Source organism: Lathyrus oleraceus, chromosome 6, assembly GCF_024323335.1.
Source record: "Lathyrus oleraceus cultivar Zhongwan6 chromosome 6, CAAS_Psat_ZW6_1.0, whole genome shotgun sequence".
NCBI lineage: Eukaryota > Viridiplantae > Streptophyta > Magnoliopsida > Fabales > Fabaceae > Lathyrus > Lathyrus oleraceus.
This window is the reverse complement of record NC_066584.1, coordinates 474,473,209-474,545,297: the sequence shown is the minus strand read 5'-3', so window position 1 is coordinate 474,545,297 and position 72,089 is coordinate 474,473,209. Positions and strand designations below refer to the sequence as shown.

The window sequence follows — 72,089 nt, the reverse complement described above, 5'->3', positions numbered from 1 at the left end:
GGAACTCTTTCCCCTATATATAGACTCGATAGATCTTGGGTTTGGATCTCAATGCTACAACCATGTAATGGGAGCAAGGAGAAGACTCACTGAATAGTGGGAGATAGGCTACTTATCTCTACCTTCCACCAATTGCCTCAAATGAGGACTTTTCCTGCTTGGGACAAATATAAACATACACAATCAATGCCTCTTAAGGAGGACTTCAGACAATTTGCCCGGTCAAATAACAGACCGGGTCTCCAGACTACATGAAGAAGAAGGTTTTATACCTCAATGCAAGTTGCTATTTTAGCGAAGCAAAGCAAGTTCTTAAGAGAACTGAGCGGCTAAAGGGTACCTGGAAACAATCCAATAATATCAGCATCCCATTCATAAACAGATAACAATGTAAGAATCAATTAATAATGTACAATTATACAACTATGATGTGCATAGCACAAGGCTCACATGAACCAAACATCCTACAAAACAAATACATTAGTCATATGTGTCAAGTAACACAATCCAAAATGTGGAGCAAATTCCTTAATCATTAACTCCTTAACCTGAAAAGGCACAATCACACTCAGATGTAAGTAACATGACCACTAGGACTAGCCTAGGGTCAAAAAGATGGAAAAATCTTAAAACAGCAGCCAATTCATGATCAAATTCAAGTTATATCAAATACAAAGGGATCCCAATTGGTCCCATATTCAAACTATATACACATTTCTATTTATGCTACATGGAAGGCAAAAGATGCAATGTGGAGTCTCATACAAACAACCAGCAAGATCACGTTCAAATAAATGCCAAAATGGCACCAAAAAATCCACAAAAATTATGTTCTAACCAGAAGGCATTCAACAAGCCACATATTAAATTTCAAGTCATTTGGACTAGTGGATCAATAGGAATTAATTAAACATGGTACAGCATGCAAAAACTACATCAAATGAGGTCTACAATTATGCATCAACTTCAATTAGATGGTAAACAGCAATGGTGCATCATAAATCAGTAGGACCAAAGCTAAATGCTACATTAATGTGTCAGGAACTATGCTATCAATTTTCATGCCCATTGGATAAGATATGAGAATATGGCAACATATATACAAAAGGTTACACCAATGAAACTCTAACATGCTAGGCAGCAAGGAAAAATCTTAATCAAATTGAAAATGGATTGTAAAAATCCACAAAAATTCACAGGGGATGTTAACATGTCAAACAAGCTTCATGCAAAAAATTAGGGCCATTGGCCAATGGGAAGCATGGTAATCAATTTGGTGAATTCAGCATATCTAATTACGTCACATATATACATATCCAATTTCAATGATTCACATGTATCAAACCATAGGCTAAAAAATTCCCAAACCTATGTCAAAAAATCCAGAGGTGAGTCAAGAATTAGTATCTCAATTTTCAATTAATTTGGATTATGTATGATGATTTTAGAATTAAGATGGTGAATCATGTGAATTTAGCATACCTTAAGAACGTCTCTACGGCAATTTACTTTTCTACCAAGCACTATTTTTAATTTTGATTTTATAAAATAGTAGAGGACAAAATATGATTAACAAAAAATCATGGTATTTTTTGGATTATTTTTGAGTATTATATGAATTTTTTAAGTCTTAAAATGATTATTTAATATTTATTTAGGATTATATTAGGATTATTTAATTAAATGAATGATAGTGGCAACGATGGTAAATATAAATGCTGCGCCTTAAACACTGCCGTTTCAATTAGAAGATATGGACGGCTGAGATTAATTCTGGCCAGGGAAAACACGGATCCAAGGTTGAAACGCGCCCAGGAAGATCAGAAGCATAGAAATTTCCAGATTTTGGTCATCTTCTTCGCATGCCGGCGTGTTCTTCAACGGCAAGGACGGTTTCGAGCGATTCTCGACGGAAATGCATGGACGACACACCGATCGGAGCGGTTTCGTCTCAGGAGCGTGAATCCATACTCGATTTCAACAATAGATTACTACCTAATGCGAATCGAAGGAAAGAAACGGACGGCGTCGAAGCTCGAATTCGCAAGAACTCACACAATGGCGATGGAAATCAACAAACTATATACCGGTCGAACCGGTTTCGCATCAGGAACAAGAATACGGTCTCAATTTCATCTATCAATCAATATATAGCAAGAATCGAAGGAAAAGAATAAGTGCTTCGAAACCTAGATCGTGAATTTCTCAACCAATTCGTAACAATATTCAATTCTACAAGCTGCTATGTAATCTATGATGAACATACTACAGAACTCCTAACAAAATCGAAGCATCTACGAGTTTTGATTTCCAACCTTCCGAAGCTAGCAGTATCGGAATCGCGCGGATGAGCTTCAAGATATCAAAACAGATGCAGCAATTGGTTGTAGCAGATGAATGATGACGCGACTTCAGCTCAACGATGCACAAACGCTCAAGAATCGGCGACTGATATGGATGTTCAGGATCTTGCAACAGCTGCAATTCTTCTTGCTTTTCCAATGGATTCCTGCAAAAAACAATCCTCAACCATACCAATGATCCAACTGCAGATAGCTAAGCACTATGATCAGTAAAGAATTGAAGAATTGAAGAAGAAAAGGCGAAATTCTTGATGAAAAGTTTTGGAAGAATGAGAGAATTCTCTCTTTTTGATTTTTCTGTTATGGTGATAGTTTTTGATTCTGTGAATTATGGTTGTGAAATTGTGATTAGAGAGTTGTGAGAGTGATTATGAGAGAGTAATTGTGAGAATTGTGAAAAAAAATTGCAGAAAGTGTGATTAGTTGTTGTTAGCTCCAAAATCTCCAACTGATCAATCTTTTTGGACTGTCATGGAAATTAACAGGTTTTTTTGCAGCAGCTCGAATCGGTTGCTAATTCCCTTTGTTCTTCATCAACAGAACTTGTCCAACACCTGCAAAATGATAATCAACCGAAAATTTTTGCCAAAGTTCACAAGATCTTCATCAATTTGAGCAAGAATGTGATGGAGCTTTTTGTGAGAAGTGAGAGAGAGGAGAGAAAATTTTCTGTTATTTTCTGTTAGATGAAAAGTGTGTTTGTGCAAATTGTGATTAGAGAGTAATTCTGTTATGGATTAGTAATATATATGCAATGCTTAATCCAATAATAATCTTAATTAGTGAAAATTGAAAATTAAAGCAAAATGGCTTATGTGCAATTTGGATCTTTTTGCCTTCAATGCTTAGAAGTAAGTTCCTGCAGAATTTTCACTTGGAATCCCTCAAAATTATCATTTGGGAGCTGGTGGTATAAGCCTTGTTTCCAAATTCTCAATATTTTCAAATATGGACCATTTTGCCCCTCTCCTTAAATTGATTCACTTCAAAAATGGCATTTTGCACGGAGCATTTTCCCAAAAATCCAATTATGCAACTTTGAAGTACACATTAAATGGAGTTTGTGCATATAAAGAATTTGTAATTTGGATAAACCATGTGGTAGTTATGCCCTCCCGATTACGGGTCTTTTTTGAAATTCATCTGACCATATCTTGCAAACCACACATTGGATTTTTGAGTTCTTGGACTTTTTGGAAAGGTGAGACCAAGATCTTCAACTTTCATGTTGGACAAATTTTGATTTGAAGCTTGTATCATGAAATTGTCTTGAGGGGAAAAACTTTCCACTTTGGGCAGCTGAAATTACAGGTCCACTTGCCATTTTGGGAAACTTTCTGTCTGAGCTCAATTCCTTCAATCTTGACCTTTGAAATGCCAAATGAAGTTTATATAGACATGAAGGAGGTCTTTCTAACCAATTCCAATCATCAAATCACTGATTAAATCCACAGTTGACCACAGTTGACTTTTGTTGACTTTGGTTGACTGGGCCATGTTCTGATGAATTCCAAGCTTCTTTCTCTTGGGATCTTGCTTCCAAATGATATCACAAGTTATATGAACTCTTGATGAATGATCATGGTGTCCAAATTCTTCAAGAATGGTCACCATCTATTGCTCAAGGCCTGATTTGGCTGTTTTGACTGATGATTGCTTCAGCTGCAAGCAACATGGTTAGATGACAATATTTTTGTACTTTTGGTTAATAAACATATGAAAAGCAATGACACACAAATGCTATACATGCTTGGTGATCAGGACTCACACTCACAAGGTATCCCACCCACTAAGAGGACAGCTAGGGTATGCAATGATCCTTGAGGCCATGATATGATATGATATGGGCCATGAGGGATCTTAGGGCCAAAATTGGGGTCTTACAATAGTGAACTGGTGCTGCAGGTGGATGCCCCTTGCTAGAATCTGGAATCTATTTTTTGCTTGAGTATCCTAATTTTTCCCTGAGTTGTTTTATAGTGATCACTTGATCATTCTGAGCCAAACCAATGTCTGCCCTGATGTCACTAATGCTAGCCTTTAGAGTTTCAACATCTTTCTAGTGGTAGAGGTTTGAAGGGTCTTTAAGGATCCATTGACATCGTCATTATCTGACCTTGTAATCAAGATGTCTATGTTTGGTCCATTCTTCTTGAAAGTCAAAACCTTGTCATTAATCAGCTCTTGCACTAATTTTTGGAAGTCTCTGCAATTCTTAATGGTATGCCCTTATGACCCGTCGTGAAGTCCACACCTAGCATTTATGTTTTACCAAGGTTTGTGTGGCTTAGGAATTTGCCTAAATTATCTAGGTACTACCATCCCATTTCGAATCAAATGAGGTAGCAACTGGCTGTATGTCACATGGATCGAGTCAACATCTAAGAGCTTTCTTTCTAGATCAACTCGAGTTCTAATTTGAGCCTAATTCTGGTTCTGACCCTAATTCCTCTGATTTTGTCGGGGAATAGGCAATGGCTGTTGACGAGGAGACCTTGGGATGAAGGCCCGAGGATGACATCCAAGAAGATAGTCTTGAACTGGAAAATTTGCTTCCTGTGGTTGCCTTTGATCAATTGTGACCCTAGACGAATGCAAAGAGGTAACTATTTCTGCTGCATCAAATGGTGTGGGGTTTCCTTCCTTCCTTAACAAAGCTTGTAGGATATCCATGACCAGGCTCATATAGATTTTTAATTGATTGACTTCCTCTCTCAATAATTCTTGACCTTGTAGGAGTTCGTCCATAGCTCTTCGAGACATGCTTCAAGTTCTGAGTGTGTGACGGGTAATCACCTGGATGGTTATAAACAGAAGGTGGAATGAGTTTTTTTGGTAAATGATATGCATGATGCATATTGGATACATGTGGATGTGAATACATTTTCCTTTTTTTTTGTTGTAAATCTCTTAATTATCTTGTTATTTATTTTCACGAATATTAAGGCATTTAACATTGCAAATCAAATAAAGAAAAAATAAGCACACACAACAATGGATCATAAAATTCTAATTTCATTCATTTGGAACTCAAGTTCAATTACAAGGCAATTTTAAAGCTAACTCCTTGAGCCTTATGGACCGCTGCGAGATCTGTAGTCAGCTTTTCTAAAGTCTTCTTACAAAATTTTACAAAATTAAAGACTTGACAAGGTGTGTTCTCTGGACACATGATTTGGTATGCATCCTTTAGCCTTTTTGGAAGCTCTCAGATGATGAAGTTTGAAAAGCAGGCCATGCACACAAATTTCACCTTCCACTCAGAGTAGAGATCTTGAAGATTTATGTTGATGACATATCTCTTAGCCACAACAACATCTGCCCTTTTGTAATGTCCTTTCCAATAACTGCATTCATCCCATAGTTCTTGGTAAGCATCCCTTAGGTTTCCAGCTTTCAGGTTCTTGATTTGCTCCTGAGCTCTCCCCATTTGAAGCTTTTCATGTATAAGAGCTTTCTTCACTTGCTTTTTCTCTAAACTCTCCAAGGATAAGCTATCTTGATAGGTTTTAAGGGTTTTCCATAGCTCGAGGATTTGTGCTTCAAAGTCCATTATGGCGTCTTTCTTCATTTCGAGGGCCCGATCCACTGTCTTTTCCCCTTGATAGAGCGCTTGACTTGTTCTAACTTTTTGTTTCAATTTGTCAATTCAAAACCGGCTCCTAGGAGAGCACCTCTAACCAATTCCTTCTTTTGTTCTCCATTTCTGGCCCTTTTGTTGTTGTTTGTGAGCCTCTTTTTTATCTCTTGGCGGACCCACTCGAGGTTTTCATTCTTTTGGTTAGCTTGATTGAGCTTGAGTTGTAGTTGGGAATTCTCTAGCTCAAGACTTTAGACCTTAGCCCTAAGTTTTTCCACTTCCTCCATTGAGATGAGCTTTGGCTCAGGAATTGGTGGGAAAGATGAAGAGTCAAATATTAAAGGAAGTTTGACTACTTGTAACCTTTCTTTTACCCACTGGATGTAGGGCTCTCTAGCGATGAAATTCTTCTTTCCTACCTCTTATCCACTTATAACAATCTTCAAATAGGCTTTTATGATTTTCTTCACAGCTGGATCATTTGGTTCGATCTCATGGATATAAACTAGTTTAAGGTATTGTCCTCTAGAGGGCCATTTATAGCATGTCCAAATTATCTCATACACAACCTTGGATTGTAATTGATGCACCATCATGTTCCCATGAGTGGCACGTTGTATAATTCCCCACAACTAAGAATGGTGCTTTTGGTTTCCCATTCCCATTCGTACCATTTGATGGTACTAAAAGTGAGAGAAACTAGTCTGTGAGGCGACTTGAGATCCTCAGAGATAAACTGTACTTTCTTGGAAATATGAGTCATCATCCAAGCGTGCAAGAGTGGAGCACAACAAAGAAAGGTTCCCCCTCTCTTCTCATGGTGAGTATGATAAATACAAGCAAAGAGAAAAGGCAATGAGTTGCCTGATAAGAAGATCTCCACATCCAAATGATCCACAAAGTTGTCAATGTTTAGAAAAAGTATTATACCACGAACCAACAAAGCTAAAACAACGTAGAATGCATTCCATTTTTTAGCTTTCAAAAACTTCCATGCGTGATCTTCTAAGAACATCCTCGTAAACCCCTTGAAGATTCCTTTGGTGATTGTCTAATACCTCTTAGACATCCAGGCCCAAAGCCAAGGCTATCTTGGTAGGGGTAACATCTTCTTCGAGCTTTGGAAAAAGGATGTGATCCTTTATAGTTCGGCCCAATATCCTCTCATTCTTCCAGTGTAGTTGCTAGATGGAAGTCGGAGAAAGTGAAACATCAGAGAGGTGCATCATAATACTGAGCCAAGGTGATGATAGCTCCTAAATCCACTTTTTCAGTTAGCATGCTCAATATATTCCCATAGGCGGCCTTGAAGTCATTGCCCTTGAATGGTGTTAGTTTGGAATTCAACTCTTTTAAACTATCAATCTGAGGTTCCTTGTATTTGAACAAAAAAAAAGGTACTTCTTCTGGATGGATTCATTCTAACTGCTTTACAAATGCTTATATTCCTGAAATAAACACAGATACTAAGAGCTTTGTTTTTATGTTGTATGTATGAATGGATGAATATATTGCTTATTTCCAAGTACAATGTTTCATAGGTCCGGATGAAGGATAAATATGATTGCTTCATCACACAAGGTTCTCACTGAGAATGATCTAGGGTTTATCAAGGTTTCTAGAGTCATGGATCCACAATAATGTTTTCCGCTTACGAAAAATTATTTGCCGGACGTCAACTCCTTCAAGGGAATCTATTCTAGGTGAGATTTTCGTACCGGCCCTTACGAGAAAAACATCTTGGGGATCCTTACTACACAACCATCGATTTAGGGGTTCTAGACAAGGTCCTCATAGTCATGGATTCACAAGAATGTTTTCTTCTTATGGCAAATTACTTTCTAGACGTCAACTCCTTTAAGGGAATCTACTCTGAGTGAGGCCCTCGTGCTGACCCTTATGAGAAAAACATCTTGAGGACCCACACTACGAGCCCATCGTTCCTAGTTGGCAAAAGGTTCAATTTTCTACAAAGGTCCTTAGAGTCATGGATCCTAATGAAAACATCGAATCTTACGACAAATTACTTGTCGAAGAACAACATTCTAAAAAGAATATACTCTATATGAGGTTCTCGTGCCAATCCTTACGAGAAAAACATCTCGGGGAACCGCAATACTCAACCTCATCCTATCTTATGTTTTTCCTCTAGACTCGGGTATAAAGTATTTCCCTTAATGTTTGAAGCAATTAAAGTATCCATATCAAGAGCTCATGATATCCAAACAACAAATATAGGATAATAATAAAGCAAACTTAAGATATACGCAAAGGCGAAAGATAGAAGAAAGCGAATAAATAAAGCTAACAAACATCTGAAATCAAACTAAGTCAGGCTTTACTCTCTCTAGCTTGGAGCTAAATCCCCAATAGAGTTGACAAATGTTGCATCTTGAAAAATACGATCCTTCGTGAAGCGTTCGCACGCTCGTGGAAAAAATAATTCAAACAAAGTCACCATCGATTTTTATTTATTCCTAAAAGAGGAAAGGAAAAATCTCAATAAAACCATTAAAATAAAAGAAGATGGTCGTCGCAACCATATTCGGGATCGGGAGTCGATTACGCAAGGGGAAAGTATTATCACCCCTCACGTCCGTTGTACTCAATGAGAACCTTTTATTTAAACTTGCGATTGAATGTTAGATTATGTAATTTTTTTTATTTGACTTATTAAGAGAAAGAAAAAGAGAAAGAAAGAAAATATCTTTTTGGTTTTTTATTAATGTGCTTTACAAGATTTCAAAATCCTACTCATACGTATCTCCAAGTACGATGGAGAATCAAGGCTACATAGTTCTTTGTAGCAAAGAACTATTTGTTGGTTGATTCTAAAGAGTGATCCTTTTGACATATCGAGTGGTTAAACTTATGATTGTTGCCCGCTCTTGGAGGCAAAAGCCTTTGTTTGTTTCACGTTGATATGGATAAAGCATACTAATTTTTGAAAAAGGTTTTCAAAGTCGCATAAGGGCGAAAAACAAGTTTGATTTGTTTGAGTATGTTTTAGGGCTTGGAAGACGAGTATTCATTACTTACAAGCGATTACCACTTGAGTCTAATACTCGGGACTATGACTGGACCTTTCACCCATGTAGTCTTTTTCTTTCCAATTTGTTTGCTAAAAGGTTTGGATATTTACAAGTGTTTTGAAGTGAATGACAAACACTTGAGTTTTAAGCTATTACAACTTAGGCTTAGCATTCAGGACTATGACTGGACCTTTCACCCATGTAGTCTTTTTCTTTCCATTTATTTTGAAAAGGAGAAGCGTTTGGATTTTTGGTGAAATATGAAGTATTTATGACTTACAAGTGATTACCACTTGGGAATAATACTCGAGGCTATGACCGGACCTTTCACCCAGGTAGCCTTTTTCTTTCATTATTGTTTGAAATGGTCAAAGTATGAATTAGTCGTTTTGAACTTGATTGTGAAAAAGGCTTGATATTAGGTCAAGCGTTTATTTGCGTTATGACATGAAAATGGTTGAGAAATGATTTGAAGTTTGATAATGAAAATGGTTCGATTTGAAGAGACATTTGACGTTGGATCAAGCACTCGCGTTGCGTTCTATTGAATTTGATTTGAGAAAATACTTGAAGTTGAATCAAGCTTGTTTTTATTTTTCTTTTGAAAATTGTTCTTTTTACGTTATCTTGATTAATTCTAGCTAAGAGACAAGTAAAAGAAAGCGGTAAAAGTTATTACAAACTATGAGAGAGGGATACATTTGTTCAAATAGGGATAATATGGTAAAGGTATAAAATAGGACAAACAATATATCATAGAAAGAGAAAAGAAATAAAAAATCTAAGTTTTAAACATGTATTAACTATTAGTAATTAAACCAAAAGAAACCATTTAATCAATTTAATAAAATTTAATTAATAAAAAAATAATTAATAATTAATAAATAATTAATTGAATTTAACTAAATAGATCAAAAAAATTATTTATTAAAAAAAAAAGAAAATAAAAACAAGTGCTTAGCTTGAAACAAAAGAAACAAAAAGCCTAAGTTGTGGGCACTGTAACTAGAAAAAAATGTTTCTAGCAAGTGTAGCGGGGTATTCGTTACCATTAGAGATATTGACTAAATCCAAGGTAAATCATACAAGTAGAGTCGCCACCGCACTTCTATTTATCCAAAGGAATGGTTAGAAAGCGAACAAAAACCTAATAGTTTTAACAAAAACTAGTAAAAGAAAACAGAGATCTGGGTAAGGGGGTTGGTTATGTAATGGGAAGGTGTTAGGCACCCAAAACATCCTAGGTACTCATAGGGAGCCCTTTTCACACTTGTTGTAAAGGTTGTTTGTTTTGTGAAAATTTTGTTTGTGCAGACATGATTGAAGAGATGAGAAGAGAATGTACAAGTTATTTACATTTTGGTGTTTGGATGGATAAACCCATTGCCTACGTACCATCTTATAAAAAGATTAGGATCAAAACCTCGTAGTTCGGGGTAAAAATCTCAAAATGAGTTGGTGAATTGATTGGTCCAAAAGCCTTAAGGTCTTTTGTTATCAAAGGGAGAAAACTCAACCAAACCACAAATCCACCATGTGAGGATAGCTTCAACATGCTAGTGAGGGGTTAACCCTATAATAAGCATGGAAGACTCATTGTCCATCACTAAGGATGTAGGTGAGTATTACATCTACCACAAAGATAACTCAAACCTAATAGCTAAAGGTTATGGAAAATTTGATTAAGAAAGTGGCTATTGGAACCACAAAAAGAAATTTGAATGGGTTATATTTACCAATTAGGAGTATATACAAAAATGGTCAAAGTTGATTTAAAGGTTCAATTCAAAATAAGTGTTATGAAAAGAAAGTTTGAAAATAAAAAACATAAGGCTTAGGTTTCTAATGTTTGAAAACAATAGTTAAATGTTTGCACAAAAAGTTTTGGCTTGGGTTAGAGTTGAGAGAAGAAGAAGAATGGCTAAGTCCTAAGGAAAGTAAAAAGATGAAGGATGAAGAAACAAAACCACAATGGAGTTCCTCTCTTGAGATCATATTGATGATCCAAGTAGCTCCCATCCTTTGGAATAAGCAATCACAATAATAATAAGCTCAAGCAATCAACCAAGTCTCTTAAGAGTTCCTCAATGCATCTTGTGTCTTTCACTTTGGATGAGCATGGCAATTGTCCTTCAATTAAGCTCAAATAGAATTCCCTAGCACAAGAACACACACATCAAAAGTTCCATGAAGTAAATAAAGAATGGACAAGAGTGAGTTTAGAGATTTGGTCCTTCTAATCCATCTTCATCATTAAGGTCCTTTTACTCCAATTTTGCATAAGGAAAGTCCTAGAATCTAAGTCCATTTCTTTGCATTTGGTTCACAACAATCAAAACAAAACACAAGCATAATAATATATACACAATTATGTGCTCAAGTGAGCAAAAGGCAAATGGCATTAACATAAACACGTGCTCAAGTGAGCAAAGAGAAAAGAAAATGGATAATATGTGCAAGAATAGTAAATTGCATAAAAGTAAAGAGCAAAAAGTAAATGTTAATTGTCAATGGTTAGTGTTAGTAGTTAGTGTGCCATAAGGCAAATTTAGCGCTATGTTAAGCAATCGTAATTGGACTTATGTAGAAGTCACAACTATCTGAGGCCGGTCAATAATAATGTAGGCAACAACACAAGTTAGAAGTCTTGATTAGTGAACCAAGTTCCAACAACTTGCCATGCCAAAAAGAAAATGAGAATTGATCTTGTATTGGTTTAAGCCTTTTGCATGATTTAGAAAACAACCTATCCTTAATGCAAAGCCATTCACTTGATCAATTGATCAAGTTGAATTAGATTTGAATCAAGGAAGATTAAGTCTCCCTAATCAATGCTAACTTATCAACCTTCAACTCATTGATCAAAAAGAAGAAAGAAGAAGAAGAAGGAGATGGAGAATGAATAATGGAAATGGAAAGATCAAAATGCATAAAGTGAAATAAGATGTACCAATCCAAATGTATTGACCAAATGACATTGAAAGTCAAAGTCAAACAATGATAAATCAGAAATGAGATGAAGATTGGAGATCAAACAATAAGCAAAATATTTTTGGCATTTTCAAATATTAAAATAAATTTGAATTAAAATAAAAGAAAGGTCAAACTTCAAAATCACTTCAAATCAACCTTGAAAGGTCCAAGTAATTTATCCCAAGTTCAACAAGGTCAAACAAAGTTTGACAAAAAATTTCAACATTTTTTAAAAGTCAGAAACTATTTTTAATCAATTAAAAATGAATAAAAACAACCTAATTGAACTAAAATCTCAAATAAGTTTCAAATCAATTTAAAAATTGATGAGAATATTTTTCATAGATCCATCATCATTCAAATAGGTTAGGAAAATATTTTTGTATTTTTTGAATATCAAAAACTATTTAAAATGAATTAAAAATAACCAGAAAAGAGAAAATTCACAAAAAATATCAAATGACAAAATAAAAAATATTAAAAATCAGAAATAGAAATTAGAATTTATTTGGAGACTAATGCAATTGGTCCCATAATTTTTGGATTAAAAATGAAAGAGTTATGATTTTTTGAAATAAAAGGGAATAAACAAAATAAAATCAGAAATTGAAATAATATGAAAAATCAAGGATCGCTGGATGTGTTTCATTAATTGACGTGGCACATCAAATGGTACAGAGGCGCGCGCTCACCATGAGTCCAGGTCAATGCGTAACACACAACATTAAAATAAGTCATAACAATCAAAGGCCAAGATCAAATCTGGAAAATGAATCCAAGGGTCCACAATGCATCTGGCAATAAGACAACCACCGGAGCCACCGTATTCTCTGGTGAGCTTGGGTTTTCCGGCCAAAATTGCAGAGATCCAAACCTTAATGAAAATGCACGATCTATACATCTTTAGAAAGCTGGGATGATGTACATCATCCCTGTGCCACTCAATTCCACTCTAGATATCTATATTGAGAGAAATCAGAGATGGGAGTTCTGTGGTGTTCATCATGAACTCAATGGATTTCAAAAATTAAATGCATAATCATGATGCCTCCATTGAGAGGACTTCAGCCAACACAAGATCCAAGCAAATAGGTCAATGGATGATGAGATTCGAAGAAAATACCAGTTGAAGAGTAAGCTTGAATTTTGGAAACTTGAGCTTGATTCCTTGCTTTCTTTGCCAAAACTGAAGATCAATGAGATGAATGATGAAAGTTTAGAAGCTTTGGATCCAAAGATTCAACCAGATGTAGTTGAATTTTGGATCTGAAAAATTTGAAGAAAAATGGAAATAGCTTCTTTGGTGAGGTTGGGGAATCACTTCAGCAGGGTTTCAAGCGCCTTTAGGTTGAATTTGAATGAAGCTGAGCACTTCTATTTATAGCAAAACAAACTGCAAGCAAGGTGAATTCTCATGTGCATGGAATTTGGACCTCTCATGCATGGGCCTGTACAGGCGCGTACAAAGCCCAAAAATGGATGGAAATGCAAGTTGAACTCAGATGCCAATGATTTGGACGTGTAATTAGAGCTGCATTGGCTTGTGCATCAAGATTTCATGTGAATTCCACAATTATGCCTAAATGTTCAACTCTTCGAAAATGCCAATTGCCAAATCCAAACATGATCATGTGAGTGATGGTTGGAAAGGTTTTGATGTAAGGAACAATTGTTATGTTGGGCAAAAATCCATTTGGAGTGTGGAAATTTATGAAATTTGAGTTTAAAGTGTGATGTGCAAAACATGTCAATGCAAGGTTTCTAAATTTGGCCAATGTTCAAGCCCTTCTGTTTTGATGATGCAAGCCTCAAGTGAAAAAGTCTCCAACATCAAAGTTGTAGATATTTTCAAGACAATCAAAATGGACTTAAATTTTGCATCATTTGGATTTTTGATGAAAGAGTTATGGGCACTTGATGTTGGACTTTTTTGCCTTTCAATGCATTTTACCCAAAAGGACCTATAATGTCTTGCATTATCACATGTATTTCCTTTGAGATTTTGAAATTTTGTTCAACATAACATTTGAATTAGACATCTTAAGCTTTCCAATGCATTTGATCCCACCTCAAAATCATAAAAAATGAATGAGTTATGTCCTTGGGAAGTTGACCAAAATTAGGGTTTCAGTCAAAATGACCTATAATGTATTGGAATGGGAGATGGCCTTCCAAGATTCAAATCAATTTTTGATGAACATGAACGTTGTTCATATTGTCCTTAAGAACATTTTTTCTTTTGGAACCATCTCCATTTGACCAACACATAAAAAGTTAGGTCTCAGTGCATTTCAAAATAGTTAGATGAATTGACTGATCAACTTCTCAAGTCCATGACTCATATCTTGATGAATTGATGATTGAGGACACTCAAATAAGTTCAAATATGCATTAAATGATGAATTAAATAACTTCCCTTGATTGTATTTGATCATGGGCTGAGGTTGCTTCATGAGCAAGGCATTGTGGTGCACAAATGAATTAGGGTTTCTTTGGGGAACCAACCTCAAATCCTCTGACTTGTCTTGATCAAAATGATGAGTTGAGATGTTAGGGAGGAATATTTGATGGATGAGAGCTTTGGGAACCATTACCATGCTTGCTATCATCTCCTCTTGACCTTACCATTGCATAAGTGATCTCTTTGAAGCTCTTGACCTTGTGATTGCTCAAGCTACAAACAAAAGATGTTAGTGACATATTTTTGTGCTTTTGGTTAGTGAACAGAATAGGAAAAGCAATGATATACAATTCAAGCATGCTTGGTGATCTCAAACCACTCTCAAGAAGTCCCACCCAAAGGCAAAGGGAATCAAGATGCTAAGGATCCTTGAGGCAATGCAAATGCAATGTTATAATGCCATGAGGGATCTTAGGGACAAAATTGGGGTCTTACAGATGCCCCTATTTAAGGTCATTTTAGTCGGAGAAGTGAAGGTTAAAATCTTCGTCTCGACGGGGTAGAATGGGCTTAAATAATATCAAAGAGACAAATTTTGGTCCCTAAGAGACCTCATGATGCAGATGTATGCATGCGAAAAAGGTAAAACTCTGTGGGGATATGCGTCCACAAGAGAAAGAAATCCGGAGAAACTGACAATCCATATGAGTAAGTTATTCTATGGGACAGAGACTCTACTGGGGAGTAAAGGGATGAAAATATGTGAGCAGGTCACGACTTGAGACTTGCTGAGAGACACAGAGAGAATCCATGAAATAAATCAATGGAAGAACTCGAGCTGACTCGAAGATGCATGTATTGGGGAATATGCCAATACAGCCAAAAACTTATCCGCAACGGATACTTCGGATAAAAATCCGGACTTAGGTGGGGATGTCCACTAAGGACTCAACTGAGGGAGATCCCAACAGAACCCTCCTGGGGAAGCAACAGGGTGAGATATTACCAGTTACTGGGTAATAAGCTCAAAGAGACGTGTGATCTGAACACCGGTATAAGGGTGGGAGAACAACATGCTCGAAAAGAATGGATATCTAAGACCGGTATAAGGGTGAGAGATATCAATCAACCAAATCATCTGAGGAAGACCTAGAAAGGTATATTTCAACTCAGGAAAATCTGACTCCACAGGGGACAAAAGTCATAATAGGGAGCAGAAGGAAGGAACACCAGGGATGCCGGTTACTGGGCATATAATAGGTGACCAACCAAAGCTGAATTGGGGAATATTCCCAAAACACTCATCATCCGAAAAGAGGGAAAAAAGAAAACTCAATTAAGGGATGGACATTCGATTTCGAAACAGGGATACAAATCTTACTCGACTGGGGAAGAACAAAAGGCTTCGACCAAAGAGTGCATGAGATATATTACATATTACCGTCAGAACATAGATAATATACTCGCATGGAAGATTATCCACAACCGGTTACTGGGTTAATAAAGGATAGATCGACCGACAGAGAAAGGCATCGGGATACCGAAACTAGGTATATAATGATAACCATTCAAGGGGAGCAACCAACATTACCGGCAACCGGTAAATGAAAGATGACTTGCTGGGGATAAAATTGCCTAATCAGAGCAATAATCCAAAAGAATGAGGGAAAATTACCACCGAATATTGGATAATGATAACCGTCAAGGAGGGGATTACATCTACCAGATATCGGATAGAAGACCACGGAAGAGTAACCGTCATCGGTTAGGATGAACAAGAAGGTTACCTCTGCAAAGGGGAGAAAACAGGGTTTATAACTACCGGTATAAGGGTAGAAAACCACAGACTCTGCCGAGGATAAGATGAATGATTATCGATTACTGAGCAATTTATTCATTTATACCACGAGGAAACACAGGAAACAGTCACAAGGAGCCAATTTAGGATCAAACCAAAGAGGCAAACTGAATCAAGACTCGTCCTAGTGAGGATATAACTCAATAGGGGAACCCATCCCAATATATGTGTTGGGGAGGAAGCGAAAACAACCGTTGTCCACGAGGATATAACTCAGTGGGGAATGCGGAAGGAAAGATAAACACTTTCTGCTTAATCGGCTGACTCTACATTGAGGGATCAGACACCAACATCTGCTTGGGGGATGTATTATCAACTAGCAGAGGAATAACAAACAAAGATATATGGCAAAAAATGCAATATGAATATCCGAATGTTTGAAAATTATATGCACACATGCGTGATTTTACGTATTGATGAATGCTGACAAACAGACATGTCTAACGCAAACGGCTCCAAGGAGTACAAACATCCGGTACTACATCTCAAGAGAGAAAGCCAGGTTCACCGGAGTGTATCCAATCTGCCGGGGAAATAGGGGTACCAGGAAGCAACAAAATCTCTGGCAGGGGATGAATCATCGGTCAATCCGGCTGGGGACAGGAGTTCACTGCACAGATAAAATCTGCCGCATAAGCAACTCTATTGGGGGAATCCATCCGAGGAAGTAAAGGGATTCTGGGGATCAACCACCAAGTACCATACCTACCAAGAAGATCACATCTGCTGAGGAGGAAAGGTCGCTGCTCCGCTGAAGGGGAGAGTGGTGAATATCTCAACAAGCATTCCACTCAGTAGGATAAACCATAAAAGGCTCCGGAGGAAGAAGATACAGTCATGCCCGGAGTATGAACAAATGTCTTACCCTGTTGGAGATCATACCATCCTTGGGAGAGCGCTGAGGATCTCCTAAGTATCTTTTTGTCGTTGTGAATGTTCACTTTGTTTAAAAACAAGTTATGAAAAAATTCGTTTATTCAAAACAATGATATTTTCTCAATTTAAAACATGCGAAACATTTGTTGAATAGAAACAAATAAGAGTGCAAATAGTTGGATAAAAGGCTCAAATTTATTTGATGGAATGGTAGTTTGCAAATGGCAAGACTCCATAGATCTTTACAAAATTGAAATTGGCGATATATATTGGAAAAGGGCTACATTGAACATAATGACCATTTCTCCACCAATTCTGAATTCGATGTATTTGAAGCTTCAGTTGATGACGAATGAGGAAGAATCTCTGACGGGTGACAGTTATAGAAAAAAGTCTTGTCAGGATGCAGTTACTTGCCAAATCCCTAATTTTTGCCTAGATTGCCCCAGGATGAGGTACTCAATCTAGCGGGATACATATATTCCTTTTTTTTTTTTTCATGTCTCTAACTTTTGCCTGGATCTCCCTTTAGGGTTTTCAATCCACCGAGACGCTCATTTTTTGTCTAAGTCGCCCTTTCGGGTTTTCAACTTAGCGAGCTATTCTGTTTTTATTTTTAGGCGAAGTATTTCTTGACTGCACCTGAATTCACAAGACGATTGAAATCCTCCCCATCCATAGTTGTAAGTATTAAAGCACCGCCTGAAAAGGCTCTCTTAACAACATATGGACCTTCATAGTTTGGAGTCCACTTGCCCCTGGAATCGGGCGCGAAAGACAAGACTTTCTTGAGCACAAGGTCACCTTCTCGGAACACACGAGGCTTGACCTTCTTATCAAAAGCTTTCTTCATTCTCTGCTGATATAACTGACCATGGCACATGGCAGTCAATCTCTACTCTTCTATCAAGTTCAGCTGGTCATAACGACCCTGAACCCATTCAGCATCAGTCAACTTTGACCCAAAAGGACCTATAATGTCTTGCATTATCACATGTATTTCCTTTGAGATTTTGAAATTTTGTTCAACATAACATTTGAAGTAGACATCTTAAGCTTTCCAATGCATTTGATCCCACCTCAAAATCATAAAAAATGAATGAGTTATGTCCTTGGGAAGTTGACCAAAAATTAGGGTTTCAGTCAAAATGACCTATAATGTATTGGAATGGGAGATTGCCTTCCAAGCTTCAAATAAATTTTTGATGAACATGAAAGTTGTTCATATTGTCCTTAAGAACATATTTGCTTTTGGAACCATCTCCATTTGACCAAGACATAAAAAGTTAGGTCTCAATGCATTTCAAAATAGTCAGATGAATTGACTGATCAACTTCTCAAGTCCATGACTCATATCTTGATGAATTGATGATTGAGGACACTAAAATAAGTTCAAATATGCATGAAATGATGAATTAAAGAACTTCCCTTGATTGTATTTGATCATGGGCTGAGGTTGCTTCATGAGCAAGGCATTATGGTGCATAGATGAATTAGGGTTTCTTTGGGGAACCAACCTCAAATCCTTTGACTTGTCTTGATCAAAATGATGAGTTGAGATGCTAGGGAGGCATATTTGATGGATGAGAGCTTTGGGAACCATTACCATGCTTGCTATCATCTCCTCTTGACCTTACCATTGCATAAGTGATCTCTTTGAAGCTCTTGACCTTGTGATTGCTCAAGCTACAAACAAAAGACGTTAGTGACATATTTTTGTGCTTTTGGTTAGTGAACAGAATAGGAAAAGCAATGATATACAATTCAAGCATGCTTGGTGATCTCAAACCACTCTCAATAAGTCCCACCCAAAGGCAAAGGGAACCAAGATGCTAAGGATCCTTGAGGCAATGCAAATGCAATGTTATGATGCCATGAGGGATCTTAGGGACAAAATTGGGGTCTTACAGCAAGTAAATTGGGCGTAGGCCAAAAGCTGTATAGGCCTAAGAGAGAGAGAGAGAGTCAATGAATTGACTCAGTCTTGGCCATACGATCAACCTATTGGAGGAGTCGAACGGATCCTATGACTGGGAGTGAGGGAGCATTATGGTCATACACACGTGGGATTAGGGGGAAAATGGACTATGGAATGGGGACAAGTGGCTAAAGGGTGCCACTTGTCCTAGGACCGACGGTCACCTGAACAACAACAAAGCACAAAAACCTTCTCACCCACTCTCATGTTAACCCCTCCAATCTGTCTCTTCACTATCTGCCCTAAATTCTCTCTATACTATGCAAAACTCTTCCACCATCCACTTCCTTCTTCTCCGACCTCACCCTGCCGAAGAGGCATGGAGGCCGGAGGCGTGCCGCTGTCCTCTCTGGCTATCCTTTACCCATAAACCTAAAAGGTCAAACATAAACCCCCATCCATTTTTATCCCTCTGTCCAAATCTATCCTCAGTTTTCGTTAATTCATCTTTAAATGGCCGAATCGACGCAACTAGAAACCTCAAAACCTAACCCAAAAATCAACACAAACAAACATACATCTAGCCTAAAAAAAACTATTCAAACACGAATCCAACGAAATATCAACGGAAAACCACTACAACATCAATAAATAAAAGCCATGCAAAACCCTACTCAAGAATGTTCTATTCAGTTCAAACATACACAACAAGTAGCATTCAACAAACATTTTGCAAGGAACACGTAAAATTGGCAGAAAAAGGCACCTATCCAGATGTTCCCGGAGTGAGGACCCATAAGGTAACTCCTACTCTTTCTCTTGCTTTTAGTCAGGTGCTTTTACATTTACTTATTCCGTTACTTTGTCTTTCTTATTCCATTGTTGTTGTTGTTGTTGTTGTTGTGCTGTAGCAGTTAATTAGGTCTTTAGCTCACCTTGTTCAGAGCTTCAACAAGAAGCTATGATAGGTTTTATGAGTAGAGCTTAAATGAGGTTAGGGTTGGAATTGAACAGAGTAACCTTGCTCTCAATTGTTGATTCGTTTGAACAACTGGACATGTTCTTATATAGGGTAGTTTGAGATAAAGGAATTGAGGTACATGTGGTATTTTTTCTGTTAGTGAGATACATGTGGATGAACTTTTTTCTAAATAGTATTTTTAATTTTTCTATAAAGCATGTGAGTTTGTTAGGCAAATCAAGTGAGTGGAATGGTGTTGATTTTGTCGAATTGCTCATGTGCAATCCTGAAGCTAGCGGAAATATACCGAAACGTATCGAATGCTCGAACATACAACAGAGTCACCATCGAACTTTATTTATCCCCAAAGGGAAGGGAAACCATCGATAAAACCCGAGGGAAAGAGATATACTGGGTAAGGAAGTCGGTTATGCAAGGGGAATGTATTAGCACCCCAAACATCCATGGTACTCCATGGGAACCGTTTTGATTTTTCTCGGTCGAATAGGTGTGATATATAAGATTACTCGCAAAAGAATAGGGGAAAGGAAAAGAAAATAGATAAAGTGCTCGGTGAGGATTAGGGCCCTCATGCCTACGTATCCTCATAGTGCAATGAGGAATTCAGAGCTTCGTAGTTCAAGGAACTAGAGGCCGGAGATGAAAAGAGTTGTGATCAATGTATGGTTTGAACCAAAGGATAATGTTTTGAACTCCAACAAGGGTGAAATATGAACCAAAGAGTAAACATGTATGAACCAACAAGTGAGGGCCTACAGCACAATATCACTATATTGGGACGACCGAAAAAGAGAGGAATTAGGGTGTTTGGGATACGAGCCAAACAATTCTTGGTTCACAAGGAGGTACAAGATGGAGCACAAAGGTATAATGCATTTGGCTCAAATTATAGGTATATCACATGGAGTGAATGAAGGTAGAATAATGAATACATCATGGATATGAATGTAATGAAGTGATCGAAGTCACAAAAATGAATATCTGGTGACAAGTGACTAAAGAAGTATTGTTTGAAACCGAAAGGTGAAAGTATATTGGAATCCATAAGAGAAATGGGATTTGTACCATAAAGATGTTTGGGTAATGAGCCAAACAACTATAGATAGAAATGTGGACTATACGTTAGGCGTCCTAAAAGGATGTATATGGAATTCCAAAGAAAGTGTGTTTCGATGTCAAAGGAATAATATGTCACTGGGTGAACGATTTATGATCGAAGGTAGGTAATGAATAGTGAAAGATATGGATGGTGCCCTAGGGAGGAAGACGGAATAATTAAGAGTATGATCTCCAAGGATTCTCATCCTCATGCCTACGTATTCTCATTGTGCAATGAGAAAGTCAGAGCAATCGTAGTTCAGAACCACGAGAATAGAGAGGGAGACATACAGTGATGAAAAGTATAACTTGTACCAACAGAATGGTATCAAGGGAAACCACAACTGGAGGGAACTTGGAATCAAAGAGTAAACAAGCCTCTCAACCAAAGGAATGAATTGAATGTTTGGATACGAGCCAAACAACTCTCGATTCACAAGATGAACCGGTGCTACAACGTCTCAAAGGGTAAAAGTAAGGCCCAAGAGAAAGTATTATTGTGTACAAGGAAATAATATATCACTGGACGGGGAACCAACAGTTCAAGATCAAATATGAATAGTATCTTGGATCCAAGAAAGGGATAAACTCTGAATCGAAGAGCAAAGTGGCGTCTTAGCCGAAAAGAATGAATTAAATGTTTGGGTGACGTGCCAAATAACTCTCGATTGATGAGGTGGACTGTCGTTAAATCGTCCTAAAAGGATAGACAAGGAATCCAAGGAGAAGTATGATTGATCTCAAAAAGATGGTATTGATTGATGACTGAAGAATGATTGCTGAATAAATAGGGTAGTAATAGATAAGGTAGATTGATAAATAAGATAGCTCGCGAAGAAACTGGGTTCTCCTGCCTACGTATTCTTATAGTACAATAAGGAAATCAGAGCTTTCGTAGTTCAGCCCACTAGGACTGAAAACAAGGAGAGATTCGATAGAATTGCCCAGAGGCAAGGTAGATTGCTTAACAAGCAAGGAGGTGGTACTAACCAAAGATGGTGATCAACCACAAGGACAAATGAGATATAGCCAGAGTCTGAACTCTATGAGGAAAGATAGATGAATGCCATAGTCTGAACTAAATACAAGGTAAGGAATGGATTCCCAGAGTATGAATTCGAAGGGGCAAAGGAGATATAATGTCAAGGTTTGAACTTGGAGTCAATGTCAAAGGCTGCCAGAGTCTGAACTCCATGGGCAAGGTGTTTAAGCATGCCATAGTTTGAACTATAAGGCAAAGGAACTGATTTGAATGCCAGAGTCTGAACTCTATCAGGGCGGAAGAGTATGGTTCCAAAGTACGAATTGTATGTGTAATGAAAAAGGTAGCTAGAGTCTAAACTCCAAGGGCTGGATAAATGAATGCCAATGTTTGAATTGTAAGGCAGGATAGTATGTCAAAGTCTGAATTGTATAGACAAAATCAAGATAGCCAGAGTCTGAACTCAATAGGGAGAGGATGCTAAGATCTATATCTTATAGGCAGAGAATAAAGCCAGAGTTTGAACTCCATGGGCTAAAGGGGTTTACCAAGGTCTGCACCTTGAAGGCAAGAAGCAAAGCCAAAGTCTGAACTCCATGGGCTAAAAGAAGTCGCCAAGGTCTGCACCTTGAGGCAAATGATAAAGCCAGAGTCTGAACTCCATGGGCTAAAGGAGGTTGCCAAGGTATGCACCTTGAAGGCAAACAACAAAGTAACCATAGTCTGAACTGATAGGCAATTCTTGAAGCTATCGACTGAGAAATAGGTATGTGACCCTAAGATAATAATCCCAAGAAATGTATGAATATCCAGGAGGAGAGTCTAACACTGAAGGAGGGTTGAATGGTTGATCGTTAAATAGAATAAATTGATAAATAGGTAGCTCGCGAAGAATCTGAATTCCCCTGCCTACGTATCCTTATAGTGCAATAAGGAAATCAGAGCTTTCGTAGTTCAGCCTACTAGGGCTCAAAGTAAGGATGATTGGAGGCAAAAGAATGATTGAAGGATTGAATAGAAATGGAATGGAATAGAGAGATGAATTGAGAGACTTGATAATCGATTGATAGAAATCTCAGTAAAGTCAATGAATAAGGGCGAACACTTTAAATATTTGGGGCCTACGCCCCATACGCAAAGTCGCTCTAGACGAGGATAAGAGAGACTCCGTCTCGTCATTCCCTATTACTTAAGGCTCTTTTCGCATGATACTTCTCTTAACTGACAAGTTATCGATGAAGAATCTTCATTGTTGATCCTTGTGTTGATGTTGATCTTGTGTGAAGAAGACCTGGTAGTTTAATCGATTCGTATCGCACTAAAGTCTATGAATAAGGGAGGAAGCTTTGAATATTTAGGGCCTACGCCCCATACGCAAAGTCGCTCTAGACGAGGATAGGAGAGACTCCGTCTCATCATTCCCTATTGCTTAAGGCTCGTTTCGTACAATTTGAATCGTGTTTACCAAGTGTTGACACCTTTGTTGTGCTTGAGAATGTAGTCCACTTTGCTAGTTATGCTTGATTTGATATTGAAGTCTTGATCTTGCACTTGATTCTTGAGGTCTTGAGATCTTGAGATCCAGCGTATCCATAACAGCTTGGACGAAATGAAACTTGTCATATCGAGTGACCAAGGGTCTTTTGGTCACTTGAATTAGGCTAGGGACTTACAACACGATTACAAAAGATTTGGTTGACCAAAACGACCTTTGGTCAACACTAATCGATGAGATTAAAATAGTAATTTAATTATATACGATAATATCCTATTTAATTAATCGACTGAATAAAAATCAGCTAATTCTAATTAAAACCCTAAACTAGGGGAGCATGTATTAAAATCAAGATTCTAAGCCCTAAGGGCAACATAGTCAATATGTGTAAAAACAGATTAATTTGGACAAAAGTTTCTAAAATCAATATTTAATTAGGAAATTAAATAAGCCTAATTATCTAATTAGGTAAAACTAGTTAGTTTAATTATCCTAATTTCATAATCAAAACAAGTCCTAAACATGACTTAATTAAAACTTACTAATTTCCAAAAAAATCTAACATTTATTTCATAAAGAAAATGCTAATTAATTTAGATTCTAATTAAAACTCTAATTAACCGTGGTTCATCCTAATTGATCTAAAAGCTATTAATCAAACAAACTTGACTCTTGATGCAGAATGAGGAATTGTCGAAAATGGAGAACGAAGAACGGGCAATTATAGAGTTGAAGGCTTGAGTTTGCAGAGCAAAAAATTCTCTATTGCAGAATGAAGATTCAAGATGCTTGACACAGAATGAAAAAACTCACTCTCAAATGTGGCACAGGTGCGTATAAATAGACCCCCCAAAAGTTTGTTAGAAATTAATCTTAAATGTATCTGAAATTCACTTCAAATTACTTTGAAACGAAAAAACAGTTAGAGGTTAGTTAACACATGTAAACGTTAGTTAGAGATTTATAAAGGAATGAAATAGATTTATATTGGAATTTGAGTTTAATTTCCAATCCCCTTTTTTAACTTGAGTTTTGACTTACAGTGGGAGTGAAACTCTCTTTTACTGTTAATGAGATATGATGGATTTAATTCTGTTTTAGTTTTCCTGTTAAGAGTTGGTCACTTATGAGTTAAAGGTTGTAAGTTAAAAAATGAGTGTTAGACATGAACGTTTGAAATTGAATCGATTTTATATTTGAATTGATGCTTTTGGAGAAAACTTTAAAAGTTAATATAAGCTTTTTGAATATGGAATTACATCGTTTGTGAAAAATACTATTAAGATCTAATGAATGCATTACAAATGGAATGCTTATTTAATTATTGGTACAAACTTAAAATGATTAACTTAAAAGGGTAAGTTAGACTTTGAAATTGTTTTGAGAAGGTTTGAAAAGATTTTGAGATATCTTGACAAGTTACATGAAATGTTTCAAGAGTTAGATTGACAATAGGTTTATAATGGTTAAGGTGGAAGTACTCTTTGAAAAGTCAAATGAAATGTTTGGACTAGTTTAGAAATTGAATGGCAAATACGAATATGGATATGAGCATTAGAGTGTGCATGAAGTGTTAGTTAAAATTTGTGGATACTTACAAGTTAATGAACCTAAAAGGAAGTCAAATGGAATCGGACATGTTAATGGTGACAATAAGTTTGAAATTATCAAAAAAAAGTGTATGAAACACATTGGATTGGTTCCTAAAAAAACAATGGGATTAATGATTGACAAAATTCAATGTTTGCTAAACCAAATGCACGACTTGAATCAAATGTGAATGGTCAAATGGAAAAATCTAATGGACTTATAAATGGACGGTTGACTTTGGTTAACTAGTTGACCAAAAAGTCAACAGTTGACCAAAGCCAATTGTGGGTATTAAATCAGTGTCTTTACATGTAATGCGAACAAAGACATTATCCAAATGGAATAATGGTTGATGCTTAAGCAACAATGAATGAATCAACAGGACCAGTACTTGAGTGAATGAATCTTCCTTAACCATCTGCACATATGAATGCTTGAGCCAAAGCTTAATTCAACAAAAATACCCACCCTGGAGGCATGTGGATAACATATTATTCAAGATATGGTAGTCAGATATCTTTACCCAATGAATTAGGATTTTGAATCCATAAATGAATGCCAAGACGTGAACTCCATGAATCGAGATCCAAGAGAGCAAAAAATTAAGGTTTCAGTTCCATAAAACCCTATTTGGATCAAACACCAGCTTTGAATCTGTAGATTAACCAATATCATCAGGAATGCATATGAATGAAGCATGAATATGTGCAGATGAATCTTAAGTTAGAGGTTGAATGAAAAGATTTAAAAGGTAGGGCAAATTTTGGGGTACGGCAAATCCATATGGTGAATTTGTGAGTGGGCAATGCGTAAGTGAAAAAGCTTCTGGAAGAAAATGATGGTCCCATGAATTTGAGTGAAAATGCAAATGTTCTTACCGTTACCACGGTAATTTATGTGATCTATTCAAATTTCAAGTCCAAAAACTTGTTTGCATCACATTAGCATTTGCTTGGATTAGTTAACCTCAGTTTCAATTTGACTTGACTACTTAACATGAATCAAGTGACTTATCCAATGTAAACCTTGAATTCTAACTTGATTTTCTTCTTCTTTGGATGCTCTTTCTTTTGCAGGTTTTGCTCATGAGGATTGTGCACCAAGAAAGCCTTAAGATGGTGGTTGGACTTGAAATCAGGATTTAAATGACCTCAATCACATAAACCATGCTTCTTGTTTATTTTTCTTGTATTATCTTAGCCTTGTAGCCTAAAGCCCTTGTAATTTAAGATGAAGATGTCTAAACAATCTTGTATCATACCTTTTACCTTATAATGTCTCAATGTACCTTTTCACCTTTTTGAAAGTGAAGCAAAATGACATTTGAATGCATTAGTATTGGTATAACAACCAAAACATCCACGATTCAAAATTATACCAAATGACCCAGTGCTAAACCAAATGTGGGTATAACCTTCCTGTAGCCTTGAATCAATAAGCCTGAGTTCCAAAATTACCTTAATTGGAAATATATTTGGTCTTATATAAAAACAGTTAATCGTATCCTATACTATAGGAATGCAAAGATATCCTAACTGCAAAATTAACTAAATATAAACCAAACTCAATGCTAAATTAAAAAATTAAAACAAAAGAGAAGATGAGATGCAATTAATAAAGAAAGGGTCAAATACAAAAGTCAACCTTTTTGACTTTTGTCTTATTCTCAAACATATACTAATGGATGCACAAAAATGAAAATAAATGAAATGCAAATTAATTAGTAATGAAAGTCAAACGAAAATTCAAATCTTGACCTTTGACTTTAAATCCAATAAAATGCTGATGGATAACAATGATGCAGATGATAAATGATCATATAATTAAACATAAAAGAGTCAACTCTTGGATCCTTTAAACCTTATACTTGACCATACAGTTAGTCAAAGCTTACAAAGATTCAGGTGATAAATAAATGTTCTTGACTGTCATCAATCTAAAATTTGAGCTTTGATGCAGATGAAAATGGATAATGTCACAAGGCTAGGGAGTACTCTTGATTCCTCAGTCCCCATATGAATGAAATGCATTCCACTAAGATCAGATGAAATGCCATGATTTTTGATGAATTACTATGATTGATGGGATGCATGATCAAATGGAATGATCATGCTATGCTGATACTATAAGACCCCAATTTTGACCCTAAGATCCCTCATGCTATCTCATCATATGCATTAGCATTAGGATCACACCTTGACATCCTCCTTACCCCTCATTCATTGGGTTTGCATTGGGAGAGATCACCAAGCACCATGTGATTGTATCATACTTTGTATTTTATCATCTCTACTAACCAAAATACAAAAAATATGTCTTTGTATACACTAACTCATTTGTAGGTAGGGCATGTGCTCTCCTTTGATTCATCAAGCTCATATATAGGGTTTAAGACCCTCATTGCAAAGAGCTCAATCAAGAATGATATACAATGACTCTAGGTATCATATATGGATCCCCATGATCTCCACATGTTATTTTGATCAAAGAAATCATCAAGAGTTTGGAATTGATTTGCGTTGGAAACCCTAGTTCATCTGGGTATCTTGTGTAACTTCTTCAACAAGCTTCTTCAACAATTGATCAAATATTTCAAGGGATACTTCAAATTTCATGATCTTATGCATATACGATCTCCAATGAGTCCCAAAAGTCAAGAGAATTGCAAGTTAGCAAGTTGGTTGATGGTGGTTGACCAGAGGAATTCATCTGATCAAAACTGAGGTTCCTTAGACCCTATCTCCTACAATTTTTATCATATGAAAATGATTCCAAGAGCAAAGTTACTAAAAATGACATTACAAACAACTTTAATGTTGGGGTATAGAGGTAGTTTTTCTTGCAAATTCATTTTTTATGGTGAAAGATTATAGGTCATTTTGTCTAAACCCTAATTTGGAGGTCAACTTCCCAAGGCCATAACTTGCTCAATTTTGTAAGATGAAAGATTTAAAAGTTGCACAATCAAATTCAAGATGTATAATTCAAATTTGATTTTTGGAGGAAGATCTAATTCAACTTTTATGAGCATGTGATATGAGGATACATTATAGGTCATTTTGGACCAATGCCATTGAATAAGGGATTTTCCTCAACTTCAAAAATGCATAACTCCTTCATGTTAAATCTAAATGAGGTCAAATTTGTGACCATTTTCAAGGACGTTTAGAGAGCTACAACTTTTATGAAGGAACTTTTCTCATTTGAAGCTCACATAAAAAGTTAGCCAAGGTGGAATAAGTGAACATATGGCTTGACACTTAGAATTTTTTTTTGACATGTTTCATTTTCCCAACTTCCACCTCAAAATTCATCATGATACAAGCTTCAAATTAAAAAGTGTTCAACATGAAAGTTGTTCCTCTTGATCTAACCTTTCTAAAAAGTCTAATTTCATCCATTTTAGACAAGATTTGAATGGGCTGCGCATGACTTGAACATTGCATCATCATTTGACAAGATTGAACTTCAAACTCCCATGCACCATTGCCTAGCATTCCAACATGATCTCAGCCTTGCTTGTATTCAATTATGGATCAGAGGAAGTGATTTCATGGGCCTGTACATGCCCATGCACCCATGCATCACTCATTGCTATTTTTGGAAATCCATTTCAAGTGTGCAAATATCAAACCAATTGCCTATAAATAGAGCCCTCTATGCTCAGAAATAAAGACCCTGCGTGCCAGCTTTGATCCCAAGCATTCAAACCCTCTCATTCCAAAGGATAATCTTGATAATTTCCATTTGGAAATTGAGTTTGAATCTCACTGTTTTGAGATTCAAATCTCCAAGGATCCAAAGCCTTTTGATCATTGTATTCTACTCCTTCAAGCATTCTGAGCAAGATCAAGCACAAGCAAGAGCAAGACCAATCGAATCCAGACCTGCATTGGAGGTATTTTCCAAAAAAATTCATCTCTTCGATTCTCACTCAATTCTCCATAATTCTCTTGGATCTTTGGTTGTCTGAAGTCCTACCAATGTAGGCAACAAGATTGAGTTTCTTTGAGGTCATAGCGAAGCAACTCAGATCGTGTACCTCAAATTTCAACTCCTTGAAACTCTCAATATACTTGGATTTAGGATAAATTGAGGCCAGATTCGAGCTCAGTGATATTTTTACTTTAAAATCATGTCCTTCTTTTTAATTTTGGTGATGGTTGTGTCTAGACCAGACCGGTGAAGCTCACTAGAGAAGGAGACCGGATCTTTCGCTCCGGTGGTGAGTTGGTAGTCCTCAGAACCACAAGATCCATTTGATTTAATCTAATCTCACGCGTTGGTTTGGATTACCACTTGTGTGGCGCGCTGATTCAAGACCATGGTGGAAAGCGTGCTGAGAGCCACCTCAATTAACGAGGGAGATCAAGTGGTCCACATTTTTTCTTATTTTTTGATTTTCATTTTATTTGGTTTATTTTCATTAATTCATATTAATTTTAATATTGATCCAAAAAATATGAGAGTTTCACCAAAAATTTTAAAATAAATTCCTCTTTCATTTTCTGAATTAAAATTATTTTTTGGATCATTATTAATATTTTTCATGATTTAATTGATTTTGTAAATATTTTTAATTGTTTAAAAATAGTTTTAAGTTTCCAAAAATTATGAAAAAATTTCTCCATGGTCCTTTGACCTTGTTTGACCTATGATAAATCTCATGGCCATTTCTTTGGTGTTTTAATGAGGTTTTAGGATTTTGACAAACCATAATTTAAATTAATGCATATTTTAATTATTTAAATACCAAATAAATTGTTTGAGCTTCTAATTTTGACTTGTTGAGATTGACTTGTGTTGTTGGGCCTTGGTCAAGGTTGATTTGACTTTGTTGAGTTAAAATCATTGGATTTAGGGGATTGATGAAATGTACATTTCATCTCCCAAAATGAATGAATGATTTTAATTTGGTAAAAGTCCTCCTTTGACCAATTTGTGTTGATTCCATTTCTCCTCCCTCTTTATCTCATTCCCCCTTATCTATTCATTCATGTCATGGACCTATGATATCACTAGATCCTAAGGCTAGTTGATTGCAAAATCAACATGAGTATGGATGAGATTAGGTCCACCCTTTTGCATATTCTTTTTGTGTGTGGTATGTTTTAGGAGCATAGTCATATGTCTCTAACATGCATTAACACCAAAATCTCTATTGCCCGACCTCAAATAGTTGTGACTTCTACATAAGTCCAATTATGATTGCTTAACATAGCGCTAAATTTGTGACACAAAAAGGCATAGCATTCTAGTAAGTGAGATTGTAAGTCTCCCCTCTTTCATGGTATTGTGTGGAAACTTGGCCTTTTTTCCTTCCTTTGGAAGATATCTTGGTTCAAGGATCCATGCTTGTGACAAGTGGGTTGAGTATTCTCCAAAGAATGACTTAAACAAAACAAAAGCAAAAGCAATACTAACTTCTAATCAACTAACAACTAACATTTAATTTCAAGCCATTTACTTTTATTCACTTTACGTTTGATCCTTTATTCATTTGCCATTATTCATACCATTTAATTTGTTTACTTTAATGCTATTTTTACTTTGCTCACTTGAGCCATACTTTGTGAATATATTGTGTTTGTTTATACTTGTTTGTGTTGTGGTTTGTTTGTTTTCTCTGAGACATTGGACTTAGAATTAGGCAACATTCCCTATGCAAAGGACTTGGCCAATTCCAACTTTCAAGAAACCAAGTGATCCCCTCTAAGTTCATCTGCTACATGGTCTGATTAAAGCTGTTACTTTGAACCTGTGCCCAGTGCCTATTTTTGAATTCATCTGATGCATGGGAAATTATGAAGAAGATCATGAAGTTGCTAAGCTTGGATGTGGCTATCTTTATTTGATGCCTTGTTCTTCATATTGCTATTTGTGTATTGATATTGCTTGATTCTAAAGTCCAAGGGAAATTTGGGTTTCTATATGACATTCTTGTCTATTGGATTGCAACCTATTGGTAAGATCTTTTCATCCCTCAACTTTTAAATTTGTGCTTAGGATTAGTCTCTTCATCTCCTCCCTATTTCTTTAATTTCAAATCTCTCCCTCCTTTTAAAATCTTCTTTGCTTGTGTTTTCTAAACTTTGACCATATTACAAATTAGAAACTTTGGCCTTATGCCATTGCTTTTTTTAAACTCTTTTCTTAATGAAACTTGTAAATGAACTTAACTATACTTGACTTAAACCTTCAAAAGCCAAAAAAGAACTAACACTCATTCAAACATTTTAGGCCTCTTGTGCCTTTGTTAAACTCAAAATTTTATTAAAAGCAACTCATTCACTTTGAAATTTATACCATGAACTACGAGGTTTTGATCCCTTATTTTTATGTTGGTACGTAGGCACAAGTCCGAAGGTCTTGTCAAACACAAAAATATAATTAATGAATTCTTTCCTCATCCCTCCACTCTATTTATTGCTAACATCATTTTGTAAAAAAACACATATGCACACAAAAAAGGGCTCCCTAGGAGTATCTAAGACACTTTGGGTGCTAACACCTTCCCTCTATGTAACCAAACCCCTTACCTGTAATCTCTGGCATTTTATTAGTTTTGATTTGAAAACTTCTTATTTTTTGGGTTTTGTTCATACTTTTCCATTTTCCCTTGGAAGCAATAAAAGTACGGTGGCGACTCTGGTTTTATTGACGTCTAGCTTATCCAAAGCTTGATGGTTATGGATTTACCGCTATAGAAATTAAGTGGCGACTCTGTTGGGGAGTAGTCTCCAATGGGTTTAGCCTACTTTTTTGTGTGTATATAATTATATATTTGATGTATGGATATTTGTTTGTGTGATATAATCTGCTTGTTGTGCTTGGTGATCTATGAGTGGTGAGATAAGTTCTAACCCGAGCTTGAGTGAAATTAAGATAGGAGGATGGTATAGTCATGTTCGACTTGTATGGGGTAGTCCTTAACAAGTTGGCTTGAGACCCATCTACTAAGTGGAGACCCTTTTGGAGTTATCGATGTCACACAAGTTATTTATGGTTAGGCATTACTATATCTGATTTGGGGTCCGAGAAGATGAGGACCGTAGAACATTTAACCCATCTTGGCCTATTTAGGACGTAGTGCGGAGACTGTTCAAGTGTAGACTTGATAACAGTTGTTACGCGATACTACACTCAGACGAGTTTCTCTTGAGAATATTATGGTTGATGAGTCAGTCATCCTAACCTGTAATATCCGATAGATGGAATTAAGACTTTGGGAACCTTTTAGAACATGATCTACAGGTTTTTATCCTTAGTTCACTCCTTTGGGATGGTTCTTACCCAGACTCCATGCTCGTGACTCACAACAAACCCTTTGATTCTTGGTTGATCCAATCAAGTCTTGTCAATATCAATGGAACTTGGGTGTTGATAAGGTGAAAGCCATAATCCACCAAAATGGATGATTGATCTTGATAATGACTTGATTCATCCCTTGACCTTTGTTTGTTTGCCTTATGTGTGATCCCTTATTTGTCATTGTTGCATTCATGCATTCATGCGTATCATAACATTCATCACACCAAATATTTCAAGGAACTGAGGTCTTATTTGCAAATATTTTCAGACCATGGATTCTGGACGAAGGAACACTAAGAAGTACATTTTCAGATGTCCGGATTTGAAAGAGTTAAGGAAGCTATCATATTTTGTATTAGATCCCTTGGATTTCAAGCAACATCATGGAAAGCTTCTATATATTCTGTCTGCCGATATGGTTGAAGGACTCTTGAGTGTGTTGGTTCAGTTCTATGATCCTCTCTACCATTGCTTCACTTTTCCTAATTATCAGCTGGTGCCTACGTTGGAAGAGTAATGGAAACCCTAATTCATCTGGGTATCTTGTGTGACTTCCTCAACAAGTTTCTTCAACATTTGATTAAATATTTCAAGGGATACTTCATATTACATCATCCTATGCATATATGATCCTCCATGAGTCCCAAAAGTCAAGATAATATCAAGCTCGCAAGGTGGTTCATGGTGGTTGACTAGAGGAAGTCAACTTGTCAAAACTGGGGTTCCCTAGACCCGATCTCCTACAAATGTTTGTCATATGAAAATTATCCCGAGAGAAACCTTACTCAAAATGACATTCCAAAAAAATTTCATGTTGAAGTCAAGAGATAATTTTTCTTGTAAAGTCATCTTTTATGGTGAAATATTATAGGTCATTTTGTATAAACCCTAGTTAGGAGGTCAACTTCCCAAGGCCATAACTTGCTCATTTTTTATGAGATGAAATCCATTCAAATTCCATGATAGAAGTCAATATGTATAATTCAACTTTGGACCATTACCATAGAACAAGTGATTTTCCTCAACTTCTAAAATGCATAACTCCTTTATGCCAAATCCAAATGAGGTCAAATTTGTGAACAAAATGAATAGGTTTGAAATAGATACAACTTTGATGAAGTAACTTTTTTCATTTGAAGTCCATATCAAAAGTTATTCAAGGTGGAAGAAGTGAACATTTGACTTGGTACTTAGAAAATTTTCAAACATGTTTGATTTTCCAAACTTCCACCTCAAAATTCATCATGATCTAATCTTCAAATGAAAAAGTGTTCAACATGAAAGTTGTTCCCCTTGATCTCACCTTTCCAAAAAGTTCAAGATCACCTCATTTGGCCAAACAATGAAGGACTTGCGCATGGGTTCTTTTCAAAGGATCAATTGGATGATTTTCACTTTCACATTTCAAACACAAATGCATGGCCACATGACATGATTTCAGCATGATTCTCAAGCATTTTTGGACCTGATAGCATCACTTGATGGCCTATCACACACCCATGCAAGCATGCAAGGTGAATTGCTAAATTTGGCAAAATTTGTAAGTGTGTGGAAATGAATCTCATGACCTATAAATACAACCCCTCATGCTTAGAATTGAGGACCTCATGCCCAAGCTTTAAACCTGCAATCCAAACCCTCACCATTCAAGAATAATCTTGAAGGTTTTCATTTGAAAATCGAGCTTCAAATCTCATTTTGTTTTAAGATTGAAACTCCAAGAGGTCAGGCCATTTTCTGATCTTAATTACTTCCTACAAGCTTTTGAAACAAAGCCAAGCACAATTGGAATCAAGATCAAGTAAGGTTGAAGCTCCCTCGAAGGTAATTTTTCAGAATTTTTATCTCTTCGATTCTCCCTCAATCCTTCACAATTCTTTGTGATTTTTGGTTGGTTGAAGTCCTACCAATGTAGGCAAGAAGATTGAGTTGCTTTGAGGTCAAATCGAAGCAACTCAGCTCATGATCCTCAAAATTCAAATCCCTATATCTTTTTATATACTTGGAATTGGAGAAAATTGAGGTCAGATTCGTGATCCTGAACATTTTCTCTTTGAAGTAGTGTCCTTGTTTGTCATTTTCCATTGAAATAAAGTTGGACGAGTCCGTAGAGGTCACCGGAGAAGATGACTGAAGCCCTAGCTTCGGTGGTGTGTTCGCATACCTCCTAGCCATCTAATCATGTTTGGATGTTATAATCCGGGCCATTGCTTTGCATTACCACACGTCCATTAAGTTAACTTGAGGGCATGGTGGAACGTGTGGGTGTGGCCATCAGATATGCCACCCCAATTAATGAGGGAGATCTGATGGCCCTTGTTTTTTCTCATTTTATTTTATTTATGATTTTATATTTTAATTAGCTTATTTTGTTTAATTCATATTAATTTCATTTTTAATCCAAAAAATATAGGACTTTCACCAAAAAGCTTTAAATATTTTATTCTTTCATTTTCTGAATTAAAATTATTTTTTGGATTAATGTTAATATTTTTCATGAATTAATTGTTTTTATGCATATTTTTAATTGTTTAAAAATACTTCTGACTTTTTAAAAATCATGAAATTTTTTGTCTAAGGTCCTTTGACCTTCATTGACCTAGGATAAATCTCTTGGCCATTTATTTGGTGTTTTGAAGAGATTTTAGGTTTTGACCAAATTAAATTGAATTTAAATGCATTTTAATTTGGCTTTCAATTGATTAATTGTATAAAAATTATTTTGATCCATTTTTATTGACTTGTGATGTTTGACTATGTGTTTGGACCTAGGTCAAGGTTGATTTGACTTTTGTTGAGTTAAAATCATTGGATTTAGGGGATTGATGAAATGTACATTTCATCTTCCAAAATGAATGAATGATTTTATAAAATTCCTCCCATGACCAATTTGTGTTTCTCTCATCTCCCCTCCCTCTTCATTTTTAATCCCATTTTTTCCCATCCCTTTCATTGACCAATGAAATCTCAATATCATAAGGCTAATTGGTTCATCAATGACTTTGTGTTAGATGAACCAATACAAGTATGGATGAGATAGGTCCATCCTTTGATCTTTTTCTTTTAGTGTGTGGTATGTTTTAGGAGTTTGGTTCATTATACCAAATCTCTAACATGCATTAGCACCAAAATTTCTATTGCCCGACCTTAGATAGTTGTGACTTCTACATAAGTCCAATTACGATTGCTTAACATAGAGCTAAATTTGACCCTAAAGGCATAGCATTCAAGTAAGTGAGATTGTAAGTATTCCATATTTCATGGTATTGTGTGGAAACTTGACCTTTTTTCCTTCCTTTGGAAGATGTCTTGGTTCAAGGATCCATGCATGTGAATAGATGGTTGAGTATTCTCCAAAGAATGACTTAATCAATTGAAAAGCAAAACATCACTAACATCTAACTAACTAACATTTGACTAACTTATTATTAACATTGCTTTACTTTCAAGTCATTTACTTTACGCAATTTAATTTCAAGTCATTTATCATTTATTGCCATTTTCATTCCATTAAACTTGTTTATATTTATGTCATTTTCACTTTGCTCATTTGCGCCTTATATTGTGTTTGTATATATTTGTTTGGATGTTTTGTTTGTGCTTGTGGTCTTATGACCTTAAAATACCTAATAAACAACAAAAATCCCTAAAAAATGTTTGTGTGGATTGTTGGGTTTGATCTGAACTTTTGGACTTAGGATTAGGCAACATTCCATATGCAAAAGGACTTGGCCGATGCCAACATTTTTGAAACCAGGCTATTGTGAATTGAGCCTTCATCTGATGCAAGTCTTGGGATTTATTTGAGTACATCTGCTACATTGTCTTGATACCAACTGTTATTTTGATCTTGTGCCTAATATCTTATTCTGAGTTGATCAAGGAGTATTTCATCTGATACATGAGAAAATAAAGAAGATTGTTAGCTATGGATTTGCTTGCTTGGATGTGGTCATATTTATTTGATGCCTTGCTATTCATATTGATAATTTCTTGATGATTATTGCTTGATTCAAAGTCCAAAAGGAAAGTGGGTTTTCTACATGACATTATTTTTTGTTGGATTGCATCCCATTGGTCAGATCTTTTTAACTCTTAACTTTTAATTGTATGCTTAATATAGCCTCTTCATCTTCTCCCACTTCTTAAATTTCAAAAATCTCTCCCCCTTTTAAAAAAAACTTTCTTTGCTTGTGATTTCAAAACTTAGACTTTATTGCAAATTAGAAACTTTGGCCTTATGCCATTGTATTTTTAAACTATTTTTCTTAATCAAACTTGTAAATGAAATTAACCATATTGACTTAAAATTTCAAAAGACAAAAATAACTAACACTCATTCAAACTTTTGGCCCCTTTGTGCTTCTTTCAAACTTAAATTTTGATTAAAAGCAACCTACTCACTTTGAAATTGTTACCATGAACTACGAGGTTTTGATCCCTCATTTTTATGTTGGTACGTAGGCACAAGTCTGAAGGTCTTGTCAAACACAAAAATATAATCAATAAATTATTTTCTCATCCCCACATTCTATTTGTTTCAAACATCTTTTATACCCAAAACACATAAACACATAAAAAAGGGCTCCCTAGGAGTACTTAGGACACTTTGGATGCTAACACCTTCCCTCTGTGTAACCAAGCCCCTTACCTGTAATCTCTGGAATTTTATTAGTTTTGATTTGAAAACTTCTTATCTTTGGGTTTTGTTCGTACTTTTCCCTTTTCCCTTGGAAACAATAAAAGCACGGTGGCGATTCTGGTTTTATTGACGTTAAGCTTATCCATAGCTTGATGGTCATGAATTTATCGCTACAGAAATTAAGTGGCGACTCTGCTGGGGAGTAGTCCTCAGTGGGTTTAACCTACTTTTTTATGTGTATATATTTGTATATTTAATATTTGTATGCTTGTTTGTATGATACAATCTGCTTGTTGTGCTTGGTGATCTCTGAGTGGTGAGATAAGTTCTAACCCGAATTTGAGTGTAATTAAGATAGGAGGATGGTATAGTCATGTTCGACTGATGTGGAGTAGTCCTTAACCAGTTGGCTTGAGACCCATCTACTCAGTGGAGACTCTTTTGGAGCTATTGATGTCACACAAGTCATTTGTGGTTAGGCATTACTTTCTCTGATTTGGGGTCCGAGAAGTTGAGGACCGTAGAACATTTAACCCATCTTGGCCTATTTAGGACGTAGTGCAGAGACTGTTCAGGTGTAGACCTAATAATAGTTATTACGCGATACTACACTCAGATGAGTTTCTCTTGAGAATATTATGGGTTGATGAGTCAGTCATCTTAACCTATAATATCCGATAGATGGAATTAAGACTCTGGGAACTTCTTAGAACATGTCCTACAGGTTTTTATCCTTAGTACACTCCTTTGGGTTGGTTCTTAACCTGACTTCATGCTCGTGACTCACAAAAAACCTTTTGATTCTTGGTTGATCTGATCAAGTCTTGTCAATATCAATGGAACTTGGGTGTTGATAAGGTGAAAACCATAATCCACTAAAATGGATGATTGATCTTGATGACGGCTTGATCCATCCCTTGACCTCCTTTTGTGTTTGCCTTGTGTGTGATCCCTTGTTTGTGATTGTTACATTCATGCATTCATGCGCATCATGACATTCATTACACACACAAAATTTCAAGGAACTAAGGTCTTATTTGCAAATATTTTCAGACCATGGATTATGGACGAAGGAACACTAAGAAGTACAGTTTCAGATGTCCTGATTTGAAAGAGATAAGGAAGTTGTCATCCTTTGTATTAGATCCCTTGGACTTCAAGCAACATCATGGGAAGCTTTTATCTGTGTTATCTACTGATGTGGTTGAAGGACTCTTGAGTGTGTTGGTTCAGTTTTATGACCCTCTCTACCGTTGCTTCACTTTTCCCGATTATCAGCTTATGCTTATGTTAGAGGAGTGTGCCCATCTCTTGGGAATACCTATTTCTGACAAGGTGCCTTTTAGTGGATTGGAGGAGATTCCCAAATCTCATATCATAGTTGAAGCTCTTCATCTGAAGAAGTCTGAGATTGAGGCTCATTGGATGAAGAAAGGAGGAATGTTTGGGTTGACTTCTAAATTTCTCATAGGAAAAGCTATTGTCTTTGCTCAAGCCGGTAGTGTGGGTGCTTTTAAAGCCATCTTTGTGTTGCTCATCTATGGTTTGGCTTTGTTCCCTAACATTGACGGTTTTATTGATGTTAACGCTATTAGAATCTTCTTGATTGGGAATCATGTGCCTACTCTGTTGGGGGATGTGTACTTCTCTTTGCAGTTGAGGAATTCTAAAGGTGGTGGGACTATTGTGTGTTGTGTTCCTCTTCTGTACAAGTGGTTTATTTCGCACTTGCCTCAGACGCCTGCTTTTTTGGAGAACAGACAATGTCTACGGTGGTCTCAGAGACTCATGTCTATCACTAATGATGATATTGTTTGGTATGATTCTACATTGAGTAGCCTGGATATTATTGATAATTGTGGTGAATTCTCTAATGTGCCCCTCATTGGTACACAAGGAGGAATCAACTATAACCCTGCTTTGGCTTGTCGTCAACTTGGGTTCCCCTTGAGAGACAAACCTAATAACACTCAATTAGAAGGTTTTTTCTATCAAGAGGGTAAAGATCCCCAACATTTGAAGCATAAGATGATACATGATTGGCATAATGTGCATAGGAAAAGAAGATTCGAGCTTGGTTTGTGCAACTGTGTAGCTTTAGAAGCTTACACTACTTGGGTTAAGAAGAGAGCTTTGGAGTTGAAGATGTCGTATGCTTGTGAGAGACCTATGTCTTTGGTTGTGGCTGAGCTATCAACTCTCCCTAACCAAGATGTATAGGATTTAGAAGACGCGCTCATCAAGATGAAGCAAGAAAGAGATATGTGGGAAGAGTGGTCCCACGCTTTGAGCCGAAAGCATGAGGAGTTGCAGCTTGAGTCAAAGGACAAAGATGCGCTTATTGAACTTCTTGAAGATCGAGCAGTGAAGAGACAAAGAGAGCCAGAGGGTCCATCTTCCTCTAGTATGCCTCAGCCATCCGGTGCTTGGAAGAAGATTGTTGATCAGCTTGTCCTTGAGAAGGCTCAAATAAAGACATCTTTTGATACCGAGATTCGACGCATTCGAAGGAAGTACATGCCTACAGCCAAATCATCTAACATTATTGCTAAGGGATCCTTAGGATGATTAGTTTCCTTTTCTCTTGTATTTGTACTTTGGTTTCTGAAATTGTACTCAGTGTAATCCTTCCAAATTTTATGAATAAAAGAGATTTTTATGATCAATCAAATTGTTATTATTGTTATTATATGTTTGCAAATGAAACAACATGTTCCTTGAAATTAAAACAATCAAAAACATTGCATTTCATGCATCATTTGCATAACAGTTTTCTTCTGCCAAATGTCTTATCGGTTATTCTTCTGTGCTTCAGCCAAGCTGACTAACCGATACAACACTCGCGCCAATCAACCCAGAATTATGGAACATTTGGAATAAGAGAACAGAGAGATGAAGTATGAGATTACACAGTTGACTGCCATGATGGAGTCTGTTCTTGCTGCGCAGAATTAGTCTTCACCAACTCCCGCAACTCCTCCCTAGAGAACTGCCATCTCTGAGGTAGCTACCTCGACCGTTCCTGTTGCTGCTACTCAATTCGGTCCATCTATGCCTGCTGGATTCCCGTGGGTAATGCCACCAAATTTCATGCCTGAAGGGTTTGCACCTACCTTTACTTCTATACCAGAATCTAGCCCAATCATGTTTGTGCCACCTCTAGTTGTTCATACTTTACCTCGTGTTGAGGACACCATTTACCATTCTAAGCCATCTGAGGGCTCGGATGTATATGAGAAAATGGATGAAATGAAAGATCAGTTCCTTGAGATGCGTAAGGAGTTGAAGATGTTGAGAGGAAAAGACATGTTCGGTAATAGTGTTGCTGAACTCTGCTTGGTACCGAATATGAAGATCCCGATGAAGTTAAAGTCCCTGACTTTGAAAAGTATAAGGGAAATACTTGTCCACTTAGTCACCTTGTTATGTATGCCAGAAAGATGTCAACTCAAACTGATAATGATTAGTTGTTAATTCACTACTTTCAAGACAGTTTGACTGGTGCTGCTCTGAGATGGTATATGGGGCTAGACAGTGCAAGAATTTGTACTTTCAACTATTTGGGTGAAGCTTTTGTTAAGAAATACAAGTATAATGTGAATATGGCGCCTGATAGAGACCAGTTGAGGTCTATGTCTCAGAAGGATAAAGAGACATTTAAAGAGTATGCTCAAAGATGGAGGAAACTTGCTGCTTAGATTAATCCTCCATTGGAAGAGAAGGAGATGAAGAAGATTTTCCTGAAGACCCTGGGTTCATTTTATTACGAACGAATGATTTCTAGTTCCCCCAATGATTTTAGCGAAATGGTAAACATGGGGATGAGGTTAGAAGAGGGAGCCCGTGAATGACGTTTGTCTAAGGAAGAAGCATCATCTAGCAAGAAGTATGGAAGTGGTTTTGCCAAAAGGAAGGAAAAGGGAAACCAACTCAGTATCTGTGGGGAGGCAGAGGAGGCCTCATGTCAGAAGGAGGTCTCAACCACGTCAGCATCAGCATCAAGTTTCTTCAGTAATTCCTGTATTTTCCAACAATTCTTACAATCAATCAGTTCCGATTCAGCAACAACAACCGCAACAAAGAACCAACTACAATAACAATAATAATAACCAACAAAGAAATCCATCTTTGGTTCTCAAGAACCTACTTCAACCAAGAAATCCACCTCAAATTCCCGAGCCACTTCCATGGTGGTTCAAACCTGAACTTCATTGTGCCTTTCACCAGGGAGCCCCTGGCTATGACATTGAGAATTGCTACCAATTGAAGTATGAAGTACAAAAGCTCATGAAGAGTGGGATGGTGTCCTTTGAGTATCGTGTGCCTAATGTGAAAGATAATTCGTTGCCTGCTCATGGTAATGCTACTGTCAATATGGTGGATGGTTGTCCAGGAAATTTCTGAGTCTTCGATGTACGACGTATCCATAGGTCTTTGGTGGAGATGCATAGAACTTTGTGTTTGATCAGTGATTGTGAGCACGACCATGATGGTTGTGCAATATGTAGTGTAAATCCCCGTGGGTGTATGATTGTCAAGAGGGATATCCAGAAGTTGATGGACGAGAATGTAATCCAAATTCAACAGTTGAGGGATATAGATGATGTTAATGTGATTATTCTGGTGTTTAAGACCCTTTGAGCGGGTAGTAATTCAATATAACAGCAACAACAACAACAACGTCAATAGATCGGTGTCACCGTTGGTTGTACGGTTGGCGGGCCCTGTCCCGTATGCATCCGATAAAGTTGTGTCTTATCAGTATAATGCCACCATGGTGGAGAATGGTCAAGAGGTTCCGTTGCCTGTAGCAAATTCTATGGTGAATATAGTTGACATTGCAAAGGTGACCCGTAGTGGTCGTGTGTTTGGTCCGGTCTTTCCAAAGGAGGTACAGGATGTTTCGGCCAGTAAGAAGGTGGATGTACCTGCGATGAATCCAGTTAGTGCTCCAGTGTGTCAGTCTGGTGAATCCAGCAAACTGAAGACTAATGATGATGATAAGGTATTGAGATTAATTAAGAAAAATGAGTTTAATATGGTGGAGCAGCTGCTCCAAACTCCGTCAAATATTTCAGTGTTGTCTCTGTTAATGAATTCTGAAGCACACAGAGAAGCGTTGAAAAAAGTACTAGAGCAAGCCTATGTTGAGCACGATGTTACTATGGGCCAGTTTGACCACATTGTGGCTAACACCACTTCTTGAAATAATCTGAGCTTTTGTGATGAAGAACTTCCTGAGGAAGGTAGAAATCACAATATGGCACTCCATATTTTAATGAACTGCAAGGAGGATGCGTTGTCCAATGTGTCGGTTGATACTGGTTCTTCTTTGAACATACTCTCGAAGTCAACTCTTTCCAGACTCTCCTATCAAGGCGCCCATATGAGGTATAGTGGCGTGATTGTCAAAGCATTTGATGGTTCTCGCAAAACCGTCATTGGTGAAGTGGACCTGCCAGTTAAGATAGGTCCGAGTGATTTTCAGATTACTTTTCAAGTAATGGATATCCACCCGGCCTATAGCTGTTTATTGGGAAGGCCATGGATTCATGAAGCAGGAGCAATGACATCTACTCTACACCAGAAGCTTAAATTTATGAAGAACAACAAGTTTGTCATTGTTGGTGGAGAGAAGACGCTTTTAGTGAGCCATTTGTCATCCTTTTCGTATGTTGAAGTTGAGGAGGAGGTTGGAACTCCGTTCCAAGCCTTGTCTATTGCTGAAGTGAAGAAAACTAGGGCACCCATGTCTTCTTTCAATGATGCTCAGAAAGCTATTGAGGCTGGTTGCACTGATTAGTGGGGTCGCATGATAGAGATTGTCGAGAATAAGAATAAGGTCGGATTGGGTTTTCAACTAGGGTCGTTCAACGTCAAAGCTGAAGATGTGCAACCGAGTTTCCGCAGTGGAGGGTTCATTCATCGTAATGATCAACACTCAACTACTATGATCGAGGATGATGAAGACGAAGATTGCGCCAACTTTGTGATGCAGGGCAAGACTTGCGACAATTGGGTTGTTGTTGATATTCCTGTTATTGTTCACCGCTCTAAGTAATTTATTTTCATTTTAAAGAAAAATACTTCTCTTATGCCTAAGGAAGAAGTGAACATTGTTAGGCATTTCAATTATCATCAATGAAATACAATTTTACTCATCCACATCTATGATGTTTTATTTTTCCTTTTTGCTTTTCCGAAAATGCTAATCACAAAAAACATAAATAAATAATAATTATCCATCTGCATAATATTTGGTCACAATTCACTTCTCTAAAATCAAAATATCAAATCATTATGTAGGTTGGTTCCCAAACCCATTGAATACAATGATCCTACTCCCTCTCCAAACTTTGATTTCCCTGTGTTTGAGGCTGAGGAAGAGCCTGATGATGAAGAAGTATCTGATGAATTATCTCGTCTACTTGAGCATGAGGAAAAAGTCATTCAGCCGTTCGAAGAGCAGATTGAGTTAGTCAACTTGGGTTCCGAAGATGATGTGAAGGAAGTCAAGATTGGGTCTCAACTGTGTCCGGAAGCTAAGAAGGGGTTGATTGATCTTCTTCGAGAATATTCAGATGTGTTTGCTTGGTCCTATCAAGACATGTCTGATTTGGATTCTGAAATTGTGGAGCATAGATTTTCATTGAAGCCAGAATTCCCGCCAGTCAAGCAGAAATTGGGGAGAACCCATCCTGATATGGCAGTGAAGATCAAAGAGGAAGTGGAGAAACAGATTGACGTTGGTTTTCTTGTTACCGCTGAGTATCTGCAGTGGGTGGCCAATATTGTGCCTGTTCCGAAGAAGGATGTAAAAGTCGGTATGTGTGTCGATTATAGAGATTTGAATAAAGCTAGTCCGAAAGATGATTTCCCTCTGCCACACATTGACATGTTGGTAGATAATACAACCAAATTCAAAGTCTTTTCGTTCATGGACGGATTTTCCGGTTATAATCAAATCAAGATGTCACCCGAAGATATGGATAAGACCATATTCATTACACCTTGGGGAACATTCTGTTATAGAGTGATGCCCTTCAGTTTAAAGAATTCTGGTGCAACATACCAGAGAGCTATGACTACTCTTTTTCATGATATGATGCATAAAGAGATTGAATTATATGTTGATGATATGATTGTCAAATCAAGTGATGAAGAAGAACATGTTGAGCATTTGTTGAAGCTATTCCAGCGTTTGAGGAAATACAAACTCCGTTTGAATCCCAATAAGTGTACTTTTGGTGTTCGTTCTGGTAAGTTGTTGGGCTTTATTGTCAGTGAGAAGGGTACTGAAGTTGATCCTGCCAAGGTCAAAGCAATACAAGAAATGCCTGCGCCCGAAACTGAGAAGCAAGTTAGGAGTCTTCTCGGCCGCTTGAACTATATCTCAAGATTCATATCGCATATGACTGCTCCGTGTGCGCCTATATTCAAGCTTCTTCGAAAAGATCAATCCTGTGATTGGACCGAAGATTTCCAGAAAGCCTTTGACAATATCAAAGAGTATCTGATTGATCCTCCAATTCTGTCTCCACCTGTTGAAGGAAGACCGTTGATCATGTATTTGACTGTGCTTGATGATAGTATGGGTTGTGTTCTAGGTCAGCAAGATGAATATGGAAAGAAGGAATATGTTATTTATTACCTTAGTAAGAAGTTCACCGACTGTGAGACTCGGTATTCTATGCTTGAAAAGACCTGTTGCGCATTGGCTTGGGCTGCTAAGCGTCTGCGCCAGTATATGTTGAATCATACTACTTGGTTGATATCCAAAATAGATCCAATCAAGTACATTTTTGAGAAGCCTGCTTTAATTGGGAGAATTGCCTGTTGGCAGATGTTGTTATCTGAGTATGATATTGAATACTGATCTCAAAAAGCGATTAAAGGTAGCATCTTGGATGATCATTTGGCTCACCAACCGATTGAAGATTACCAGTCAGTGTAGTATGATTTTCCTGACGAAGAAATATTGTACCTAAAGATGAAAGATTGTAATGAACCATTACTTGAAGAAGGGCCAGAACCTGGTTCCTGTTGGGGCATGGTGTTTGATGGAGCTGTTAATCAGAATGGTAATGGCATTGGGGCTGTAATTATCACTTCCCAAGGCACTCATTTTCCATTTACAGCTAGATTGATTTTCAAGTGTACAAACAACATGGTTGAGTATGAAGCTTTCATTATGGGGCTTGAAGAAGCCATCAATATCAGAATCAAGTATCTTGACGTCTATGGAGATTCGGCTTTGATTGTGAATCAGATCAAAGGTGAATGGGAGACGAATCAACCCGGTTTGATACCATATAGAGATTATGCGAGGAGGATTTCAACTTTCTTTACAAAGGTTAAGTTTTATCATATCCCTCGGGATGAAAACCGGATGGCAGATGCTCTTGCAATGTTGGCTTCAATGATTGTGGTGAAATTTTGGAATGAAGTTCCCAATTTGACTGTGATGTATCTTGATAGGCCAACTCATGTATTTGTTGTTGAAGAAATCAAATATGAAAAGCATTGGAATTATGATATCAAATGTTTCCTCCAAAGTTAAATTTACCCGCTTGAGGAGATTAGCTGACAATTTCTACCTAAATGGTGATGTGCTTTATAAGAGAAATTTCGATATGGTTTGGCTCAGACGCCTGGATAGACACGAAGCAAACTTATTGATGACTGAAGTCCATAAAGGTTCATTTGGTACTCATTCCAATGGACATGTTATGACTAAGAAGATGTTGAGAGCAGGTTACTATTGGCTGACAATGGAATCTGATTGTTGCAAGTTGTGAAGAAATGCCACAAGTGTCAAATTTATGCAGATAAGATTCATGTCCCTCCGACATTATTAAATGTCATTTCCTCTCCATGGCCCTTATTCATGTGGGGAATTGATATGATTGGCATGATTGAGCCTAAAGCGTCAAACGGACATTCGTTTCATTTTGGTGGCTATTGACTATTTCACGAAGTGGGTTGAAGCGGCATCGTATGCAAATGTGACCAAGCAAGTTGTTGTAAGGTTTATCAAGAACCAAATTATATGTCGTTATGGTGTGCCAAGTAAGATCATTATTGATAATGGATCTAACTTGAATAATAATATGGTGGAAGCTCTTTGCAAAGACTTCAAGATTGCACATCATAATTCTTCTCCCTACATGCCTAAGATGAATGGGGTTGTTGAATCTGCAAACAAGAACATCAATAAGATCATTCAGAAGATGGTGCTAACGTATAAGGATTGGTATAAGATGCTCCTGTTTGCCCTGCATGGGTACCGTACATCCATCCGCACTTCAACAGAGGCAACCCCTTTCTCACTTGTTTATGGTATGAAAGTTGTGCTCCCACTAGAGGTTGAGATCCCATCATTACGTGTCTTGATGGAAGCCAAGTTGACTAAAGCTGGATGGTGTCAGACCATGTATGATTAGCTGAATTTGATTGAAGAGAAGAGGCTGACTGCCATGTGCCATGGTCAGTTGTACCAGCAGAGAATAAAGGAAGCTTTTGATAAGAAGGTCAGGCCTCGTGTATTCAGAGAAGATGACCTTGTGCTCAAGAAGATGCTATCTTTCAAACCAGATGCTAGGGGAAAATGGACTCCTAATTATGAAGGCCCATATGTTGTTAAGAAAGCCTTTTCAGGCGGTGCTTTGATTCTTACAACTATGGATGGTGAAGAGTTCACACGTCCTGTGAATGCCAATACAGCCAAGAAATACTTCGCCTAAAAAGAAAAGAACAACTCGCTAAGTTGAAAACCCGAAAGGGCGACTTAGGCAAAAATGAGCGTCTCGGTGGATTGAAAACCCGAAAGAGCGATCCAGGCAAAAATTAGAGACATAAAACAGAAAATTTATCCCGGTAGATTGAGTACCCCACCTTGGAGAAATCTAAGCAAAAATTAGGGATTATGGCAAGTAACTGCGTTCGGCTGATCTCCAGTATTTAGAGCAGTTTTGAGCAAGACAGTCAACTCTGATTCATCATCCTCAACCGAAGCCAAGAGCACAGTAGATATTGAAGTTGGTCGAAGGATTAGTGATCATTGTATTCAATGTATCCCTTTTCCATGTAAATTACCATTTTTCAATTGTTGTAAAGATATGTGGAGTCTTGTCATTTACAGACTACCATTCTATTAAATAAAGTTGAGCTTTTAATCCAATTGTTTCTACTCTCATTTATTTTTCAGCCAAATAGAATTGAATTTTTATGATGATAATTTTGAAATTTTGAAATTTTGAAATAATAAAATAAGAATCATTTTTCTTAAAATAATAAAAGCAATTACTTTAAAAGGAAATCGATTTCAGTAAGGAATATCAACAGCAATCTGAGAACAGGTGAGTCCTAAAGTGCAAAGCATTATTGGTTTTCCCCAAGCAATTGGTTTGGTCACTTTTTTCCTCCCCAACGAAAAATCAGTTCTCCCAACTGAGTAGTAATCGCCTCCCCAGCTGATTTGTAGGCTCACATCCTCAACGGTTTGCATGGACCCAACCTAGAGTTTCATCTCCTGTAAGTCCCTAGCAAAGTTTATTCTGTTCCCCAGCAGTGTTGATTCTTAAGCAGTATTTGATTTGGTCCCATGCGAGGTTGTCTCATTTGATATAAAATTCCTCGCAGAGTTGACAATTCAGGTCCTCGGCAAGTCTTCTCTCTCTATCCTCATCCAGGTTTGAATTATTTAGAGATGGATGACTTATGTTCATCCCCAGCATTTTTCTCCAGTTGGTGTTTCCATTCTGTCAAGATTAGCCGAGTGTTGTAAACGATGATTCAAATCAATGACACTTGTACCATTTGTGATTGTTTTGTCAGCATAATCATCAATCATATACATGCACATTCATACATCAGATAGTTCATTATGCATGCTATTGCATTTGACTTCTTATTTTCTGATCCTCTTCCATGGTGATATTGTTTCTCCATGCAGATTTTGTGTGTCTGTCCTCTTTCAAATGTAGATGTCAGCCCCTTAGGCAGAAAGAATTGAACCTTTCTCATTCCCCACTGAGTTATTTCCTCGTGGACGATTATTATTTCAGTTTCCTCCCCAGTTAATTATCGGGATGTAATCACTCCCCTTGAGTTATATCCTCATTGGGTTGAGTCTTTATTTGACCGTTTCTTTCTAGCTCTTACCTAAAAAGATACTTTTGGTCCCCCAGAAGTATATAACCCAGTAACTGGTAATATTCTTCTCAATTTGTGAGTACTTTACTTTTACCCAATACCCGGTGATAGTAATCTGCTTCCTATATTTTTCCAGCGGATTTGTTTTCATGTTTCCCCAGGCAGTCTATCCTTGATATGTTCATCCTGACCGATGATGGACATTCTCCCTTTTGGTTTTCTATCCAGTAAAAAGGTATTTGTAATCCATATTTCATTCCCCATAAAGTTATTCCTTGATATGTTCATCCTAACCGATGACGGGTTTTCTCCCTTTTCGGTCTTCTACCCTGTAACTGGTAGTTGTAAATCCCACTTTCCCCTCTGAGTCTATCCTTGACATGTTCATTCCAACCGATGATGGATATTTTCTTTTCATTATTCTATCCAATAAATGATAGATATAATTCCTATTTTTACCCAGGTGGTCTATCCTTGATATGTTCATCTTAACCGATGACGGATATTCTTCCCCTGAGTCTATCCTTGATATGTTCACTTTAACGGTGACAAATATTCTCTCTTTGGTCTTCTGCCTAGTGAGTCGGTAGTCGTAAATCCTATTTGGTATTTTTTCCCCAGCATGTTGTTTCTTACCTAGTAATCGGTAATAAATACACCTTTTGTTTCCCTCAGTGAGTCATCCTTGATATGTTTACCCTAATAGGTAACGGATGCCTCTCTATCAAATTATGTTATCTTACTACCCAGTAACCGGTAATAGATAATGAATTATGGTACTCCTTGTCGCTACGCGAAAAATACAGAGTCGCCATCGGTTTTTATTTATTCCAAAGGAAAGGGAAAATATCGAGAAAACCCCAAAATATGGTCATCACAACCACAAACAGGTTCGGAATTCGGTTATGCAAGGGGAAGGTATTAACACCCCTCACATCCATGGTACTCCATGGGAACCATCTAGGATGTTTGCGCTTACGTGTGTATTATTTATCGAATGTTTGCTTGCCAAAGGTTTGACGGAGTGGAGATAGATTTTAAATTAGTGTGCTCGCCAAGGAATGGATCCTCGTGCCTACATATGCCCACTTGTTGAAGTGAGAAATCAGAGCGTTCGTAGTTCGTGGTTTTGAAATTGTTTGTGTTTGTTTTGTTGATTTTATTTACCTTGAAGAAGGGTTTTCGAATGGTGTCGCCCTAAGGCTCAAACAAGAGGTTTGAATGCGTTGAGTTGTTTTTATGTTTTGAAGAAAGTGTTATTGATTTTGGATTGCACTAAAGACTATGGATAAAGGTGAATACCTCAAACGGTCAAGCCGAGCGTCTTGTGTTCAAAGCATTCAGAATGAGTGTAGGAAAGCTCTAGTCTCATCCCTCCTTTATCGCTTAAGGCTCGTGACGTACGATCCTAATCGCCATTTATTATGTTTTTGAATTTGACTTGGAAAAGACCGCTTGACGTTGGATCAAGGGTTTGTTTATTGTTTTTGATTTAAGAAAAGAACCACTTGACGTTGGATCAAGGGTTTGATTATTGATTGCGAAATGGTGAACGTTCCTAATGCCTAAGGAGTAGCTAACAAGGAATAAAAGAAAGCAAGTAAATGCGTACATCAGAAAGGGGAGGGGGGTACATGTAAAGTACAAGGGAGTGCAGGAAATAAAAGGTCTCATTGTCAGGTAGCCCAAGAGAAAGCCATGTGTGTGCAATTGTGTACTAAACTAGAAAGCATGCAAAAGATTACAATTGATATTACAAATTCCTCTTGATTCTTGCACGCTTCTTCCATGTTAGGTCACATTTGTCCAAAGTCTCTTTTGCAAAGGGTCCTAATGAGTCTCTAAGTCCATTGTCCAAAGTTCTCTCCATGCTTGGGAAATTGTTATCTTTTTTTTCATTTTTTAAAGTCTTGACCATTTTTTAGATTCATTTTAGGATGAAGTGAATATGATGGAATATGGATGTACAATGTGATAAAAGCAAAATAAAAAAGTAAGAGTGCATAAAGTAAATGACCGAAATTAAAAGTTAGGAGCGGAAATTAAAAGCGGAAAATTAAAGGAGTTAGAAGCGGAATTGTAAAGAATTAGATGTTAGAAAACGGAAATTAAATGTTAGAGTTAATTGTTAGAAGGTTAATCAAAGTTAATATAATGTTCAATATTAATATCAAAATCTAAATCAAATTCTAATATCAACACAAACCACACTATTATCACAAACTCAAAGTCAATTAAAATTCTAAAATTCAAAACAATTATCAAAAATAAAATCAAATAAAACTCTAACCAATTAGCACATTATAAATCTAAGACAATTATCAAATTAACTCTAAAAAATTATTAAACCAATTCTAAGACAATTAACAATTAATTCTAAAAAATTATTAACAATCCTAATTAACAAAATACTGCCTAAGCATCAAGATTAATATCCAATTAAGGAAGCTAAATCCAAATTAAAATAGCACAGGCCTCTTTAAACAGAATTGGCTGGGCTTTGCGCCAGGAAGCCCAACAGCCTCAGATCCAAGGCCTGGGGGTGTGCTCGCTACAGGGAGGTGCAAGGCCATTCCCGTTTGGGCCTGATCCAAACCTCTACAAGGTAGCTACTGAAAGCAAACACAAATGAAAGAAACGGAAAAGCGCTTCCGGCCAAACGCGCTTATTCACAAGCGGAAAAACGCTCAAGTCTCACATGGAGACTCTGCAAGAGCTTCGCAAACGACTACGCAACAATGACAACTAACATTACCGACAATCCAATACTACATCATCATGGCAAATGAGTCAAAGTGTAATCATAAGGATCAAGAACTACCTGTCGAAGACGACAACGGCGGTGGCGACGATGATGAAAAACACGAGCACAACTTCTGATCGCCTCCCTTCCTCCTCTCGTAATGTTGAAATGGATTGGAAGCGTGTGAGCGATAACGATCTTCAAGCTTTGAAGCTTCCGGCGGTGGCGGTGGCTTAGCTCTGCTGTGTAGAGCTTCGAGTGATGAAGCTCTCACAATAATGGAAAATGAGCGTGTAGTGAAGGTGGGAGGGAAGCGATTGCACGATGCTTTTCGAATGAGGGGAAAAAGTCTGAACCCAATGATTGGCAATGATTGCCACTTATATAGCACGATCCAAGGGCAAATTGGAGAATTAAGTCTGAAATGGTTCAATCTGCACCATCCAGCTGGCATTAAGTGAAGGTGAGTCTTAAATCATGAATTAAGTCACGTGGGATTTTACACAAGTTTAACTCTCTAATCCATTAGCTTCAAATTCTTTGATCCAACTGTGGATATCTGCATTGAACCAAACTGGTTTGGATTGTTGCTTGAATAATCATCAGTTTGAATTTTGCAGGACATGGTTGCTGAATTGGTGTTGCTCACTCCCTCCTCTTTGAGCTACCTCAATGCATTGTAAACTTCGAGTGAGCTAGTCATGGGGCTATGCTTTAGTGAGTTCTTGATAAACCAACTGTATAATCATAACATTTTTGGATGCACTAACTTCCGGTATGTATGCATTGGACCTGTTATTTTTCTTGCTACCACACAATACTTCTAACCTTGCTGTACACTATTGATGTTGAATGATGTTATGGATATGCAGGCCTGGTTTCTTGTAGCATGGCATTGCAGCAGCATTTAGTTAGGTTACTCTGACTTGTGTTTCAATAGAGCTTGGCAGCATGATACATTGATTCATGAAATAGTCTCAGTTCAAATCCCATACAACTTTGATTGGTGGCTTAAAGATACAACTGGTGTGACACACACATGCTTTGAGTTGGTATTCCTCATAGTTTCACAGGTTCATGGCAAAGTTATCTCGCAACCTGGTTACGTGGCGCATTCAGCAGGTATACTGCCTTGTTCTTTATGTGATCTTTGATAAGTTTCAGTTGCAAACTCGCCTAAAGAGAATTCAGAGAGAGCATCACTTTTTCACTCAGCTGGCTTGTGAAATGGTTTGTTGCAGGTTTATATTGCCTTGCTGCTACAGGTTTTGAAGCATGATGTCATTGCTCAGTTGCCTTAACATGTTGTAGATGGTAAGATAGACTAGCTTGGTCGTGCTTTCATTGTTGTGCCATTGTTGGTGTATTGAAATATGATGCAACACCCTTGTCCCTTTTGCTGTTGACATATATGGTTCTGCAAGTCCTGTTGTAGGATGTTTTTTGCAACCTTCATGTGTTGGTGTAAATTGGCCATTGGTTTCCTATTTGCTAGCAGGACTCATCAGCTTTGCAAGTGGGATCACTTATGTCCTGAACTGAACCATAACCTCACTGCGCATTGGCTGTGTTGTACTCAGTCGGCAATTGACTTGGTTGCTTTTTTAGGTCCATAATCAATGCACACAGCATATGACAGCATGGATTTATGATTTGATTGGTGTTCACGCCTTGGCTTGTAGGCTGGCTAATGTAGCAGGTGGATCACTGGCTTATGGAATGGTTTTGACAGTTTTGCTTGAACTAATGTGAATACGGTTGGTTATTATACAAGGCTGTTTTTATAGGCTATGTTGTGTTGGTCTACTACAGGTTAATCATGGTCAGTCTGTAGCATGACTACAACTTTATGTTCATGGCCAATACAGATAGCATTTGCTGCCAGTTTATAAGGTTTCATGATGTTCAGCTTGGTATCACTGTTGGATTCACCTGTTCTGCACAACAGGTTATATCCATGCCTTAGATTTTGCAGCATTTGACAGGCTGCAGTATGGTCTGTGGCTTGAACTTTTGTTGCAGGACAACTGGGTTAATGGCACTGGTTTGGTTCCTCATGGCAAGCAAAGCGCATAGTTTCAGGGTCATGTAATTGACACAATGCTGGCTTGGATTCTACAGCATTGAGTTGCTAGGCTTGTGAAATATCATGACTAGATTTACATGTCAATAAATTGTACTGTTGTCTTTTACAGGGCGCTTTGTCCATTGCAGCACATGGCTTGGCTAATGATCACATAGGTTAGAATGAATTGCAGCAGAGTGTTGCAAAATTCTACCATTTCCATAACAGGTAGGGTGTGAGCCTGTAAGTGAGATACCACTGTTGATTGGTTGTAATTCTACACATTAATTCCTTGTATCATGACCATGGTTCTGTTATGATTTTGACTTGTTGTTCATTGCTTTGCTAGGTACGGTGACAACTTGATCAGCAAAGCGGCAAAGCACCCCAAACCTTTACATTGCTTGACAACTGTGATGCGAAGCCCTGTATGAAGCTGCTGAATGGCTTTAGTCTCCTTTGTAGACCATGAATGCATATGGTAATGGTGATTAGTTGAACAAAGCAGCACAACGGCCAAAACTGAGTTTTATGACCACTCACAACACATGGCAAACCCAAAAACAACATTCAATGATTAAAGATTGAGAATGGAATCAGAATTGGGATTGGGGATATAGGGTTTTAGGAATTTGGGGAATTGGGTTGACTTTGGTTAAAGTTGACCAAAAAGTCAACTGTTGACCAAAAAGTCAACTGTTGGTCAACACCTCTTTCTTTGTATATTTTCCATGTAATGAACCTTTTATGATCATGTAATGAATGACATTTCTTCATTTGAATGAACTTGGATTGGTATTTGAACTGAATGGCTCTTGAAATGAATTTGAAGTTATATTATATGAATAAATGGATCTTGAACATGTATTGAATTCGAGTGAAATGGATAGTATAATGATATTGACTGAACTAATCATGAGGGACACTCCAATGATAATCATGAAACAAAGGACTTAGAAAGGATCAGGATGTGCCATGAACTACAACCCAGGAACAAGAAGTTGTTGAATGCAATTTAACCAAGCAAGGAGATCAAGCATCATGAATGATGATGTGCCAGCTGAAATTAGGGTTAGGAGGCCACATAATAGGAGTTTGATCTGATTAGGGTTTATGGAGCCATGACCAAGTGAGGACCCCTAAATTAGGGTTTTGCTCCCTCAAGAAGCCACAACTGTCACCAGATATAAGCATAATACCCAAGCATCTCCATGCTAGGGTTTGATTGGGGCCACCCAAAGTTTGCTGAGAAACCCTAGTTTCCACTAGGTATAAGCATAAAGCTCTGAATTCCAGTCACTGCTTTCTTGTGTTGAACCTTGCTTATGTAGATGAAATGCATGCTCATGAGGATATGCAAATGTCTAGGTTAATGATCTATATGACCATGGTGAAGGGTAGGGTAAATTTTGGGGTATGACACTCCTGAGTTGAAGATTATTCTTCCCCAGTTGAAATCGGTTCAGGTATTTCAGTTTTATTCTGATCTACCTGTTTCCCTCATATATTCTTCTTTATCCCTGACCGAGTCCTTCCTTTGATTTATTTTCATGGAATCCCCTTGTGTCTCTAGAAGTTTTTAAGTTATAGCCTGGCCTAGGCACAACTTTTTATCCCCAGAGTCTCTGTCTCCCTAGTGAGTTTTCCTTATGGAATGCATTATGCTCCTATGGACTTTCAGTCTCTCCGGATTCTTTTCTTTTGTGGCAACATTTTCCCCACATAGATTATTTTTAACATTCATAGCATATGCATCATGAGGTCTCTTAGGGACCAAAATTTGTCTATATTGTTGTTATTTAAGTCCATTCTACTGAGTCAAAATGAAGATTTTAACCTTCACATCCTCAGTTAGAATTTCCTTAAATATGGGCAGCTGTAAGACCCCAATTTTGACCTTAAGATCCCTCATGCTATCTCATCATATGCATTGGCTTTGGGATCACACCTTGGCATCCTCTTTACCCCTCATTCATTGTGTTTGCATTAGGAGAGATCACCAAGCACATTTTTTATTGTATCATACTTTTTTTTCATTATTTACTAACCCAAATGCCAAAAATATGTCAATGTATAGTTTGTTACTTTTGTAGGTAGTGTGTGTGTTCACCCTTGTTATATCAAGCTCATGTCTAGGGTATGAGACCCTTAATGCAAGGATTTCAATCAAGAAACGGTTCACATTAACTCTAGACATCATATATGGGTCCCTATGATCTTCACATATCATTTTGATCAAGAATTCATCAAGAGTTTTAAGATTGCTTGCCTTGGAAACCCTAATTCATCTCGGTATCTTGTGTGACATCCTCAACAAATTTCTTTAACATTTGATCAAATATTTCAAGGGATACTTCATATTACATCATACTACACATATATGATCCTACATGAGTCCCAAAAGTCAAGATAATATCAAGCTAGCAAGGTGGTTCATGGTGGTTGACCAGAGGAAGTCAACTAGTCAAAACTGGGGTTCCCTAGACTCTATCTCCTACAATTTTTGTCATATGAAAATGATTCCAAGATCAAAGTTACTCAAAATGACATTCCAAACAACTTTTATATTGAAGTCAAGAGCCAATTTTGCTTGGAACGTCATTTTTTATGGTGAACAATTATAGGTCATTTTGTTTGAACCCTAGTTAGAAGGTCAACTTCCCAAGACCATAACTTGCTCAATTTTTATTAGATGAAATCCATTCAAATTCCATGATCAAATTCAAGATTCCTAAATCAACTTTTATATTTGTAGTAAGTTCAAATTCAACTTTCAAATGCATATGCCAAGAGGAAACATTATAGGTCACTTTGGACCATTACCATTGAACAAGTGATTTTCCTCAACTTCTAAAATACATAACTCCTTCATTCCAAATCCAAATGAGGTCAAATTTGTGACCCAATTTAATAGGTTTTAAAGATCTACAAATTTTATGAAGGAACGTTTCATTTAAAGTCCATATCAAAAGTTATTCAAGGTGGAAGAAGTGAACATTTGACTTGGTACTTAGAAAATTTTCAAACATGTTTAATTTTCCAAACTCCCACCTCAAAATTCATCATGATCTAATATTCAAATGAAAAAGTGTTCAACATGAAAGTTGTTCCCCTTGATCTCACATTTCCAAATTGTCCAAGATCACCTCATTTGCCTAAAGAATTAAGGACTTGCGTATGGGTTCTTTTCAAAGGATCAATTGGATGATTTTCACTTTCACATTTCAAACACAAATGCATGGCCATATGACATGATTTTAGCATGATTCTCAAGCATTTTTGGACCTGATAGCATCACTTGATGGGCCTACCACACGCCCATGCAAGCATGCAAGGTGAATTGCTAAATTTGGAAAAATTTGGAAGTGTGTGGAAATGAATCTCATGGCCTATAAATATAACCCATCATGCTTAGAATTGAGGACCTCATGCCCAAGCTTTGAACCTGAAATCCAAACCCTCACCATTAAAGGATAATCTTGAAGGTTTTCATTTGAAAATCGAGCTTCAAATCTCATTCTGTTTTGAGATTGAAACTCCAAGAGTCTAGGCCATTTTTTGATCTTAATCACTTCCTACAAGCTTTTGAAACAAAGCCAAACACAATTGGAATCAAGATCAATCAAGGTTGAAGCTCCCTCGAAGTTAATTTTTCATAATTTTCATCTATTCAATTCTCCATCAATTCTTCACCATTCTTTGTGATTTTTGGTTGGCTGAAGTCCTACCAATGTAGGCAAGAAGATTGAGTTGCTTTGAAGTCAAATCGAAGCAACTCAGTTCATGATCCTCAAAATTCAAATCCCTGTATCTTTTTATATACTTGGAATTGGAGAAAATTGAGACCAGATTCGTGATCCTGAGCATTTTCTCTTTGAAATAGTGTCCTTGTTTGTCATTTTCCATTGAAATGAAGTTGGACCAGTCCGTTGGAGGTCACCAGAGAAGATGACCGAAGCCCTAGCTCTGGTGGTGTGTTGGCACACCTCCTGGCCGTCTGATCATGTTTGGATGTTATAATCTGGACCATTGCTTTGTATTACCACGCGTACATTAAGTTGACTTGAGTGCATGGTGGAACGTGCGCGAGTGGCCATCAAATCTGCCACCTCAATTAATGAGGGAGATCTGATGGCCCTTGTTTTTTCTGATTTTATTTAATTTTTGATTTTATATTTTAATTAGCTTACTTTGTTTAATTCATATTAATTTTATTTTTAATCCAAAAAATATGGGACTTTCACCAAAAATCTTTAAATATTCTCCTCTTTAATTTTATGAATTCAAATTATTTTTTAGATTAATTGATATTTTTCATGAATTAATTGTTTTTGTGCATATTTTTAATTGTTTAAAAATACTTCTGACTTTTTTAAAATCATGAAACTTTTTGCCTAAGGTCCTTTGACCTTCATTGGCCTAGGATAAGTCTCTTGGCCATTTATTTGGTGTTTTAAAGAGATTTTAAGTTTTGACCGAATTAAATTGAATTTAAATGCATTTTAATTTGATTTTTAATTTATTAATTGTATAAAAATTATGTTGAGCCATTTTTATTGACTTGTGGTGTTTGACTATGTGTTTGGAACTTGGTCAAGGTTGATTTGACTTTTGTTGAGTTAAAATCATTGGATTTAGGGGATTGATGAAATGTACATTTCATCTCCCAAAATGAATGAATGATTTTAACTTGATAAAATTCCTCCCATGACCAATTTGTGTTTCTCTCATATCCCCTCCCTCTTTATCTTTAATTCCATTCTTTCCCATCCCTTACATTGACCACTGAAATCTTAATATCATAAGGCTAATTGGTTCATCAATTAATTTGTGTCATATGAACCAATACAAGTATGGATGAGATAGGTCCACCCTTTGATCTTTTTGTTTTAGTGTGTGGTATGTTTTAGAAGTTTGGTTCATTATACCAAATCTTTAACATGCATTAGCACCAAAAAATTTATTGCTCGGCCTCAGATAGTTGTGACTTCTACATAAGTCCAATTACGATTGCTTAACATAGACCTGAATTTGACCCTAAAGGCATAGCATTCTAGTAAGTGAGAATGTAAGTCTCCATCTTTCATGGTATTGTATGGAAACTTGGCATTTTTCCTTCCTTTGGAAGATGTCTTGGTTCAAGGATCCATGTTTGTGAATAGATGGTTGAGTATTCTCCAAAAAATGACTTAATCAATTGAAAAGCAAAACATCACTAACATCTAAATAACTAACATTTGACTAACTTTTTATTAACATTGTTTTACTTTCAAGTCATTTACTTTATGCAATTTAATTTCAAGTCATTTATCATTCATTGTCATTTTCATTCCATTAAACTTGTTTATATTTATGCCATTTTCACTTTGCTCATTTGAGTCTTATATTGTATTTGTATATATTTGTTTGGATGTTTTGTTTGTGCTTGTGGTCTTATGACCTTAAAATACCTAATAAACAGCAATAATCCCTAAAAAATGTTTGTGTGGACTGTTGGGTTTGATCTGAACTTTTGGAGTTAGAATTAGGCAACATTCCTTATGCAAAAGGACTTGACCAATGCCAACATTTTTAAAACCAGGTTATTGTAAATTGAGCCTTCATCTAATGCAAGTCTTGGGATTTATTTGAGTTCATCTGCTACATTGTCTTGATACCGACTGTTATTTTGATCTTGTACCTAATGTCTTATTCTGAGTTGATCAAGGAGTATTTCATCTGATACATGAGAAGACAAAGAAGATTGTTAGCTATGGATTTTCTTGCTTGGATGTGGCCATCTTTATTTGATTCCTTGCTATTCATATTGCTAATTGCTTGTTGATTAATGCTTGATTCAAAGTCCAAAGGAAAAGTGGGTTTTCTATATGACATTCTTGTCTGTTGGATTGCATCCCATTAGTCAGATCTTTTCAACTCTAAACTTTTAATTTTATGCTTAGGATAGCCTCTTCATCTTCTCCCACTTATTATATTTCAAAAATCTCCCTCCCTTTTAAAAATAAACTTTCTTTGCTTGTGATTTCAAAACTTAGACTTTATTGCAAATTAGAAACTTTGGCCTTATGTCATTGCATTTTTAAACTTTTTTTCTTAATCAAACTTGTAAATAAACTTAACCATATTGACTTAAAATTTCAAAAGACAAAAAGAACTAATACTCATTCAAACTTTTGGCCCCTTTGTGCCTCTTTCAAACTTAAATTTTGATTAAAAGCAACCCATTCATTTTGAAATTGTTACCACAAACTACGAGGTTTTGATCCCTCATTTTTATGTTGGCACGTAGGCACAAGTCCGAAGGTCTTGTCAAACACAAAAATATAATCAATAAATTCTTTTCTCATCCCCACAGTTTATTTGTTTCAAACATCTTTTATACCAAAAACACATACACACATAAAAAAGGGCTCCCTAGGAGTACCTAGGACACTTTGGGTGCTAACACCTTCCCTCTGTGTAACCAACCCCCTTACTTGTAATCTCTGGCATTTTATTAGTTTTAATTTGAAAACTTCTTATCTTTGGGCTTTGTTCCTGCTTTTCCATTTTCCTTTGGAAACAATAAAAGTGTGGTGGCGACTCTGAATTTATTGACGTTAAGCTTATCCATAGCTTGATGGTCATGAATTCACCGTTACAACCATGATCAATAAAAATACATAATGTTATGACGAACTTACATCCAATCCCAATAAAAAAAAGGATTTAGCTACTCATGATATCTAAATACAAAGATAAGAATAAAGATGAACATGCATCAATCGTTATTTCCCAATGATTTATACAAACCAAACTTCTGATCTTCAAGAAGTACCCTCTCATGTTATTTTCTAATTCTCTCTCTCTCTCTCTCTCTCTCTCTCTCTCTCTCTCTCTCTCTCTCTCTCTCTCTCTCTCTCTCTCTCTCTCTCTCTCAAATGTAATATTTATCTCAAAATAACAACTGCAAGCTATTTATAGAAAACAGAAAGTTGCATACCATGTTAAGCCCCAAATTTGGCGCTCAGTGCCAAATCCAGATAAACACATTAAACCGCCTTAAATGGGGCTAAGCGCCAGATTTGGAGCTAAGCGCGGAATCTCCTGCCTCAGTAACTCAAGGCATGCTTTGAGTGTACTAAGCCCCACTTGAAGCATTGATTTCCAAAAATTGCATGTTGAAGCTATTTCTTCCGCTTTTGATGTCCAAAGCTCCTCCAATTCAAACATACCTACAAAATGAGTTGCGGAAGATCAATCAACATAATATTTACACATAAGTCGAGGTTTTAACTCGTGAATCCAAAGAATCAAGCTAATAAGTGCCATTTTTTCATACATAAATTCACCATAATTTAGCACTTATCAACTCTTCCCAACTTAGAACTTTGTTTGTCCTCAAACAAGAGTCTTACAAACCTAAAGAAACAAGAGTAACCACCAATATTTCACATGATTAAATAAGTTTTGAGAAAATAAGATAAATGCATGGTTCAAAATTTCAAAATCACAAGCAAAGTGATGTTTACCACTATACTACAACCAAACCATGATCATGAAACAAATTCTAAACACAAAACTCATGTAAAAAATTCAAAGACAATACATGCTCAATTATGAATCACACCTAGCACACATCTTAAAATTATGATGAAGAAAAAAATTAGGGACTTGACTCACACCCAACAATCTTGCTAACATCTTGATTAACTTAGGCATTCATCTAGGCAAAGCATATTAAAAGCATAAAAGCATAAATCACAAAGGACTTCAAGGATTGTAATGTGGCTTCGTTAACAAAGAAGGGTCATTTCTCAAGGTAATTGAAACAAATTTGTCTAAATCTATGAGAGCATTCACTTTTCAATTTCTTAAACATTCACAACTTCATTCACCACTTTTCTTTGTTCATATGATACACCATTGATCACACTTTCTAGCACAACTATTTGCCAAGTTTTTTTCAAACAAGTTCATTTATTATTCAATTCTTTTTCACCATTCTCTTTCTTCTTCAATATTTTTTCAATTTCTTAGCAACCTATCCTTTTTCTTTCTCTTTTCTCCCCAACTTGAATACAACCAACATTGAACATAAATGCTCCTCGATATTCTATGGCACGGGACAAAATTTCAACCATAATTTGAAGGTTGATGGTTCAAATATTTTAAGAAAACGATTTTAGAATTTGAAATTCTAATTATCAGACTTTCGATGTCACACGGGTTGTTATGACATCCAATTCTGCGCAGACAAGAATTATGCAAAACTTAAAAGTAAGTGCAGTAAATAACACAAGTAATTGTTTACCCAGTTCGGTCCAACATGACCTACGTCTGGGGGCTACCAAGCCAGGGAGGAAATCCACTATCAGTAGTATTAATTCAGACCTTAAACCAACTGTTTAACCCTATCACTTAATACCTACCCAATGCAATTTCAATCTTACACTAAGATCAGAGTTCCTACTCACTCCCCCTCAATCACCTCAGTGATTACAACCTTTAATTAAGATTAAAGACAATTGTGAAGTCACACTTCAAACAACTCTTGATTGTGCTTAACAGCTTTAATCAAGATACACAGCACTCACGCTTAAAAGCTTAGAGTGACACAACACTTACAACTCAATGAACACCCTATACAAATGCAATCATCTCAGTGATAATAGCTTGGCTTACAAGATACGTCTAATACAAGACACACAAAAATACAGCAGTGAAGTATATTGGACAAATAAAATCTTCACGCCTAAAACCTCTAGTTTTGAATGAAGGATTGCCATCCTTTTATATTGCAGCACTTGGGCCTTGTACTTGTATTTTCCTGAAATTAAGGTCACGCGTGTTCCCCTAAATTCCACATCTAGGTTACTAACAAATAGGCTATTTGTTAGGTTCATTAATTGTAGCTTGGTTGTTGGTTTCCTGGATTTTCGCTCAGCTGTTGAATCCCTGAAGAATAGCCTGAGAAAAATGCTGAAACAGAAAAACTAAACAACCTACAATATAGCATACGCTGTCAGGAATGAATGTCACAACATTCAGTTTGACGTCCAACTCATAGACCATATGCTAAGTCTGTTTTTCCTGAAAATAGACTGTACAAATTTGTTGTACTGTACATAACCAATTTGTCCATACTTCAGTATCAGCGTGCATTAATAAATGTCAAAACATCCAATTTGACATTTACACATAGAGCCTTACATCAGGTCTGTTATCCTCTAGATAAGCAGACTGAGCTGCATACTGAAATGTAGCAGAAAACCAATCTGCCTATTGTTCAGTATATGTTGTCAATGATGAATGTCATAACATCCAGTTTGACATTCAGACAGTAGGCCTTATGCCAGGTCTGTTATTTCCTTGATAAACAGACTGAAAGTGAATACTGAGTTATAGCAGAACACCAACTGTTCTATTCCTCAGTATCTGCTGACAGGGATGAATGTCATAACATCCAGTTTGACATTCAATAAATCCTGTATTAGCTAAACCTGCAGTATACTACTCAAGTATGTCATGACATCAGCCAAGACATCATAGTACAGTTAGATATTCTAACATACAATGCAGGCAAACAAACATCTCCACAGCACGTCATGACATCAGTCAGGACATTAGAATCCAGCTAGTGTTTTACCATACAATGCAGCCAATTAAACATCTACAAACTCCCCCTTTGGCAAATTTTTGGCTAAAACACTTTGGTCTCACAACAGAGTCCATAGCAGCGGAAAACACACATCTAGCAGGAAATTAACCTAGCTAATACACTCAGAGTAGCAGCACACTTACACAGATGGAAGTTAAATAAAAACTTCACATAGCAGCACACATACAGAAGTTAAATAAAAACTTCTAATTGCAGCACACATAAACACACTCACACTCATAGAAGTGGAACATCAGCTGCAGCACAACCTCTGGAGTAGAGGATCTTGAATATCTGTCTTGAATATCTGTTTAACAAAACAATCTGTTGTCCTGGGGCATCACAGGTGTTACTCCCCCTTTTTGTCAAAAATGTTGCCAAAGAAACACTCTAAATTACAGACCAACATAACATAAATAGAATTATACACATAAATGACAGAATTACAGACTTGATTTTACTTCACAGTTTCAATCAAGACATCACCCACTTGATCTTGCTTCACAGCTTTGATCAAGTAGTCACACATTCTTGCTTTACACCCATATCAGATGCCATGACGTTGAGTCTGACATCTTGGACCACTCCTGCATGAACACTTTCTTGAAGTCCAGCAGACACATAAGCCTACCTATGTTAGGATATCCCCTTAACATCTTGTTACTACACTTGCAGCAAGTAACATAGTTGCGAACTGCTGTCCAGTCATAACACACTTTCAATTGTTTAATAGGTTGAGATATTAAACAATACATCCCAAACATCATTGGTTGCTATAAGTCCTCAGAGAGGCATATTCCCAGTTTGCCCCTTAAGTTTTCAAACTGAGTAGCATCCAGAGCCTTTCTAAATATGTCAGCCAGTTGAAGTTCAGTGGCTACATGTTCCAAGGTAATCACTTTGTCTTCCACCAGATATCTAATGAAGTGATGTCTAATGTCAATATGTTTGGTCCTGCTGTGTTGGATGGGATTCTTGGAAATATTGATGGCACTGAGATTATCACAGAACAATGTCATGACATTTTGAAAGACATTGTACTCAGTAAGCATCTGTTTCATCCACACCAGTTGGGAACAACTGCTTCTTGCTGCTATGTATTCAGCCTCTGCAGTGGACAGAGATACACAGTTCTGCTTCTTGCTGAACCATGATATGAGATTGTTTCCCAAGAAGAAACATCCTCCTTATGTGCTTTTTCTGTCATCAGCACTCCTAGCCCAATCAGCATCACAATACCCAAATAGGACAGGCTCAGAGCCATGAGAGTATTGCAAACCATAGTCACAAGTCCCATTGATATACTTGAGAATCCTCTTGACTTGATTCAAGTGGCTCACCTTGGGCTCTGCTTGGTATCTAGCACACACTCCAACTGCATAGGAAATGTCAGGTCTGCTTGCAGTTAGGTATAGTAGACTACCTATCATGCTTCTATACAAGCATTGATCAACACTGGGCCCTCCATCATCTTTGGTTAACTTTAAATAAGTAGGTGCAGGAGTTCTCTTGTGCCTAGCATTATCCATACCAAACTTCTTAACTATGTTTTTGGCATACTTGCTTTGGGAGAGAAACATAGAATCCTCCATTTGGTTGACTTGCATTCCAAGAAAATAAGTCAGTTCCCCAACCAGACTCATTTCAAACTCAGATTGCATCTGGTGAACAAAATGTTTCACCATTTGCTCTGACATTCCACCAAAAACAATATCATCCACATAGATTTGGGCAATCATGATTTTGCCATCTTCATCCTTCACAAACAAGGTCTTATCTATCCCACCTTTTCTGTATCCATTAGAGGTCAGAAATTCAGTCAACCTTTCATACCAAGCTCTAGGTGCTTGCTTCAACCCATACAAGGTTTTCCTCAACTTGTACACATGTTTAGGTTGGTTAGGATCACAGAACCCTTTAGGTTGTTCCACATAGACTTCTTCATTTAAGTAGCCGTTTAAAAATGCACTCTTCACATCCATTTGGAACAATTTGAATTTCAGAATGCATGCTACACCTAATAACAATCTGATTGACTCAAGCCTAGCAACGGGTGCAAACGTCTCATCAAAATCAACCCCTTCAACTTGAGTATATCCTTGAGCCACTAGTCTTGCTTTATTCCTAGTGATTACTCCTTTCTCATCAGACTTGTTTTTGTAAATCCACTTGGTACCAATGATGTTAGTCCCTTCAGGTCGTGGAACTAGCTCCCATACTTCATTCCTTTTAAACTGCTCCAGTTCATCTTGCATGGCATTGATCCAATATTCATCAGTCAGGGCTTCTTTCACATTTTTTGGTTCAACCTTGGATACAAAATAGGAATTTGAGCTGATTTCCCTTGATCGGGTAGTCACACCACTATTGGGATCTCCTATGATAAGATCCTTAGGGTGGTCTTTCTGAATTCTGATAGATGGCGTTTTGGTGGGTGCATCTACCTCACATTCAGGAGGAGTCTCCTGTACATCTTCAGACTTGACAGGTATGTCTGTTGGAGAATCAAGGAATGTTCCAACATCCTCTATGACATCGATTCCTTCCTCTTTATCATCCATAATAACATTTATGGATTCTGTCATACCCCAAAATTTGCCCGTTAATCTTGCAAGACATTTTTCAAGGCACTCCAACTCATTTTTCAAGACATTGATCTTAAAGGAACAAAGACCCAGCACACAGGTGGCCAAATCCAGAAAATGACTTAAGTTGGCTTGCTCGCTAGGCGAGCCAAATCCTTCGCCTAGCGAACTCTTCGTTGTACCACTCGCCTAGCGAAGCTTGCGAATGCCAGAAATTTTGGGTTTCATTCTGAGCCCATTAGGTCACAAAAACTATTATAAATACCAAGACCTCATTCAAAAAAAGGGGGGACAGACGAGAGACAGGGACAGAGACAGACGGTGGACAGAGACAGACAGCAAACCCTGGAGGCTAACCAAGAGAATTCAAAGCAACCCTAAAGGAAACCCCGAAGGAAGCTCATCTGCACAAAGGTTACCTCCACCCAACTCAATCCGGCACCAACCCTAAGAGTGATCTGCCAATTCAACGTTGCAATTCAATTGCAAACAGGTTTGCCTTACCACTACCGCTTTATGCTCCCAATTTACATGTGACATAATGATTGAATTTATAAATATATCTTAGTTTTTGCATGTGGATTTAAGTATGCATGGATGCCTTGAATGTTTAACCATGTAATTTCTGTAATGGATGCCATAGGGTTGGAGCTTGCTGAAATCGTACTGTTATTAAACTCAAAACCCGCAGCCGTTCGCTAGCACATCGCTAAGCGAACATGTAGCGAGTGTTCGCCAAGCCTTCGCAAGGCGAGGCAGTAGCGAACATGACAGTCGCTGTTTTTTTTTTCTGTTCTGTTCTGTGTTCATCTGACATGTCCTATCATAGCCGTGTATTGTTTGCCTGACATTATTACTGCTGCGATTCCTTTGTTCGGTGCAACTATTGATTGCACCCCATTTGGTATTCTGACCTGTTTGCTGAATTTTGTGAGGGCTCACATACTCCCGGAGAAGGTAGCTTGCTAGGTGTTCCACTTTATTTGTGGGATACCCTTGTGGAGATTCATCCTAATTACCTAACTGATTATAAATTGTTGCCTTTGAATATATGATCTTGGCCCTCTCTTTGTTGCCTTACGGTATTACGGTCATGTCCCGCGAATGTGGGGATACACTTAGCGAAGACCCTTCGGTTAAATCATCATGTCCCTATAAGATAAATCATAGCCCCTCGGATGTTGCCTGCGAATATATGATTTTGTCCCTCGATGGCCCTCCGTGGTAGCCTATAGTTAAATGATGATCGTCCCTTCGAATGCTAAGGTATCCTTACAAATGTTGCCTTTAATGACCAATCGACGACCCTACGATGTCCCTTTACATCCAAAGGATAAGACTACTTACTTCTCAATAGTAAGGACAGTTTTACCCTCCTAAGGATAGGAAATACCTATAATGACCTTGGTGAAGTATAACTCTTAAATGCTTGCTCGCAGCTTAAAATACTTTTCACACCTCACACTTTTCAAAACATCTTTTAGAAAATCACCACTTGGTATACATTCGCACCAGAATCATTGCCGAGTTATATTTTTCTAAACACCTTTCAAAATTAAACGAGATAAACACTTTGTATACATTCGTACAAGAATCATTACAAAGTTAAACTCTCTTTTCAAAACATTTTCTAAACAGTTCTCAAACACTTTTTCGGACAAGAAAAACATAAGTGATTAAGCAATTAAGAGCCCATGGATAACCATGGATACAAAGGGTGCTAACACCTTCCCTTTGTATAATGTACCTCCCGAACCCAAAATCTAATCAAGGTCTTTCCTGTTCTTTTCCGCCTTTCCTTATTAGATAAAAGAAAAGTCGGTGGCGACTCTTGCTATCCGCGACATTTGCTTTCCAAAGCAAAAACACACAAAGTCAGTTCACCGTATGACAGAACTGGCAACTCTGCTGGGGATCCTTAAAAAGAGAGGTTGCCTTAAAAAACAAGATCACTTATTTGAATTGTCTGATTTACTTTTAAGGGATTGCTTGGGTACTTTATGCTTGAGTGAAAGATCCTACACCTGGATCTAGTGTACCTTAGGTAAGTAGCAAGAGATCATCGCGACTATCCGGCGTATACTGGAATGGTTAAAATGATGGCTACGGTTAATGTGACACTTTAGATGTCCTGATGTTCCTCATGTTTACTTGAGGAAAAATTTGGCGTCCGCGTGGTGTCATCAAAGCATTAACCAGACCTTTAGAACCCTAATTGACTCATCCTAGCCATTAGAAAGTAGTGAGATAACGGACTTCGGTTCCGACTGGGGTTGGTTGATACTCGATACTACACTCTTTGAGATTGGACTTTAAGGAAATTTTGGTCAACCGCTTGGTGTTGCACTGAAGTGGACTTAAGAAAAGGTCAATGATTGGAGATCCTTCTAGAACCCGGTTACTATTCTAGGACAGGTGGAACCAACCAAACTTCAGTGGGGAGGGTACTTACCTATGGAACTCATGCAAGCCTTAAAACTTAGGAATGATAGCGGTGTGACTTGTTTGTGTTTGTTACTTACATAACATCATAACATCATAACATCATAACATCATAACATCATGACATCATAACATCATGACATTGTACTAACCATTTCAAGGACTTAGGGGTTTAACTTTGCTCTGTTAAACAGGCTATGGCTTCCAGGAAGACCATCCGGATCAATCTTGTGGCGATCTCTCCGCAACTCAAGAATTTAGTGTCAGAGCTTCCCGATCATGCTCAGTTCATCAAGAAACATGGTTCTCTCCTCAATTTAGTTACCACCGGTTTCAAAGAGGATATGATGAGAGTTCTCTTCCAGTTCTTCGATCCTAAACATCATTGCTTCACCTTCCCAGATTATCAGTTGGTACCCACATTAGAAGAATTCTCCAGGCTGCTTGGGATACCTATCCTTGATCAAACACCTTTCAGTGGTTTAGAAAAGATTCCGAAGTCTAAAGAAGTTGTCGCGGCTTTACACATGACAAAGTCCGACATTGAAACTAATTGGTTAACAAGAAGTGGAGTTAAGGGTTTACTTGTCAAATTTCTGATAAATAAGGCCCGAGAATTCCTAAAAACTATGAGTGTCCACGCTTTCGAAGATGTTCTAGCATTACTAATCTATGGTTTGGTGATATTTCCTAATCCGGATCAATTCATAGACATGAATGCTGTTAGGATATTTCTCACTCATAACCCTGTGCCCACCTTGCTTGGAGACATTTTGCATTCCCTTCACACTCGTACTATGAAAAGGCAAGGGACTCTCATGTGCTGCGTACCTTTATTATCCAGGTGGTTTATTTCGCACCTTCCTCAATCAGTCTTGAAGAATGAGCAAAATTTGAAATGGTCGCAAAGGATAATGTCGCTCTCACATTCAGATATCCATTGGTGTCCTCAACCCAAAGAAAATGTTATCATCATTGACCGTTGCGGAGAATTCTCTAACGTACCACTCCTGGGGATAAGAGGAGGTATTACTTATAACCCAGCTTTAGCCCTACGTCAGTTCGGTTATGCTAGAAGAGACGGTCCACATGAAATAATTATCCAAGGCATTGTGTTTGACTATGACAACGACTCTCAAGGTCTCCGTCAAAGGTTTGTACGAGCTTGGGGCATGGTGAAAAGAAGCACGTTAGGACGAAAAAACTCTATTCCTATGGAACCTTATCTCAGATGGGTACGCACAAGAGCTCGTGAACTTGTCATGCCATATCTTGCAGTCGGACCGCTGATTGTTGAACCAGGAGTTGAAGGAGGTACTCCTCAGATCATTCCTTATCCAGATATGCCTACCAATGTTGAAGAATTGAAGAGATCCTGGATCCAGTTGAGAGAGGAAAGGGATACTTTTGAAGCCCAGTTCTGTGCTGAAAGGAAGAAAGTGTTAGAACTTACCAGCCAGCTTAATGAGGAACGAAGACTCAATGCATATCTTCGCCCAAAAAGAAGTCGTCCATGGGAGACTTGAGCTTTCATTGTATTTTTATTATTATTTTTTGTAATGAACATTGATTAAAGAAATTATTAACAAAAGTTTCCCTCTTTTGGTGGTTTACGCAAAGTTAAATTCTGAAAGTCCTTGAAAACATTTCATACATTGCATAGCATAACATAACATCGCATAACAGGTATTCTAAAGGATCAATGTTCTCACGGTTTTCCTTCTAAACAGAAAGATGGCTCTCGAATAAACTGTCAAAGATCTCCAGGCTCAGAATGCTCAATTCCAGGAGATGATCTTGAACTTATCCAAGGGGCAGGAGGAGCTGAAGGCTCTCTTGCTCGAGAAGAAGAAAGACAAGAAAGTTGTGAGTTACATCAACACGGGAAGAAGGCTTAAAGGACAGGCCGCAGGAGTCAAGATTAGGATTCCAAAGGATCAAGGAGAAGAGACAGAAAATGATTCGGAAGAGGAAAATGTTGATCCCTTCAGCCCTGAGGATGACTATGAAGATTATGAAAATGAACAATACTCTCCAAAAGATGATAAGTATAAGTTGCTGGAAGAACGTATGCTAGCTATGGAGGGTCAGAAGACGCCCGGTCTGGATTTCGAAGGTTTAGGTCTGGTCTCTGATGTGGTCATTCCCCGCAAATTCAAGGTCCCCGCTTTCACTAAGTATGATGGTGCGTCTTGTCCTCAGATGCATCTGAGAGCTTATGTGAGAAAGATCCAGCCGTATACCACTGATAGGAAGCTATGGATCCATTTCTTCCAAGAGAGTCTGTCTGGCACACAGTTAGAGTGGTATTATCAGCTCGAGAGCTCTAACATCCGCACCTGGACTGATTTAGCGACAGCTTTCTACAAGCACTACCAGTATAATTCTGAATTGGCGCCTACTCGGTTACAATTGCAGAATATGACTATGGGATCTAAAGAAAGCTTCAAAGAATATGCTCAAAAATGGAGAGATTTGGCTGGCAGAGTCAAACCCCCTATGACTGATCGAGAATTAGTGGACATGTTCATGGGTACACTGACTGGCCCATTCTACAGCCATCTATTGGGAAGTTCCTCATCGGGTTTCACTGAACTTATATTAACAGGTGAACGTGTTGAAAGTGGCATTCGAAGTGGAAAGATACATGCGACTACCTCTGCAAGCACCAAAAAGTCCTATCAGGGGAGGAATGAATCAAATGCTGTGTACGGTCAAAGGGGTCATAACAAGAAAAATCGTGACCATGCTATTGGAGCAGTTACGATTGCAGCACCGCCACCTCAAAACTTCCAGCACAGACAAGACAGGCCAAGAAGACAGTTTACGAAGATCAATATGACTTTAGCACAAGCACTGCAGGGCATGCTAAAAGCAAATTTAATTACTCTCAGAGATCCTCCTGCAAATCCCAACACTACTTCTCCTCGTTATAATCCCAATGCCAGGTGTGCATATCACTCTGATAGCCCCGGGCATGATACAAACGATTGTTGGTTGTTGAAGAATAAGATTCAGGATATGATCGACGCGGGGGAAATTGATTTTGATCCTCCAGAGACTCCTAATGTCATCACTGCTCCTCTGCCTAATCATGACAAGACTGTTAATGCTGTAGAAGATGCCGATAGCGATTGCGACTGGGATAGCTGGGTTTCCCCAACGATTGGTGACGGACTCAATAATTGGAAGGCTGAAGACACTATCTCGATTTCCTTTAGTTAGGAGTAATTGTTATTGCTATTTTAGTGTTGCAAATTTTTTATTTTTACAATTGAACTTCTCAAAGCATTGTGTCTATACCCGGAGCACAATAGCTAATTTTTCAAGGGTTTTGTCATTTTCATAAGCATATTCACATTCAATAAATCAATGGACTTTTTGCATTCAAATATTGTGCTCTTTATCTTTCCTGACATCTTTTAAATAAGCTATGTTTTCTTACACACACTCACGTAACAAATTGCAGATCCATATCCACTCTGGATCCTGTTGATAATAATTCTGCTACTGCTCATTATGACTTTGAAAATCCGATCTACCAAGCCGAGGATGGAAGTGAGGAAGATTGTGAAGTACCTGGAGAGCTTTCCAGACTGTTACTGCAAGAAGAAAAGACCATACAGTCGCATCAAAATTGTAAGTCTGGGTACTAAAGTGGACAAGAAAGAAGTCAGAGTGTTTCTTGGGACGCTTGAATTACATTGCCCGATTTAGCTCCCATTTGACTACTACTTGCAAACCCATCTTCAAATTACTGAGACAAAATCAAGAGGTATCTCCAAGAACCTCCAATTCTGATGCCACCAGTTGAAGGAAGACCTCTAATCATGTATTTGACCGTGTTAGAAAATTCAATGGGGTGTGTGCTGGGGCAACATGACGAGTCTGATCGAAAAGAGCATGCAATATACCACCTTAGCAAAAAGTTTACCGACTGTGAAACAAGATACTCACTGCTCGAGAAAACTTGTTGTGCTTTGGCTTGGGTTGCTCGCCAACTAAGACAGTATATGTTGAATCATAACACTTTATTGATTTCTAAGATGGATTCTATCAAATATCTATTTGAGAAACCTGCTGTCTCCTGAAAGAGTTATCACTGATAATGGTACTAATTTGAACAACAAGATGATTACTGAACTCTGCACGCAGTTCAAAATAAAACACCATAATTCTGAATTGGCGACTTGGTAATAAAGCATATCATTCTACCACAAGGTGATTCTAGAGGCAAATGGACTCCCACATACGAAGGGCTATTCGTAGTTAAGAAGGTATTCTCTGGTGGAGCCATGATGCTTACTACAATGGATGACGAAGAGTCCCCGCATCCCGTGAACACGGACATAGTTAAAA

The 72,089-nt window shown here is 37.4% G+C and overlaps 1 long non-coding RNA gene across 1 annotated transcript; it reads left to right on the top strand.

Annotated features, from left to right (window-relative positions):
* The first annotated feature begins 49,348 nt into the window (after window positions 1-49,348).
* LOC127097952 (uncharacterized) lies at window positions 49,349-53,867 on the top strand. The gene is made up of 4 exons (XR_007793243.1): window positions 49,349-51,773; window positions 51,871-52,120; window positions 52,240-53,291; window positions 53,413-53,867. It is a non-coding gene; the product is annotated as an uncharacterized LOC127097952 (long non-coding RNA).
* The last annotated feature ends 18,222 nt before the right edge of the window (window positions 53,868-72,089 follow it).